The 72,089-nt window shown below is 42.8% G+C and overlaps 1 protein-coding gene across 1 annotated transcript; it reads left to right on the top strand.

Moving 5' to 3' along the window:
• Positions 1 to 5,427: 5,427 nt before the first annotated feature.
• Positions 5,428 to 53,086, top strand: TRIT1 (tRNA isopentenyltransferase 1). Its single transcript, XM_040231582.1, has 11 exons — positions 5,428 to 5,648; positions 36,452 to 36,592; positions 39,540 to 39,638; positions 40,366 to 40,511; positions 44,176 to 44,318; positions 44,918 to 45,029; positions 45,404 to 45,516; positions 45,766 to 45,843; positions 48,409 to 48,518; positions 48,843 to 48,960; positions 51,181 to 53,086. Exons 1-11 carry the CDS (start codon positions 5,472 to 5,474, stop codon positions 51,348 to 51,350), a joined length of 1,407 nt encoding a protein of 468 aa, XP_040087516.1. The 5' UTR covers positions 5,428 to 5,471; the 3' UTR covers positions 51,351 to 53,086.
• Positions 53,087 to 72,089: the final 19,003 nt, after the last annotated feature.

Here is a 72,089-nt window from a genome sequence, read left to right on the forward strand (position 1 = left end):
TCTTTTCTCCTTTTGCACCTCCCTACTCTGATTTTGCAGCCTTTGGGAATCCCTGTGCATGTGTAGGCTCCCTTGGTGATATGGGAAGGCAGGAAGTGAGCTCCTTTTGAGAACAGGAACTTGGGGTTACTACCTTTATGATGTTTGGGCAAATCACTCGACCTCCCTGAGTCCTAGAAGTTTCCTTCTTCTGGGATTTCCCTGGTGGTCCAGCGGCTAAGGCTCCATGCTCCCAATGCAGGGGGCCAGGGGTTTGATCCCTGGTCAGGGCAGTAGATCCCACATGCTGCAACTAAGACCCAACATGGTCAAAGAAATAAAAACAAATATTATTAAAAAAACAAAACAAAAAACAACGAAGTTTCCTTCTGGTGTGCTCTGGAGAAAACTCTATAACACAACATAAATCCTACAACATGGTGAACTCCACTCTCTTCCCCTCACTTGTTCTGAGCACTCTGATGCTCCCAGATTTGAGCTGGCCGATCACCAATGGAAGCAGTCATGGAAACAGACATCCACCAAACCAATGGAGGGTGTTGTAATTACTCACAGGCACTGTACTGGGTTGTATTTTGTCCCCCGACTAAACTCATGCCTATCCAGAGCCTGTGAATGTGACCTTATTTGGAAATAGAGTCTTTACAAATATCATCAAATTAAGGTGAGGTCATATTGGATTAGGATGGTCCCTAAACCAATGACTAGGATCCTAAAGAGAGGGAAGTGGGGACAGAGACACACCCACAACAGAGAGGATGGCCACGTGAGACAGGCAGGATTAGAGTCACACTGCTGAAAACCAAGGAATATAAAGAATTTCCAAAAACTACCAGAAGCTAGAAGAGGTAGGGAAGGATTCTTCACTAGAGGGAAGCACGGAGTGTGACCCTACCAATACCTTGATTTTGGGCTCCTGGACTCCAGAACTATGGGAGAATATATTTCTGTTGTTTTAAGCCAGCCAGTTTTTAAGCCATTTTGTGGTAATTTGTTATGCTAGCCTGAGGAAACGAATACAGGCACCAAGTTCATCATGGAACATCCCTGCAGGAAACTTTTTTTAAAATTTAGAATGGGGGTCAGGCTGCAAAGCACTTTATCTTTTAATTTGTGATTTAAAAAAATATTTTTTTATTTAGCTGTGTTGGATTGTGGTACATGGACTCAGTAGTTGTGGTATATGGGCTTAGTTACCCTGAGGGATGAGGGATCTTAGTCCCTGACCTGGGATTGAACCCAGGTCCCCTGCATTGAAAGGCAGTTTCTTAACCACTGGACCACCAGGGTAATACCTAATTTGTGGGGTTTTTTTCCTTAATGTTTATTTGGCTATGCTGGGTCTCAATTGTGGCATGTGGGATCTAGTTTCCTGGCCAGGGAATGAAGCTGAGCCCTCTGCATTGGGAGTGGATTTTCCTAGCCACTAGCCCACCAAGGAAATCCCCCTAATTTGTGATTTAAAATAAAATTTTATGGCTGCACCATGTGGCTTGTAGGATCTTAGTTCCCTGATTGAACCCAGGGTCCTGACAGTGGAGGCATGGAGTCCCAAACACTGAACCGCCAGGGAATTTCCGGCACTTTGGATTGTACTAAAAATCTAGTGTTTGTCTTTGAACCCACTTTCTTCTCTTACTTTAGAAACAGATGCCTCAGGCCTTTCATGACACATTCCTCCTCCTGTCCTAAATGTCGCAGCATCCTCTAAATTCCAAGAAGTTCAAACTTTCTGGATGCTCTATTTTGAATGATCATTCCACTCTAATGGCTTCTCCCTACCTTTCTTTCTTTAAAAAAAATTTTTTTTAATTGGGTCATTGTCCAGATTTTCCCTCTACCTTTCTGCACTTCTCCTTTTCAGCCACGTTCCCATGCCCATCCCACCCCACGTACTGCTCTCAGTTTCCTAAAGGTAAGATAAGGCAACGTAGATGTTGCCCAGGCTATATCTGCCCTAGGATAGAACATACACACACAGGCAGTGACAGTTAGGTGGCAGACGGTAGACTTACAGAAGGGCAGGCAGGAAGTATTACCCTCCAAGTAATTAGTCTTCCTCGTATCTCATTCCTGCATTTTAGACATACTCTTCTAGACTGAACCTATCCCAGCATGTTAAGAAATAATTTTATTGATTTTTGGCTGTACTGAGTCTTTGTTGCCGTGCGGGCTTTTCTCTAATAAGGGTGAACAGGGACTACTCTCTAGTTGCCGTTCTGGGGCTTCTCACTCTGGTGACTTCTCCTGTTGCAGAACGCTGGCTCCGGGTGCATGGCCTTCAGTTGTTGGTGCCTGTGGGCTCTAGGGCACAGCCCTAGAGACACAGCCATTGGGCTGTGGTGCACAGGCTTAGTTGCTCTGTGGCATGTGTGATCTTCCCGTATCAGAGATCGAACCTGTGTCTCCTGCATTGGCAGGTGGATTTTCTACCACTGAGCCACCAGGAAAGCCTGCATATTTGCCTTTTAAACTACTTTTTTTTTTTTTTAACTCCAAATAGTCTGTAAGCAGTGGGATATATTGAAGATGGGCTTCTGAATCCTCCACCTCTAGATATACACATATATTTTAAGTGAGAGACTGCCTTTCCTCTTGAGCTGTCTTTCTGAATAGGTTGAGCTGCTTCCCATCTGGCCTCATACAAAGCAGAGAGGGGTCATGGCTAATACCTGGGCATGACTACAAAGAGCTTTTCTGACTCACGTTTGTCACCTTTTGTTTCTTTATTTCCCTGCAGTGCTCCCATTAGAGGGTTTTGGTGGTGCTAGAATCTGCCTGCCAGTGCAGGAGGCACAAGAGACACAGGTTCGATCCCCAGGTCTGGAAGATCACCTGCAGTAGGAAATGGCAGCCCACTCCAGGATTCCATGGACAGAGGAGCCTGGGGGGCCACAGTTCATGGGGGTTGCAAAGAGTTGGACATGTCTGAGCACATTGTTTCTTAGAAATACTTACTAACTCTTCTTGATCATAGACTTCAATTTCCCAATTTTTACTTGAACTTAATCTCTCCAATTAGGATTTCAAGTTACAGGTTATCTTTAAGGAAATATTCTTAGTATAGTTTAGAGTTTAGAAGATCATTAGGGAGACCTAGGTCCAAAAAAATAGCCTAGAGACATTTAAAAATATGTTCCAATTCTCCTTTGGTGAGGCTGGCAGAATTAGAATTACAATGAATGGAAATAGTATGATTTTTTTTTTCCTCACTTCTCCCTTCTCCTCATTTGTTTAGGACTACAGGCTCCATTCTGATTTAGGAGTCAGAATGAAATTCCTGCTCAGTATTTCAGTGATAATTCTCCCCATGGTCTATAGGATCCCTGTTCTCTTTGTTTCTATAGCAACAGTCCTGTGTTGCTTGGTTAGAAGCAATTTTCTACTGCTGTGGTGAAGCCCCATTTTTTCATGTCTTGCTCCCCTGTTGCCTCGGTAACCAGCCTCTCCCTCTTCTGGTCTCTCAGTAGTAAATTCCACTTCCCCCTCCTTCCTCCCTCCCTCTCTTTCTCTCACAACAGTCACCTGGTCATGACTCAGACAGTGCTTTCCCATCTGTAAGTGGGCCTTCTCTGTCATGGTCAGATTGTTATCATGATATTAGCCTCCCTTTTGCTTTATTTGCATCATTTCTCTGGCCTTCCTTCTTTCTGGTGGTTGTCAAGGTAACTGTACCCTCGGAAAATCTCCAGGCAAAGGCTCTACAGTTAACAACCATCATGTGAGAGTGTCTGCCAATATGTGGCCACACATCTCGATTTTAAAACCAGCCCCAGGCGGGTACCACAAATTGGAGAGAACAAGGCTTTTGATCAAAGCAGGCTGGATTGAGAAAAGGAGGTACAGGGGACCCTGGGACACGTGACTACAAGGTTGAGGCTGGGTTTGCAAGAATAGCCATTATGCCAGTAGTGATCCAAGTGATTTAGAAATGTATTTATTGGCAATCATTCTAGATAGGTCTATCACATGCTGTAACCATCCAGGGGTGATTCCTCTGGCCCAAGGGTGACTTGACCTGAGAGCTAGGCAGAGCCAAGTAGTAATCCCAGGGAGAAAGCAATTAGAACTCTTGAACTTGCTAACAAGGGGTGAGTAGAATAGGTATTTAGGCACTTTCACACATTACTGGAAATTTCTCTACCCTTAGGCAGCTGCTCTTACCTCTTTAGTGAGGCAGATGGGGTGTTACTATTATAATAACACAAAGTGTTCAACAAATGGTGGTTATTATGTGCCAGGGCATTGTAGCAGACACTTTTCAGACATTACTTCATTTTCTCCTTATGGCAACCCTGAGAGGTATTTAATGATGAGAAAACTAAGGCTAAGCTAATTGTGTGAAGTCACTCAGCTGATAAGTGGCAGAGTTGGAATTCAAATCCATGCTCATCTGACCAGGTGCCCAGGATCCAGATGCCTGGACCAGGGATCCAACCCCTGCCTCCTGGGGTGGAAGTGTGGAATCTTAATGCCTGAACCACCGGGGAATCCCCCAAAACCCTTTCTTAAAGGTTGTGGAGTCTCCAGAATTTTGGTCCTCTCTGGACCTGATTTTTCCCCATCCCTACTTTAATCTGAGGGTTGTTACTATATCCCTTCTACCTTCCTTATTTTTCCTCTTTGTATGTTGTAGGTTGTTTACTTGCTTATTTTTCTCTCTGTTCTCACCCCATCTCTTGCATCCTTTCACGAAAGAGATGATGAATTTTGTTTTGTCTTCTGATTGTGTCTGAGTTTGAGTTGTTGGACGAAAACATAACAGCAGCCCTCTTTTCCTGAGAACCAGGAAGATATGATCCTAGAGAAGGTCACACCTCTGAGCTCACTGGCTGTAGCACTAGGTAGGCAAGCTATTCTCTCCATTAACAAATCATTGGGTATCTTTTCGGTATCAGGTACTATACTGGATCCCTGGATCAGGATGATCCCTTGGAGGATGGCATGACAACCCACTCCAGTACTCTTGCCTAGAGAATCGCATGGACAGAGGAGGCTGGCGGGCTGCAGTTCTTTAGGGTTGCAAAGAGTCGGACACTTCTGAATCGACTTAGCACGCACACAGGCACTCACTGTACTGGAGATACAGTAATGTCCCAGGCAGAATCTGTTCCTTGTCTTTACAGAACTAACAGTCTGGAGACAAAGTCAGACAATAGAAGTCAAAACATAATTTCATACTATAATTAGGGCTATGAAGAAAAAGAAGTGGGTGCTAGTTTAAAAAAGAATAATAGGTATAAATCTATTTTAGATACGGCTGATATGTTCCCATTTAAGAGAGGAGTTAGTTGAGGTTTTCACACTCGCTAGTTGATGGCAGTCACAGCAAGAGCTTCTGAGCTTGGGGACCTTAGTCCCTTGTCTCCTCCTTCCCTCCGCCCTTGCCCTCTAGAGCCCGAAGTCCGCGCAGGCGCACTGACGGTTGCCATGGGGACAGCTGATCCGGCGCAAGCGCAGACGTCTCCAAGATGGCGGCTGCGGCTGCGGCTGCGAGAGCTGTGTCTGTGGGCCCTGGGCTACGGGGCCTGCAGCGGACACTACCTCTTGTAGTGATTCTTGGGGCCACGGGCACCGGCAAATCCACCCTGGCGTTACAGCTCGGCCAGCGGCTCGGTGGCGAGATCGTCAGCGCTGACTCTATGCAGGTATGACAGTGCGGCTGTCCCCGGCCTGGGGAACCGGAGGCCGCGTGCGGGCCTTTGGCCGAGTAGATATCTTGTCGCTTGGTGGAAGTGGGTGAACTCCGAAGCTTGTGGGGCGGAGGGGGCAGAGGACGGGCACCCATAATTAGTAGGCGCCCACCGTACGCCAGACACCGTGCCAACGTCTCATTTACTGCTGACGACTTTACTGTCTGGTGTGTGGGTTCTATTTATTTTCCTTTTACGGACTAGGGAGTTCACCTTGGGAAGCGAAACGACCACCGCCTTGTCACAAAGCGAATATGTGGAGGCGATGGTATTTGAACCTACAAGGTTGACATATAGGTGTCCAATACATACCTTTTGATTGAAAATTATCCCAGAGCTTTAGCTGTTTAGAATTTCCCGCGAAACCAGGATAAATCATTTACCATCTATGATTGTCTGCTGAGGGAATGGATCACCGTGGATAGTCTTGAGACCTGGATTCTCCTCCCTAATCTGCCATCGGCCTAAATAAGGTGACCTAAATAATTAGGTCGTGATTTGTGCTTCGATTGAGGGTGGGTGACATTTGGGGCAAATCTCTGATGGAGGAATTACAAGTTAAGAGTTTTTACAGAGTAAATGAGATGCTTGGTGTGAAATGCCTGCTGCTGAACCTCAGCAAGGAGGGACAGTCCTTCTCCCCACTGTACCCCATAAACCTCTCGGGCATGGTCTCCACCCTCATTAGTTCATTTGGGGGCGACATGACCATCAGCACATATCAGGTGATTGGGATAATTCAACAAATATTTGTTTGCAACCTCTACTTTGTGCTGACTTTGAGAGACAGACTTTAGCTCAAATCCCAGCCTTGCCTTTTCTAAGATATGCAACCTTAGCTTGACCTCTCCATGTCTTTGTTTCTTTTGTAAAATAGGAAGAATAAAATTAGTAACACAATATTATTGCAATGGTTAAACAGATTAAATATGTAAAACACTTAATAGGAGGCAGGTAGTAAGTGCTAAAAATATGGTGAAAGTGAAGTCGCTCAGTCGTGTCTGACTCTTTAGGACCCCATGGACTCTAGCCTATCAGGATCCTTAGTCCTTGGGATTTTCCAGGCAGGAATACCGGAGTGGGTTGCCATTTCCTTCTCCAGGGGATCTTCCCAACCCAGGGATTGAACCTGGGTCTCCCGAATTGTAGGCAGATGCTTTACCGTCTGAGCTTCCAGGGAAGCCCTAAAATTTTGGTACGTGCTATTTTCTGCAAGGCCCTTTTGGAGAGACAAAACTGCATTCCTTGTCCTCAAGGAGTTTTAGTCCAGCTAAACATGAAACAAAGCAAATTAATACATGTTTGAACTGAGATTTTCATGATGCTTTGCAAGGTACGGGAGTGGGAGGTGGAGAGGAGAGAGACTACAAATTTTAGATCTTACATCCATGGGGAAAGTCTAGCACGTGTGTGGAGAATGCAGCAGGTGTGATGCACATTAGGAATCTTACGCTCAGAGGATTCCTTGGCTAGGTGGAACCGTTTCCCCTCCATAAGTGTGCGTCTTTTACTCTCTTTATTTAGGTCTTTACTTAGATGTCACCTTATTGAAGCCTTCTCCGACCGTCTTACTTAAAACAACACACTGTTCCTCCCTGTTTCCCCCTCTTCCTCATATACCACACTTGGCAGGAAAGTGTTCTCAGTAGAACATCTTAATTTTACATCTGTTTTTAAGTAAGTTGGCAGGTCCTGGCAATAAGGGTTGGTGATTGCTCTGTATTAGCTGTTATCCATTATTCAGAAATGTTTCTTTACTCATATCTGTGTGCCACAGGGTTGAGCTTGCTAGAGGTCTTGCTCAAGGTGAAATAGGCCACATCAGTTAGACACTTTGTGTCTTGTACAGTGCTGATGATATAGTAGATCTTGAACATTTGGTGAAATATTTGTTGGCCTGTCTTATCAGAATTACACATCTTGATCCATTTAGATTCTTCCTGTGGTTGTAAGTAACTAGAATATGAGAATTAAATTTCTTTCATCCCTGGGATGCCGTGAGGATTAATTAATGCATGAAAAACACTTTGAAGATAACTGAGCTTTCTGAACTGGCTATGAAAGAGTTAGTCGCTCAGTCAAGATTCTTTGTGACACCGTGAACTGTAGCCCGCCAGGCTCTGTCCAGGAATTATCCGGGCAAGAATGCTGGAGAGGGTAGCCATCCCCTTCTCCAGGGGATCTTCCTGACCCAGGGATTGAACCCAGGTCTCCTGCATTGCAGGCAGATTCTTTACAGTCTGAGCCACCAAGGAAGATTGTGTTTAATTTTGATCATCCCTGGGATATTCATAACATTTCCTCTCATACCCACTGGAAAACTTTGACCTTTGATTTTTACTTTTCAGTTCAGTTAATGAAATGAAGTATCTCTGCCCCTTTCTCTGTGGGTGTACATAGTAGTTCATTTCTACCATTGCTTACCATGCCCCTAATAGGGTAGTGCTACTATGCTTGATTTTTTTTTCTCTGCTTGCTTTTTAAGCAATAGAAAGAGATAAGGCTTTTCAGTGACTTGAGGTTGACTCAAAAAAGTTTTGGCAAACTTGTAAACAAGTGATACTGTGTTTTTAAAAGTTAACTTATTTTTAGTTGTACTAGGTCTTCATTGCCTCCCAAGGCCTTTCTCTGGGTGCGGCGAGAAGGGGCTACTCTGTAATGGTGCACCGGCTTCCCATGGCCGTGGTTTCTCCTGTTGCAGAGCAGAGGTAGGCACTTGGGCTACAGTAGTTGCAGCATGCAGTTTCAGTAGTTGTGGCTTGCGGTTCCCAGAGCACACAGTCTAGTTGTGGCACGAGGGCTTGGTAGCTGCGGCTCTCGGGCTTAGTTGCTCTGGGGCATGTGGAATCTTCCTGGACCAGTGATTGGACCCGTGTCCCCTGCATTGGCAGGCAGATTCTCATCCACTGTGCCACCAGGAAAGTCCCAATGAATGATATTCTTAGTGTTGAAGTTAACCAGCTTCTTTTCTAATTTTATTTTTTATTAACCAGCTTCTTTTCTAATTTTATTTTTTATTAACCAGCTGCTTGAAAGAACAGTTTCAGTTAAATCCACAAGCAGAATCATAACTTAAATTTGTGTAGCACTTTTTATAAAATGCTTCTATATATGCTTTTTTGTCCTCACAATAACCTTGTAAGGTAGATACAATTATCGTTTCACAGGTCTTACAGTGCATAGCAGACCTAGAGTTGGACATAGGTCTCTACTTTCCACGCTCAGTTCCTTACCTATACACAAAACTGTCATCCCTTTTGGATGAGGCAGAAGCTGTGGGAGTCAGTCATTAGAGAGTACTTTTTAACTTGTATGACACTCATCCTTCACACAGAGAAGGCGATGGCACCCCACTCCAGTACTCCTGCCTGGAAAATCCCATGGATGGGGGATCCTGGTGGGCTGCAGTCCATGGGGTCGCGAAGAGTCAGACACAACTGAAGTGACTTAGCAGCAGCAGCAGCATCCTTCACAGGAATATGTTACATTTTGGTCAAGATATAAAATGTATTTTAGGATTCATATTGTGTGAATTCATCATGATATCTCAAGTTGAGTGTTGAACTAAGTGGTGGCCACGTGATGCATTGCTTAGAGGGCTAAAACTTACTGCAGCTGAGACATAATTCACTGTGAATAATTTGATGGTACCAAAGGCAGAGAATGTTTACTGGAACAGAGGAGAAACGAAGGGCTTGTAGAGAGCCTAGAACGAGCAGTAAACTTACTTGTTATAACAGCCACAGAGACGGAAGGGTGACCAAGTGGAAAGTGCGACAAGTAGAAAGTTTTTGCAAGTTTCCAGATTGACCTTTCTAAACCAGCATTTGAATTTTAATAATCTCAGAAGTATACCAGTAACTCAGAAAGGATTGTAAAACACTGTCTTAAATCTTAAACTGTCTTGCGCCTCATACTTCTTATATCATCCTTTTGTCCTACCTTAATTGTTGGGTCATCCCCAAGGCAATCCCAGCAGGGCAGTTTTCATCCAAGGAAAGTACTTGTTTTTGTAAACACTGAAGAAGTAAGTGCTGTAAGTATTGAGGTAGCTTCTTTGAGATAAAACCGCGGTTTGGGGTGATGATATTGTTACAGAATGTGGTAGATAATGACTTGCTTTTATAGCCAGTTAACACCTGAGGTCCTGCCTTGCCTCTCGCCTCTTATTCTTGCGTCAGTGGTTTGTTGAGTAGGAAGTCAGAACTAACTCTCTGAGGAATTACTTGGTTAGGGACTCCTGGGCTCAACTGTGGACTTTTCATGGTAGGTCTGACAAAAGTGAAACACAACCTTTGTGCTTAATTTTCTTTCCAAACTCCAGTTTCACAAGTTGTAGAAGCATACATATTCTCAGCTAGCAGTAAAAGTCTAAATTCAAAGGATAGGTAATACAATCCCTGTTTTCCAGGATGGAAACACTGAGTTGCAGAAAGATTAAAGAGCAGACTGGAGATCACACTACCAGACACTTGCACACCTGGGGATTGGATCTGGCTCTTCTAACTCGTGTAGTGTCTGATATATTGCAGGAAGGCGATACTGAAGGCTTTCTTTTCAGTCTTTTCTTGGCATGTAAATTTAAGGTACAATGCTTTGCCTTTAGTGACTGATGAAACATTGTACTGAGAAATTTGAAGGCACTTGCCAAAAGATGTACAATGGCTGCCTGGAAATACAGACTGCCAACTATATGCCAAGAGAAAATAAACAAAGTGTTCTGTTTGGGTTTATAGAGAGGAAGTATCTCTAATGCCTTATTAGTTCTTCAAGTTCTGTGGAGAAGCAGTAGTCATACATAGGAGCACAGTTCCCTTGTGTTTGCCTAAACCTCCAAGAGGAGAAGCAAGTTATTTTTGGCAGTCTGACTAGTAAGCAGGCTATGTGTCATCTAATAAATGTGGAGTTCTGCGTTCTTTGTCTGCTTTGGGACATAATTTAGGAGCAGTGTTTTCTTTTTTTAAACCAAAGGACTGCTTGTCTGATAGTGCTCAAGGGAGATCTGGCTTGCGTGGGGGAGGGATATGAAAGAAGAGATGGGATAGTGGGGTACAGTGGCTTACTAGGACAGGAAAATGAAAGCTACAAAAGCTTGTTAACTGAGAGGAATGAGGGCTATCCAGAGTCTCCTTGCCACAGCTGACAGAGGCAGTCTTTTAAAGGACTAAGCATGAGAGAGAACCAGAGGAGATACCCCAAATTTTGGGTATTTAAAAAATATATCTAAACAAAAAATATATATATATATTCATTTCTAGGTCCCTGGGTTCACCTCCATTGTGAGTGAATTTGATTTTCCTTTGGCTACCATATTAAGCATGGGTGGGTTGTACACATATATTTAGCTTTTTTTGCAGCTGTGGGAAGAACTTTAGAGTTAAATCTGCCATGTTATATAAGGAAAGAGAAGTGGCTACTGGCTAAATGGGAAGACATGAGAGAGCACATGTGGGTTGCAGTTTCAGATTTGTGAGGATGAGGTGCTGCTCTGATGTTTCAGTGCTGGGGGCCGGGTGCTGAAACAGGAGTATTTATATGAGGGGTGTAAGTTATTTGAGGTACACAAGAATTCACCTGTGTGCTCTGTATGTACTCTAGTATGGCTTAACCGAATTGGTTGTGGTTTCTTGTGTAGTTTGTTGGATTCTTTAGATAATTTGAATCAGACCAGGTTCCCTTTTTCAGTTTACCCAGAGCTTCTGAGCTGGAACTTCACCACTGCTCCTTCCTCATAGCAGCCAGAGTTCAAGCTCTTACCACTGTGCTGTGAATAATAATTATACCAAAAATGATAACAATACAAAAATATATGTCAGGCAGTGTTTTAAACGTTTGTCGTATCTCATTTAATATGCTCACTGCAGCCTTAGGTGGTAGACACTACTGTTATCTCACCCCTAAAAATTACTTCTTGAACCCTCATCTCTGTATCCTGTGTTTTTTTCTCCGTCTCTTCCTATTTGTTTATCCATTCATCTTCCATCCCATTCTTTTCCGATATACCACTGTATACATTTTATCAGGCAGAGAAGGAAAAAGAATATTCCTGATGAAAGAACAGCATGAGCAAAGTAAAGGAAGGGTGAAAATGCATGGTATGTTTTCAAGACATGACCAGCAACTATCATTGGCATAGACACTAGAAGGATAGCAGTCAGAGGTGAAACTAAAAATACAGACCCTGAGGCCCTTGAGAGGCATGCCGTGAGGTTTGGGGTTTTAAATGTGGGAATGATAGTAAATATTTCAGAAGGTAACTCTGAGGCCTGGGTGGAGAATGGGTTAGGGATAAACAGTTTAGGATTCTGTTACATTAGCCTGGGTAAGAGGGGCTGGAGTTGAGTTGTGGCTGGGAAAAGGGGTAATCATTTTGATGTTTTGGAGACAGAATCAATAGGATTTTAGTTACTGAAGTGGAAGCATTGTAAGGAAAAAAGATGGAGAACAAAGCCTTTTTGTGTTTGGAAAAAAGAAAACATGCTTGTTTAAAAAAATCCAAATAATATACAAAAGTTCCAAGGAAATATCACCATAATCTTAGTGTCCAAAGGTAACCATTTTGACATTTTGGTGCACATCCTTCTAGACCTTTTGTTTGTGTATTTGTACATGTATGTATATGTGTTTTTTCCAATTTACAAAAATTATAAAATACATTAACAAAATTTATCACCTTAACCATTTTTAACTGTACAATTCTGTGGTGTTAAATGCGTTCATGATGTTGTATAACCACTCTCCATTTCCATAACTCTTTTCATCTTGCAAAACTGAAACTCTGTAAACAAGGCCCTGCTGTATAGCACAGAGAACTGTATTCAGTATCCGATTATGAACCGTAATGGAAAAGAATATTAAAAAAGAATGTGTGTATATGTATAACTGAATCCCTTTGCTGCTGCTACTGCTGCTGCTAAGTCACTTCAGTTGTGTCCGACTCTGTGCGACATCATAGACAGCAGCCCACCAGGCTTTCCCGTCTCCGGGATTCTCCAGGCAAGAACACTGGAGTGGGTTGCCATTTCCTTCTCCAGTGCATGAAAGTGAAAAGTGAAAGTGAAGTTGCTCAGTCGTGTCTGACCCTCAGCGACCCCATGGCCTGCAGCCTATCAGGCTCCTCCGCCCATGGGATTTTCCAGGCAAGAGTACTGGAGTGGGGTGCCATTGCCTGCGCCCTTAAATTAACGCAAATTGTAAATCAACTATACTTCAATAAAAAACAATGATTAAAAAATAAAGAAAATTAGATATTTTTCAAATTAAAAAGAAATCGAAAACTCTGTACTCGTTAAGTAATAACTCCCTATTCCTCCTTTCTCCCAGCCTTGGCAACCACCATCCTGTATTCTGTGTCTGATTTTGACTACTCTTACATAACTTATATAAGTGGAGTCATATGATATTTGTCTGTTTTGTGACTTGCTTATTTCACTTAGCCTAACGTCCTCAGGTTCATTCATGTGATTCTTTTTAACATAAGTTAACTCATACATTTCATGCTGCTCTGTAGCTTGCTGTTGCCCCCCTTAACAATGTGTTACAGTTTTCTTTATGTGTTAATGTATATAACTTGGTATCAGTGGTCTCAATCTGGGGTAATTTACCCTCCCACCCCCACCCTAGGGGACACTTGACAATCTCTTGGAGACATTTTCACTTGTAAAAAATGGAAAGGTGGGTTCCTGGCATCTAGTGGGCAGAGGCCAGGAATGCTGCAGAACATCCTACCATATGTAAAACAGCCCCTCCCAGCAAGGGTTTACCTGGCCCCAAATGTCAATATAGTGTACTGAGGTTGAGAAACCCTGTTCTACATTACTGTTAGCTTTTAAATTTTGGAGCAATTATAGATTTACACAGGGATGTCAAAGATAGTCCGTGTCCAACTCTTTGCGATCCCATGGACTGGAGCACGCCAAGCTTCCCTGTCCTTCACCATCTCCCGGAACTTGCTCAAAGTCATGTCCATTGAGTCAGTGATGCCATCCAACCTTCTCCTCCTCTGCTATCCCCTTCTCCTCCTGCCTTCAGTCTTTCCCAGCATCAGGGTCTTTTCTAATGAGTCGGCTCTTTGCATCACATGGCCAAAGTACTGGAGCTTCAGCTTCAGCTTCAGCATTAGTCCTTCCAGTGAATGTTCAGGCTTGATTTCCTTTAGGATTGACTGGTTGAATCTCCTTGCAGTCCAAAGGACTCCCAAGAGTCTTCTTTAACACCACAGTTCAAAAGCATCAATTCTTCAGTGCTCAGCCTTCTTTATGGTCCGACTCTCACATCCATACATAACTATTGGAAAAACCATAGCTTTGACTCTATGGACCTTTGTTGGTAAAGTGATATCTCTGTTTTTTAATATGCTGTCTAGGTTGGTCATAGCTTTTCTGCCAAGGAGCAAGCACCTTTTAATTTCATGGCTGCAGTCACCATCATCTGCAGTGATTTTGGAGCCCCTAAAATAAAGTCTGTCACTTTCTGTTGTTTTGCCATCTATTTGCCATGAAGTGATGGGACTGGAGGTCATGATCTTCGTTTTTTTAATGTTGGGTTTTAAGCCAGCTTTTTTACTCTCTTCTTTCACCTTCGTCAACAGGCTCTTTAGTTCCTCTTTGCTTTCTGCCATAATCCCATACTGAGTTATTTATTTTATTGATCAGACTGTTTCAGCTTTGATTATTGGGTGCTCTTTCACGCTGATGCTTGCATCCTTTGGCATGTCCCATATTTGTTTGTTTAGCACTTCCTTACTTTCTGGCAGTGCAAGATGCTTTCATCTTAGTTTGTCCTGTTTCAGTTCTAGAATCAGCCGTTTTTCTGAGGAGCCTTGGTTCCTTTTACTGGTGAATGGCAGTCAGATACAAAGTACTGGGTGCTAATTGTGCTTGTTGCTACTAGGATATCATTGCTTCTAATCCTTTCAATGGGAAGAGCTAGGCAACATATGTACATACACTAATTCATGCATACCCAAATATCTATGTTTATTTCTGTATCTATCTATGTAGTTGTTAAAATAAACTTGAGTTTATACTGATATCTCTGACTCTATTCCACCACAGGTTTTATTCTGATCTTTCCTTCTTGTTATTTGTGACTTCTTCCTCAGGGTAATAAACCTGGCTCTCCTTGTCTACAAATATTTCTTTTTTTGTACAACCTGTAAAATAGTTTAACTAGTTAATCCTGTGAGAAACAAACTTACCAACTAGAGTATAATATGTGTATATAATTCATTTTGCCGTTTTAGCCATATAGTATCTAGCCATAACATTGTTTTTCAAAGTTATTTAGGTCAACTCCCGTTCTCGCCCTTCAGTGAGATTATGTCATACATCTGTAATATAATTAGATTCATTTATTGCAGACTGCATTCTGTCCTGGTTCCTCAGTCATTCTGGTTAGTATTAAGTTTGCATACGGTACAGAACATTCATTTTTGTGTACCGTTCTTTGGGTTTTGCAAATGGAGAGAGTCGGGTGTCTGCCATCAGATATACTGAGCCGCTTTCATCACTAAAAATTGCCTGTGTCCTCTTTGTGGTCACCTCCTCTACCTACACCGATTTTTGGCAACCACTGATCTGTTTTCCATCCCTGTGTTTTGCCTTTTCTAGAAGGTCATATACGTGGAGTCATACAGTACTCAACCTTTGGGGTCTGACCTTTTTTTTTTTGGCCATGCGGTAGCATGTGGGATCTCAGTTTCCCAACTAGGGGTCAAACCCAGGTCCTCTGCAGTGGAAGTGTGCAGTCTTAACCACTGGACCATCAGGGAAGTCCACGGTCTGACTTTTTTCACTTGGCAAAATACATTTAAAATTCTTCCATGTAGTTACATGAGTCTGTTTCTCTTGATTGTTGAGTATTATTCCATTGTACATTATGTGTTGTTTCATCTATGAAACGACATCTGAATTTCCAGTTTAAAGAAAATAGGTAATGATTTAACTTTACAGGACTGGTTAACTAAGAAAATAGTTTCCAAAAATAGTTTAGGAAACTACTAAATTGTTTCCCAAAATGACTGTACCATTATGTATTCCTACCAGCAGTGAATGAAAATTTTTGTTTCTTTCTTTCGGCATTTGATATTGTTGTTGCTTTTAATTTTAACAATTCCAAGAGGTGTGTTGCTGGAATCTCATTGTGGTTAATTCAAATTCCCCTAAAGGTTAATGATGTTGAACATCTTTTCATATGTTTATTTGCTCTCTCCGTATATCTTTGGTGAAATATCTGTCTGATCTCTTTTCGGGAGGGGCTGTCTTATTGTTGAATTTTAGGGGGTTTTAAAAAAATGTATTTTGGGTACAAATCCTTTATATAGAATGTTATTTGCAAATATTTTATTCTAGTCTGTATCTTATTTTTTCATTCTCTTCAGTGTCTTTCACAGAACAAAGTTTTACATCTTCATTAAGTCCAATGTATCTATTTTTTCTTCTGTGGGTTGTGTCTTTGGTGTCATATCTTAAAAACTCACTGCAGGGAGTTCTTGGCAGCCCAGTGGTTAGGGCTCAGTGCTTTCAGTGCCATGGCTCCAGGTTCAGTCCCTGGTCTATGAACTAAGATCACATAAGCAGGGGACCCTGCCAAAAAGAAAAAAAGCAAGAACAAAAAAACAAGACACTAACTCATTGCCAAGTCCATAGACATGCTGATTTTTCTCCTGTTCTTTAAAAAAGAAGTTTATATATACAACATACACATATATATATATACACACAAACACACGTGAGTTTTATAGCTTTTCATTTTACATTTAGACCTGTGATCTACTTTGAGTGAATTTTTATATAAGGTTGTGAGATACGTATGGATATCCAGTTGAACCAGATCTGATACTATTCTTTCTCCGTTGAATTGCCTTTGTCAAAGACCAGTTGACTATTTTTGTGAGTCTACTTCTGGGGCCTCTATTCTGTTCCATTGATCTGTTTGTCTATTCTTTTGCCAGTATCACTTTGTCTTTAGTTACTGTACCTTTATAATAGGTCGTGAGATTAGATAGTGTAAGCTGTACAACTTTCTACATTATTGTTTTTGATCTCTGTGTAGTATTCCATTTCATAGATGTATCATAATTTACTTAACCATGTTTCTTCTGAAGGACATTTAGTAAGTTTAATTTTTTTTTTTTTTTTTTTTTTTTTTTTTGCTTAATAAATGATGCTGAGATGAACATCTTTGCACACACATCTCTTCCTATTTGTGTAATTCTCTCTCAGGATAAATTTCTGGAATGGGATTGCCAGATGAGAGGGTGCACATGTTACTTTTTTCCAGTTTTCTAAGGGCTTTATTAGAGGAGGTACTTAAATTTTTCTTATTGAGGTTCAATTAATGTAATATTAACCATTTTAAAATGAAAAATTCAGGGACTTTACTGGTGGTCCAGTGGTTAAGACACCACACTTTCACTGCAGAGGACACTGGTTTGATCCCAGTTTGGGGAACTAAGATCCTGCATGCCTTGAGGTACAGCCAAAAAAAAAAGAGAACAATTTATTGGCACTTAGTACATTTGCAGTTTACCTCTGTCTAGTTCTGAAACATTTCCATCACCCTGAAAGAAAACCCCGTAACTATTAAGCCATTACTTTTGAGTTTCCCTTTCTCCCCCAGCACCTGGGAGCCGCCAGTCTGCTTTTAGGAACAGATAGATTTTATCTGTTTTGGATATTTCATATAAATGGTATCATATAACACATGACCTTTTATGTCTGACTTCTTTCACTTGCATTGATTGTAGCTTGTGTTGGTGCTTCATTTCTGTTGATGGTTGAATAGACATTCCGGTGTATGGATAGATCGCAGTTTATCCATCTATTGACGGACATTAGCACCTTTAGGCTATTGTGAATAGTGCTGCTGTGAACATAGGTTTACATGTTATTTGAGTATCTGTTTTAAATTATTTTGGGAATATACCTAGGATTGGAGTAGAATTGCTGGGTTATATGGTAATTCTGTAGCTTTTTGAGGAATTGCCAAACTGCTTTACACAGTGGCTATATCATTTTGCATTCCTGTTATCAGTGTATGAGGACAGCAATTTCTCCACATCTTCTCCAGCACTTACTTACCTTGAAAAAAATTGTAGCCACCCTAGTGGATCTAAAAGTAGTATCTCATTGTGGTTTGGGTTTACACTTCCCTGGTGACTGTTGGACATCTTTTCGTGTGTTCATTGGCTATTCATGTATTGTCTTTGGAGAAATGTCTGTTCAGGTCCTTTGCTCATTTTTAAATTGGGTCTGTTGTTTTTTGTTTGAGTTGCACACATTACATTTTTTCTCTTGTTGCTTATCAATTTAAAAAAATTTTTAATTGCAGGATAATTGCTTTACAATATTGTGTTGGCTTTTGCCATTTTTGCCATATACAGTGTGAGTCAGCCATGAGTATACACACATTGCCAGACTGCTTTCAATAAAGTTTACCTGTGGTATGTCTATTTCCCCTTACCCTTGCAATTCTGTATGTTATCCACCTTTTTCTTTGTTGTCAGTCTGGTGGACAACAAATGGATTTTATTTAAATTTCATTTTGAGATAAATTGTCTTTTCAAGGGTGCCTTGGGCATTTGTGTTTTTCTTTTTTGAATTTCCTGTTCAGTATCTCTTCTGCTTACTTCTGTATAGCAGTTTTCATTTTTGTGTTTATAATTGGAAATATTGTTTCAGTTGGTCATTTGTCTTTTGACTTTTATGATTTTTTTTTGCATATAAAGGCTTTTAATTTGTATATTCTTGAACGCTTTTTAGGAGTACAAGTTAGCTTTAACATTCTCTTAGAAAGAGTTCATGACTGAAGTTGATAATCCATTGAGCTGTTGGAATATGCAGATGTGAATAAAAGATGTTGATTCTCTAGTGTAAATGAAGATACATCAGGGGCTCCTTGCCTTCACTCTGCATGTTATTCTCCTCTTGGAGTCTCATGTAGATGCAGATTGAACGTGGGATCCTGCATTGTCCAGGCTTACTTAGGTCTGCATACCTTTGGTTAGCTACTTTCCTTTCTCTCTCTCTTTTTTCCACATCTTGCTGCCTAGCACAGTACTTGGAACAGTGGTTTGCACCTTAGCTGTTCTTTGAAATCACCCAGTTCAGTTCAGTTCAGTCACCCAGTCGTGTCCGACTCTTTGTGACCCCATGAATCGCAGCACGCCAGGCCTCCCTGTTCATCATCATCTCCCGGAGTTCACTCAGACTCAGGTCCATTGAGTCCGTGATGCCATCCAGCCATCTCATCCTCTGTCGTCCCCTTCTCCTCCTGCCCCCAATCCCTCCCAGCATCAGAATCTTTTCCAGTGAGTCAACTCTTCGCATGAGATGGCCAAAGTACTGGAGCTTCAGCTTTAGCATCATTCCTTCCAAAGAAATCCCAGGGTTGATCTCCTTCAGAATGGACTGGTTGGATCTCCTTGCAGACCAAGGGACTCTCAAGAGTCTTCTCCAACACCACAGTTCAAAAGCATCAATTCTTCAGCACTCAGCCTTCTTGACAGTCCAACTCTCACATCCATACATGACCACAGGAAAAACCATAGCCTTGACTAGACGGACCTTAGTCAGCAAAGTAATATCTCTGCTTTTGAATATACTATCTAGGTTGGTCATAACTTTTTTTCCAAGGAGTAAACGTCTTTTAATCTCACGGCTGCAGTCATCATCTGCAGTGATTTTGGAGCCCCAAAAAATAAAGTCTGCCATTGTTTCCACTGTTTCCCCATCTATTTCCCATGAAGTGATGGGACCTGATGCCATGATCTTCCTTTTCTGAATGTTGAGTTTTAAGCCAACTTTTTCACTTTCCTCTTTCACTTTCATCAAGAGGCTTTTTAGCTCCTCTTCACTTTCTGCCATAAGGGTGGTGTCATCTGCATATCTGAGGTTATTGATATTTCTCCCGGCAGTCTTGATTCCAGCTTGTGTTTCTTCCAGTCCAGCGTTTCTCATGATGTACTCTGCATAGAAGTTAAATAAGCAGGGTGACAATATACAGCCTTGACGTACTCCTTTTCCTATTTGGAACCAGTCTGTTGTTCCATGTCCAGTTCTAACTGTTGCTTCCTGACCTGCATACAGATTTCTCAAGAGGCAGGTTAGGTGGTCTGGTATTCCCATCTCTTTCAGAATTTTCCACAGTTTCTTGTGATCCACACAGTCAAAAGCTTTGGCATAGTCAATAAAGCAGAAGTAGATGTTTTTTTGGAACTCTCTTGCTTTTTCCATGATCCAGCGGATGTTGGCAATTTGATCTCTGGTTCCTCTGCATTTTCTAAAACCAGCTTGAACATCAGGGAGTTCACTGTTCACGTATTGCTGAAGCCTGGCTTGGAGAATTTTGAGCATTACTTTACTAGCATGTGAGATGAGTGCAACTGTGCGGTAGTTTGAGCATTCTTTTGCATTTCCTTTCTTTGGAGTGGGAATGAAAACTGACCTTTTCCAGTCTTGTGGCCACTGCTGAGTTTTCCAAATTTGCTGGCATATTGAGTGCGGCACTTGAACAGCATCATCTTTCAGGATTTGAAACAGCTCAACTGGAATTCCATCACCTCCACTAGCTTTGTTCAGAGTGATGCTTTCTAAGGCCCACTTGACTTCACATTCCAAGATGTCTGGCTCTAGATTAGTGATCACATCATCATGATTATCTGGGTCGTGAAGATCTTTTTTGTACAGTTTTTCCATGTATTCTTGCCACCTCTTCTTAATATCTTCTGCTTCTGTTAGGTCCATACCATTTCTGTCCTTTATCAAGCCCATCTTTGCATGAAATGTTCCCTTGGTATCTCTAATTTTCTTGAAGAGATCTCTAGTCTTTCCCATTCTGTTCTTTTCCTCTATTTCTTTGCATTGATCTCTGAAGAAGGCTTTCTTAGCTCTTCTTGCTGTTCTTTGGAACTCTGCATTCAGATACTTATATCTTTCCTTTTCTCCTTTGCTTTTCTCCTCTCTTCTTTTCACAGCTATTTGTAAGGCCTCCCCAGACAGCCATTTTGCTTTTTTGCATTTCTTTTCCATGGGGATGGTCCTGATCCCTGTCTCCTGTACAGTGTCACGAACCTCATCCCATAGTTCATCAGGCACTCTATCTATCAGATCTAGGCCCTTAAATATATTTCTCACTTCCACTGTATAATCATAAGGGATTTGATTTAGGTCATACCTGAATGGTCTAGTGGTTTTCCCTACTTTCTTCAATTTGAGTCTGAATTTGGTAATAAGGAGTTCATGATCTGAGCCACAGTCAGCTCCTGGTCTTGTTTTTGTCGACTGTATAGAGCTTCTCCATCTTTGGCTGCATAAAATATAATCAATCTGATTTCGGTGTTGACCATCTGGTGATGTCCATGTGTAGAGTCTTCTCTTGTGTTGTTGGAAGAGGGTGTTTGCTATGAAATCGCCCAGAGAGCATTAAAAAAATATTGATGCATGGGCTTATAGTAGTCAGTAAATACCTGTTGATTCCGATTACATGATTTGCCTAATTTTCCAGGTGCCAGTATTCTCTCCTAACTTACAGTCCTAGTTTTTACTCTAAGGTCTTCATTTAACTCATTTATTTTACCCTGGTTGTTGTTGTTCAGTTGCTAAGTCGTGTGTGACCCTTTGCGACCCCATGGAATGTAGCCTGTCAGGTTTCCTTGGGATTTCCCAGGCAAGAATACTGAAGTGGGTTGACATTTCCTTCTCCAGGGGATCCTCCCAGACCAGAGATTGAACCCCAGTCTCCTGCATTGTTGGCAGGCAGATTCTTTACCACTGAATCATCAGGGAAGCCCATTTAGCCTGGTAGGCAGTTTTATTTACTGGGAAAACTGGGTTTTAGTCCCAGCTTTGTCACTAACCACTGTATATATAACCTTGGAAAGTTCCTACTCCTCCCTAGGCTTTAATTTCCTCTTGGCTGTGTTAGGGAGGGGAAACTTATTGGATTAGTTTAAGTCCAGATAGTAAATATTTTATGCTTTGTGGGCCATACAGTATCTATTTGTCACAGTGTCTGAAACCCCTTTCAGCTCTGGTGTTTTGCAGTTCTGCTCTTTCAAACCCTAGTCAGGGATCTCACCACAAAAAGCCAAGGAAAATATAGATACCGAGTATTTTGTGTACTGCTTACCATCTGTCTGGCACAGTTCTAAACACTTTGCATGTATTAACTTTATTCCTCAGAATAACCCAGCAAGGAGTGTAGGTGCTGTTTTTATCCCCATTTTACAGACGCAAACTTGAGGCAAAGAGAAATTAGAGACTAAACCTGCCAAATGAAGGCTACCACTGGGTAGTAGAGCCAGGTTTGAACCTGGATTTTCTGGATCCAGTGTGCTATGCTCGTCTCCCTGCCTTAGACACACACCTCCAAATAATGGAGCACCTCAGCTATTATTCTCCATCCTAAGAAAAAGTATCAGTGAAGCCATCAAGAGTGGGCCAGTCTTGAGGCTGTGAAGATGACCACAGAATAGAAGCTTTATTATTAACTCTGTTTTCTTCTCTTAAACCAGCCCTTTTGTTTCTCTCTTAGCATTATGTTCATATGGCATTGTCCGTGTGTCTATTTCTAGCTTTCTGTCACACTGACTCTTTCTTTACTTTGGGCTGTGCTGGGTCTTTGTTGCTTCCTCCAGTTGCGGTGAGCGAGGCTGCTCTCTCTGGTTGCGGTGCGCAGGCTTCTCTTTGGGGTGGCTTCTCTTGTTGCGGAGCACGGGCTCAAGGCGTGCGGTCTTCCGTGGTTGCGGCACACAGGCTCTAGAACTCGGGCTCGGTAGTCGTGGCGCACGGGCTTAGCTGCTCCACAGCGTGTGGATCATCTTCCCGGATCAGGGATCGAACGGGTGTTCCCTGCATTGCTCGGTGGATTGCAACCGCTAGACTCCCAGGGAGGCCCTGCCATGTTTCCTCTTGAACACGTTGAAGGGGTTCAGTGTATGGCAACTGTTTTCTCCTCAGCTTCTCAAATTTAATTTCACCTCAGTAGAAATTCATTACTTCAGGCAAGCAAACAGACTAGGGTCAAATGAGGATAAAAATTCTACTGATAAGAGGCAGCAGAGGGGACTTCCCTGGCAGTCTGGTGCTTAAGACTGTGCTTCCGCTGCAGTTTGATCTCTGGTTGAGGAACTAAGATTGCGCATGCCATGTGTCATGCAGCCCCCCCCCCCCCACCCGCCCGCCAACAGGCAGCAGAAACTGCTTGGGTTATAGGCAAAGCACCCTGCTTTAGCCCTACCTCCCCTGCCATCAGTTATATGGCCAGGGTTGCTCTTTGAGCCTCATTATTCTCAATACAAAAGTTCAGGTGATTAGACTGGTTATGTTATCTCTGAATTTCCTTATATCAGTGTTTGCAGGTGGACTTCTAAGCACCCACTGCAAAGGCTCTGCATTGCAAAATTTCTCATATTTTCACTTAAAAGTATGTGCTAATTTTGCATTCTCTGATCTGATCTCTCTGTATTTATTAGATGTCAAAATGTTTCAGCTGCTTGTTGCCACCAAGTAAAGATTGATTACACGTTGTATGAAAAAGCAGAGATAGCACTTTGCCGACAAAGGTCTATATAGTCAGAGCTATGGTTTTTCTAGTAGTCATGTATAGATGTGAGAATTAGACATAAAAGAAGGCTGAGCACCAAAGAATTGGTCCTTTTGAACTGTGGTGTTGGAGAAGACTCTTGAGAGTCCCTTGGACTGCAAGGAGATCAAACCAGTCAATCCTGAAGGAAATCAAGCCTGAATAATCATTGGAAGGACTGATGCTGAAGCTGAAGCTTCAATACTTTGGCAATGTGATGCAAAGAGCCAACTCATTGGGAAAGAACCTGATGCTGGGAAAGATTAAGGACAAAAGGAGAATGGGACAGCAGAGGATGAGATGGTTGGATGGCATCACTGACTCAATGGACATGAGTTTGAGCAAGCTCTGGGAGATAGTGAAGGACAGGGAAGCCTGGCCTGCTGCAATCCATGGGGTCTCTAAGATTCAGACCCGTCTTAGTGACTGAATAACAACAACAAAGATAGATTCGCTGAAAGAATACATCACGTACATATTATGTGCGCACTTTTAATTTGATAATCATAGCCTTATGTGATTCTAGTCCCTTTTCTTTTGAAGAGACAATATCTCTATAGGAAAGTAAAAGCCATCAGTTCAGTTCAGTTCACTTCAGTCGCTCAGTTGTGTCCGACTCTTTGCGACCCCGTGAATCGCAGTACACTAGGCCTCCCTGTCTATCACCATCTCCCGGAGTTCACTCAGACTCATGTCCATCGAGTCGGTGATGCCATCCAGCCATCTCATCCTCAGTCATCCCCTTCTTCTCCTGCCCCCAATCCCTCCCAGCATCAGAGTCTTTTCCAATGAGTCAACTTTTTGCATGAAGTGGCCAAAGTACTGGAATTTCAGCTTTAGCATCATTTCTTCCAAAGAAATCCCAGGGCTGATCTCCCTCAGAATGGACTGGTTGGATCTCCTTGCAGTCCAAGGGACTCTCAAGAGTCTTCTCCAACACCACAGTTCAAAAGCATCAATTCTTCGGTGCTCAGCCTTCTTCACAGCCCAACTCTCACATCCATACATGACCACAGGAAAAATCATAGCCTTGACTAGACAGACCTTAGTCGGCAAAGTAATATCTCTGCTTTTGAATATGCTATCTAGGTTGGTCATAACTTTTCTTCCAAGGAGTAAGTGTCTTTTAATTTCATGGCTGCAGTCACCATCTGCAGTGATTTTGGAGCCCATAAAAATAAAGTCTGACACTGTTTCCCCATCTATTTGCCATGAAGTGATGGGACTGGATGCCATGATCTTTGTTTTCAGAATGTTGAGCTTTAAGCCAACTTTTTCACTCTCCTCTTTCACTTTTATCAAGAGGCTTTTTAGCTCCTCTTCACTTTCTGCCATAAGGGTGGTATCTGCATATCTGAGGTTATTGATATTTCTCCCGGCAATCTTGATTCCAGCCTGTGCTTTTTCCAGTCCAGCGTTTCTCATGATGTACTCTGCATAGAAGTTAAATAAGCAGGGTGACAATATACAGCCTTGACGTACTCCTTTTCCTATTTGGAACCAGTCTGTTGTTCCATGTCCAGTTCTAACTGTTGCTTCCTGACCTGCATACAGATTTCTTAAGAGGCAGGTTAGGTGGTCTGGTATTCCCATCTCTTTCAGAATTTTCCACAGTTTATTATGATCTATACAGTCAAAGGCTTTGGCATAGTCAATAAAGCAGAAATAGATGTTTTTTTGGAACTCTCTTGCTTTTTCCATGATCCAGCGGATGTTGGCAATTTGATCTCTGGTTCCTCTGCCTTTTCTAAAACCAGCTTGAACATCAGGAAGTTAACGGTTCACATATTGCTGAAGCCTAGCTTGGAGAATTTTGAGCATTACTTTACTAGCGTGTGAGATGAGTGCAATTGTGCGGTAGTTTGAGCATTCTTTTGCATTGCTTTTCTTTGAGATTGGAATGAAAACTGACCTTTTCCAGTCCTGTGGCCACTGCTGAGTTTTCCAAATTTGCTGGCATATTGAGTGCAGCACTTTCACAGCATCATCTTTCAGGATTTGAAATAGCTCAACTGGAATTCCATCACCTCCACTAGCTTTGTTCATAGTGATGCTTTCTAAGGCCCACTTGACTTCCCACTCCAGGATGTCTGGTTCTAGATGAGTGATCACACCATCGTGATTATCCGGGTCGTGAAGATCCTTTTTGTACAGTTCTTCTGTGTATTCTTGCCATCTCTTCTTAATATCTTCTGCTTTTGTTAGGTCCATACCATTTCAGTCCTTTATTGAGCCCATCTTTGCATGAAACGTTCCCTTGATATCTCTAATTTTCTTGAAGAGATCTCTAGTCTTTCCCATTCTGTTGTTTTCCTGTATTTCTTTGCATTGATCGCTGAAGAAGGCTTTCTTATCTCTTCTTGCTATTCTCTGAAACTCTGCATTCAGATGCTTATATCTTTCCTTTTCTCGTTTGCTTTTCGCTTCTCTTCTTGGCGCTATAAATTTCAAACCACTTCTACTACCAGACTGACTAAACATGTCAAGGTACTGGTTCTCCTGCTTTCTAGGCATCTTAATCTGTCTGATTTATTCAGCACGTTTGCAGTTGGATCTCTGCTAAACAAAGTGAAAAGAAGTAGTTGCCTGTCGTGGTGTTCCTGCAGCTAATTCATTGTTTCTAATCTAGCAAAGTGTAAATTATTTTTAAAGTTATCATTTTATTAAGAAAGAAAAGTTAGCCAGGAGACTGACCTTTTGTCTACTCGTCAACATCTCTTCAATTGAATAACCAAATTCAAATTACTTTAATTAAAAAAGAAAATCAGCTTTCTATTGAGTGTCAACATCTTAAAAAACTTTTGTTTTCCTTTCACCCTCCTGTGCCAAAACTTTTCTTGAAACTTGGGCTATTAGAACTAGAAGGGTTGCTAGATGTGAGGAACTTGAGGTTCCAGGAATAAAAACTGACCTTACAAATTCACAAAGCTGATTTGTGTGGAGCAGAGATTAGCAACGTAGTAGGAAAAGAACACTGACTGTGAAATAAGGAGACATGGATTCACAGTTTGTCTCTGCCACTAAATAGTTGGGTGACTTTGGGCAGATTGCCTAATGTGTCTACATTTCTGTTTCCTCACTGGTGAAATGAGGCAACATAACTTCATAGAGAATGAAACTCAGCATAAAATCTAGCACTCTATACCTCCAGCCCAGAGTATCCATTGAATATATTCCATGTATTAGACATTGTGCTAGATGTTGGAACTAGAGATAAAATACAGTCTTCCCTCAGAACTTGTAGTTCAGTGGAGGAGATCGAGATACTTCTCATGTACAAGAAGTTCTGTGATAGAGGTAATGTGGGAGCATGGCGGACAGGTACAGACTGGGGAGAATTGGGGAGAGATCTCAAAGCAGGCTTTCATCAGAGGTGATGATGAAGAGTTTGGGGATTCATGAGACCAGATTTTTATTTTAGAAAAATTACTGACTACAGTGTGTACTAAATTGGAGGGGTTATACCATAAAGGAAGTAAGATCAGTGAGGAAACTGATGGAACAGTTCAGTTGCGAAATCATGAAGCCTTCAATTGATAATGGCAGTGGGCAGTGTGATGGTGGTAAGCTTTGAGATAATTTTAGGAACTCATATGGATAGAAGTTGAGGGAGATTAGAAATGTGAGAGAGAGATACTAGGATCATTTAGCCTTTACTTTGATTGGGTGGTTCACTCAGGTATGGGTAGAAAGGTAAGGAGGTCAGTTTTGGACATAGCAGGTTTCAGGCGCCTGCTTGGGGTGGTGATAAAGATGATGATAGCTTTGTATTGCTGCTTCCTATAGGGTAGGCCTATTCCATATGCTTTACTGTATCATTTATTTAATTTTTACAATAATCCTTTGAGGTTAGATTTAAGGTTATCCTTACTTTATAAATGGGGCTTCCCTGATAGCTCAGCTAGTAAAGAATCTGCCTGCAATGCAGGAGACCCTGGTTCGATCCCTGGGTCAGGAAGATCTGCTGGAGAAGGGATAGGCTACCCACTCCAGTATTCTTGGGCTACTTTGGTGGCTCAGATGGTAAAGAATCTGCCTGCAATGCAGGAGGCCCCGGTTTGATCCCAGGGTTGGGGAGATCCCCTGGAGAAGGGAATGACTACCCACTCCAGTATTCTGACCTGGAGAATTCCATGGATTGTATAGCCCATGGTCTTGCAAAGAGTTGGACATGATTGAGTGACTTTCACTTACTTTATAAATAAGGAATGTGAGGCACAGAGAGGTTAAATACCTTGCCCAAGGTTACATAGCTAGTCAGTTGTGAAGCCACGATTCAAATCCTGACAATCAGACTCTAGAGTCCTTACTGTTAACCACTTCAATACTGTATTTTATAGCTCTCACTGATGATGGAAATGTCTACGAGGGAGTTAAATGTACATCATGAGAGAGAACTAGATTGTAGATAGGATTTTGGGAGTTAAAAACACACACAACAAATGGTTATAGAGGCCTTGGGGGTCACGCAGAGAAAGTGTATAGTATAGAAATGGCAGATGGATGCTGTAAAGACTGCCATTTCTCAGTATTGTTCCCATGACATGGTTAGTGGCTCAGTTGTGTCTGACTCTCTGTGACCCTATGGACTATTGCCTTCCAGGCTCATCTGTGGGATTTTCCTGGCAAGAATACTGCGGGGGTTGCCATTTCCTCCTCCAGGGGGTCTTCCCAACCCAGGGATCTAACCTGCATTTCCTGTATTGCAGGTGGATTCTTTACCCTTGAGCCACTGGGGGAGCCCCCTTTCCCATGACAGACATTGCTAATAGCTCGGTGGGAGGCCCTGTGAATAGGAAGAAAACCTGGAAGAGATAGTGCCATTTGAAGTCCCAAAGGAGATGATTTATGAAGGAGAGCTTGGGTGTATCAGATTTTTGTATTTTCCATTATGTGTTTTGAGAGCTTAGTATAAAAAATGTTATATTTGGCAGTCAGGGTTTCTTAGTGATCTGAGTGAGTGAGATATCCACAGAGCAGTGGGGATCAGCCAGCAGAGAAGATGGATGGATAGTTATTATAGATTGACCCATAATCCAAGATTGTGGTTTTCAAGGTAGGTATAATCCCTAGAGGTAAGAAAGTGACTTCAGACAAAGTGAGGAAAGGATTTCAGGATATAATTTGGTTTAAGAAGTAAATGAAGTCAAAAGGGGGAAGATAACTTGGAGGATGGAACCGAACTGGTGGGGGGCAGTGTTTCCCTTTGCTTGTAGACAACTCTGTTGGTGCATCATAGCCAACTGGCCCTCGGACAGAGCCCCAGGACCTACCCAGTGCCTCTTCTGATTAGCACACTCCTTGGGACCACGCAACAGCATGACAGCCCCAAAAGATTGGAGCTTAAAGGAGGGGGACCTTAGGCTGTACAGATTTTGGGAGGAGTATCTCCAAGGTGAAATTTCTCTGAATCCGGTTTCTCAACTTTGAGACTCTTGACATTTTTGAGGGCTGGGTAGTTCTTTGTTGTGGAGGCAGGGGCTGTCTTGTGTATCGAAGGGTGTGTTTGACAGCATCCCTGGCCTCTACCCACTAGATGGCACCCCCACCACCAATTTGTGACAACTAAAAATGTTTTTAAACAATGCCAGACATCCCCAGTTGAACAGTTCTATGAAGACCTACAAGACCTTCTAGAACTAACACCCGAAAAAGATGTCTTTTTCATCATAGGGGACTGGAATGCAAAAATAGGAAGTCAAGAAACACCTGGAGTAACAGGCACATTTGGCCTTGGAGTACAGAATGAAGCAGGGCAAAGGCTAATAGAGTTTTGCCAAGAAAACGCACTGGTCATAGCAAACACCCTCTTCCAACAACACAAGAGAAGATTCTACACTTGGACATCAGATGGCCAACACAGAAATCAGATTGATTATATTCTTTGCAACCAAAGATGGAGAAGCTCTATACAGTCAGCAAAAACAAAACCGGAAGTTGACTGTGGCTCAGATCATGAACTTGTTATTGCCAAATTCAGACTTAAATTGAAGAAAGTGGAGAAAACCACTAGACCATTCAGGTGTGACCTAAATCAAATCCCTTACAATTATACAGTGGAAGTGAGAAATAGATTTAAGGGACTAGATCTGATAGGCAGAGTGCCTGATGAACTGTGGTCAGAGGCTCAAGACATTGTACTGGGGACAGGGATCAAGACCATCCCCAAGAAAAAGAAATGCAAAAGAGCAAAATGGCTGTCTGAGGAGGCCTTACAAACCGCTGTGAAAAGAGAAGTGAAAATGAAAAGCAAAGGAGAAAAGGAAAGTTACACCCATTTGAATGTAGAATTCCAAAGAATAGCAAGGAGAGATTGAGGACAAGGACCTTTTCTAAGTCTTTGCACACCTAACATCTTGCAAATGATCTGGCGCATAGTACACTCTCAGTAAATGTCTACTGAGATAAGCCAGTTTTGTTGATAATTGGTTAAGTAGGTTAAACCTGCAGTTTCTTAGAGTATTTCAGTTATCAGGCCTCAAAAAGAGGCCAGAGTTCCCTTAGTATTGTCAAAATCTGATTTGTGTGGAGAAGCGTTTTATCCCATCATTTCTTTTATTTATTTTTATTTAAAAATTAAAAAAGAATTATATTCAGTCATTTCTGTGAGGACAGATCACAGGTGTCCTCTGGGAGGATGGGAAATGGGCAGAGTGACGTGCTGACTTTAAAAGATAATACAGACCCCTTTAGCTCTTCTGGCACCTGGAGCTGACTGTGCTGTAGGAAGTTTCAGAGTTTCACTGAAACTATAGGTAAAGCTGGGAAATAGGCAGAATGTCAGGCAATCAGCTGCAAACCTAACCTATTCTGGTGGAATGATGCTTTCTAGGCAGGTAATAAAATTATAAGCCCAGTTATGGCATTTACAATAATATGAACCAAATGTGACATTTATAAAAACTGGTTCCCAGGTTTGTTTACATGTTTATTCTTAATGCAAATATATAAAATGTTGCTCTGTTTTACTTCTTTGGCCTAGCAGTATGGTTTTAATTGATAATATACACCATAGAACACATAATTCATAACTGCATAGTTCAATAAATTATCAACAAGTGAAAATACCCGTGTAACCACAGCTCAGTTCAAGAAATGAGAACATTACCAGCCCTCTCAGTAATTTTGAAAAATGCTGTATGAATCAGCAATTCTACTTCTGGGCTATATATTCAAAAGAATGGAAAAATTAAATCTTTGAAAATTTTATCTTATTGCCAATTTTCGTTAGTTTTTCATTGTGTCTAAATTCTATCAAGCCTTTTTAAAGTTATTGGGAAAATATGCACAACAAAGAAGTTACCATTTTACCATTTCAGTGGCCCTATGCACATTTGGATTGTTCTGCAGCCATCATCATTCAGCATCTCTAGGACTTTTTTCCTCTTCCCAGATTAAAATTTTGTACCTATTATACATTGACTTGCCATTCCTCTCTGCCCCAGCCCCTGGTTACCATTCTGGCAACCACCATTCTACTTTCTGTCTCAGAATTTGATGATATATGTCATATAGTAAATGGAATCATATAGTAGTTGTCCTTTTGTACTGGCTTATTTCACTTGACATAATGTCTTTGGGGTTCACTCATGTTGGTGCTAGTGGTAAAAAACTTGCTTGCCAAAGCAGGAGACATAAGAGATGCAAGTTTGGTCTCTGGGTCAGGAAGATCTCCTGGAGGAGGGCATGGCAACCCACTTTAGTGTTCTTGCCTGGAGAATCCCTTGGACAGAGGAGCCTGGCAGGCTACAGTTCATAAGGTTATGAAGAGTCGGATAGGACTGAAGTGACTTCGCACACATATAACAAGTGTCAGAGTTTCCTTTTTTTTAAGGCTGATTAATCTTCCCTTGTCGGAGAAGGCAATGGCACCCCACTTCACTACTCTTGCCTGGAAAATCCTGGTAGGCTGCAGTCCATGGGGTTGCCAAGAGTCAGACATGATTGAGCGACTTCACTTTCACTTTTCACTTTCACGCATTGGAGAAAGAAATGGCAACCCACTCCAGTGTTCTTGCCTGGAGAGTCCCAGGGACGGGGGAGCCTGGTGGGGTTGCATAGAGTCAGACATGACGGAAGCTACTTAGCAGCAGCAGCAGCAATCTTCTCTTGTAAATATAGGACATATCTTGTTTATCCATTTATCTGTGATGGACACTTGGGTTGCTTTCACCTTCTGGCTGTTGTGAAAAATGCTGCTGTAAACATTGTATCTGTTCAACTCCCTGCTTTCAGTTCTGTTGAGTACATACCTAAAAGTGAAATTGCTGAATCAGGTGTTTCCCTGGTGGCTCAGACCGTAAAGAATCTCCTTGCAGTGCAGGAGACCCAAGTTCGATCCCTGGGCGGGGAAGATCCCCTGGAGAAGGGAATGGCTACCTACTCGAGTATTCTTGCCTGGAGAGTTCCTGGAAGAAGAGCCTGGTGGGCTGCCACCCATGGGGTCGCAAAGAATAGGACACGACTGAGCGACTGTCGCTTTCCCTTTTTTATGATTTTTCTACTTCTCACTGTTTGAGGAGCTGCCTTACTGTTTTCCATAGCTGCATGAGTTTATAGTCCCGCCAGCACTGTACAGGGATTCTAATTTCTTTACATCTTCACCACCTTTTTTTTAAAAAATAATAACCATCCTAATAAAGTGCATCCAGGTTTTTTTTAAGAGTCTTTTTGTTATGGAAATTTCCTGATATAAAAAAGTAGAGCAAGTAGTAGTTGAACTCCATGTATCTGTCCACCTGTGCTCAATAATTGTGAAAACTTGGCTCAGCCTTGTTCCAGCGATGATCTCTTTATCCCCTGTTATTGGAACTCAGACACCAGTCATCATAAACTTTAATTAATTAATTTAAAAATTGAAGTAGTATAGTTGATTTATAATATACAAACTTTTTCTCTGTGAAAGACAAAGCATAGAACAATATTATTAATATAAATAATGTTTGTGAATTTTACTTGGCTCATAGCCATGTATTTGACTCAGTGATCCATCTCTTGTGTCTTATTAACAAATATGTTCTCAGCATCATTCTTGCTCTTGTACAGTGCAGATATAGATATATTTTACCTATGCTTTTCATCTACTTCTTTCTTGTTAACAGTTTTATTCATGAGTAAAATTTTGCAATACACAGTAACTATGATCACAAGCTGCATAGTCATTTGTAAACATGACTTTAACAGCATATCAGAAACTGCCAAAAGTCATTTAGAATGGAAAAGAGTGAAGCAACATCATTATAGACATAACTTTGCTGTTGTTTAGTGCTGAGTTGTGTCTGACTCTTCTGCAACCCCAAGGACCGTAACCCGCTACGCTCCTCTGTCCATGGGATTTCCCAGGCAGGAATACTGTAATGGGTTGCCATTTCTTTCTCCAGGGGATCTTCCCGACTCAGGGATCAAACCCACATCTCCTGTATTTCAGGCAAATTCTTTACTGCTGAGCCACCAGGGAAGCCCTAAACATTACTTTGAATCACTTCTGATATTCTTTATTGAAGCATATATATTCTCATGCAAAGAGATACAACCAGTCCATCCTAAAGGAAGTCAGTCCTGAATATTCATTGGAAGGACTAATGTTGAAGCTGAAACTCCAATACTTTGGCCACCTGATGCAAAGAACTGACTCATTTGAAAAGACCTCGCTCGATGCTGGGAAAGATTGAAGGCGGGAGGAGAAGGGGACAGCAGAGGATGAGACTGTTGGATGGCATCACTGACTCAATGGACATGAGTTTGAGTAAACTCTGGGAGTTGGTGATGGACAGGGAGGCCTGCCATGCAGTTCATGGGGTTGCAGAGTCGGACACGACTGAGCGACTGAACTGGTATATTCTCATACAACATATAGATTAGTTTCAGATAAATAATATAATGATTTGATGTTTGTGTATATTGTGAAATGATCATCATGACAAATGTAGTTAACATCTGTCACCATTCATAGATTATTTTTCTTAGGATGAACCTTTAAAATTTACTGTTGTGTGTGTGTGTGTGTGTGTGAGTCAGTCATGTCCAACTCTTTGTGACCCCATGGACTGTAGCCTCCAGGCTCCTCTGTCTGTGGAATTCTCCAGGCAAGAATATTGGAGTGGGTTTCCATTTCCTTCTCCAGAGGATCTTTCTGACCCAGGGATCTACCCTGGGTCTCCTGCATTGGCAGGCAGATTCTTTACCATCTGAGCCACCAGGGAAGCCAAAATTTACTCTTAGCAATTGTTAATATGCAGTAGTAGTTATTGTTAACTATGTTATACATTACATCCTCATGACTTACTTGTTTTATAACTGGAAGTTTGTATATGTTGACTGTCTTCACCCATTTTGCCCACCCAATACCCCTGCCTCTGGCAACCACTAATCCTTTATCTATGCAGCTTCAATTTCTCTCTCTTTTTTTAAAGACATATTGCTTTCATTTGCAGTACTCTAATATACTGTATACCTCAGCATATTACATACTGCTATGTAGAAACACCGTATTATTCAGCAAAAAATATAATAAAAATTCTGTATTTTATACTATAAAAGCATATTATACCTAAAAGTTAACAGTACTTTTTTCAGATACCTTGTTTGTATCACCCATATCTTTATGCTCAGTTTCTGCTGGTACAGGAGACAAAAGATGACTAACAAGTTTCTCAAAGATGACAATTTACATTCCTAACCAAGATTCAGTTACAGTTTTTAGTTTGTTAACTCTGGTTATTTAAAACCATTCTTCCTGATATTTGTTGGCTTTTGTGTATATACCATAAATAGTACAATAGGTGGCCACTGCCTTCAGCAAATAAGGTGAGTTTAATTCTGGGATTGATTTATATTTATGTGTTTGTTAAAACTGGCCGTTTGAAGGGGCTCCAGAAAATATACCTAAAAGCAGAATATAGGATGAAAATGTATCTACAAATTTATCTACATATCTGATAGAATGTGGTGGTAGAGACTGTTTACATTTTGGCTTTTTTGGAGGTAAGGGCTGGTAATTAGCAGCTGTGCATTTCCTTAATGTTAATCTCAGTGTTAAAAATGAATTTGCTTATAGGTCAGAAGTCCTCTACTGGCAAAATCAAGTTGTATAAATTCTTTAACACTGGGCCATTTGAAATCTAAACCACAGCAGAGCCAACTAAAGGCTGTGGGAAAAGGAGAGGAACACACAATTTATTCATTCTTTTTCCCTCCTATAGTTTTCTTACCTTGCACAGCAGATCCCAGTATATGCTACTGCACTGTATAACTTTTGAAGGAAGTCTTGTTCAAGATACAAAGAAAAGAGCTCCCTACAATTTAAGATTCCATCAAGGTGCAGGTGTAAAAATGTAGTTCTGTTGTCAGGCACAGATAAACGGGTTAAAGGCAGAGCTAGTACTTACACTTGGAGAAGGCAATGGCAACCCACTCCAGTGTTCTTGCCTGGAGAATCTGAGGGACGGGGGACCCTGGTGGGCTGCCATCTATGGGGTCGCACAGAGTCGGACATGACTGAAGTGACTTAGCAGCAGTACTTTCTCTATGGCTCTGTTTATATGTTTTCTTGTGCTGTTTTACTGATTAACCATTTTCTTTTTGTTTGAAGATAGTTTATATCCTTGTTTGTTAAGTAACCTCAGTAGCTAAGAGCACAGAGGCTTCAGAGTGATAGTGACACTGAAGTTACTGTCCATTCTCCTTCTGTTGTTGCAGTAGTATATAGATGGTAGTAATATAATGACCCTTAGATGGAATTTTCAGCTGGTAAAGAATCCACCTGCAATGCAGGAGACCCCACTTTGATTCCTGGGTTGGGAAGTTCCCTTGGAGAAGGGATAGGCTACCCACTCCAGGATTCTTCAGCTTCCCTGGTGGCTCGGATGAAAAAGAATCCACCTGCAATGCGGGAGACCTGGGTTTGATCCCTGGGTTGGGATGATCCCCTGGAAGAGGGCATGGCAACCCACTCCAGTATTTTTGCCTCAAGAATCCCCATGGACAGAGGAGCCTGTCGGGCTACAGTCCATAGCGTTGCAAAGGGTCAGACACGACTGAGCAACTAAGCACAGTCGAAAACTAAGTAGGTATTAACTCATTTAATTTATACAACAACCGTATAAGATAGTATTATTATCCTCATTTTACTGCTGAAGCATTAGGGCACACAGAGATTTGTAAACTGACTATTCCAAGTACAAATAACTAGTAAGTGGCAGAGTTAGGAATTGATCTGAGGCAGCCTGGCGCCAGGGTCCTCCCTCCTTACCATTATACTTTATTGTTGTACTTACTTGACACCCATTTAAGTAAAGGGAAATGTGAGATAAAAAACGTTCTTAACATCTTTGTGGGCTCTGTGGAACTTATTATTTGTTCATTCAGTGCTCCCTGTAGAATCAGTGATTACAGAGAGAACATTTAATCTAAAGCATTCATCCCTATTTTCAAACTAGTATTTTCAGATCTGTTCTCCATCTGAGACCTTGCATTTAGAAAAAGTACACTTGAACTTTTTAGTTGAATTGGCAGATCAAGAGCTTACAGACAGGATATTGCTTCTGAGTATTTAGACTGTATTTGCTGACCTCCTGAAGCAGTAATTTGGCACAGTGTTTCTTCTAAGAGTTCAGCAGTATTAGGGGTTTTGACTTCAAAGTATGTATATGTGTGTTTTATATATATCTTTGTAGATAGACCACTTCTCCACAAATGGAGCCAATCTTACACAAATTCTGAAAATCTTTCAGATCCATTTAAATCCAAAGAATATCTAAGCATTTGAAGTAGAACTGTGTGCAACACAACATGTTACCTTTCTGGAGACTTGTGATAAATAGAGTAAATAAAGCAACCTGCCCGCTTTTAAAGGCTTGAAGTTCAGGCCAAAGAACCTCCAGTAAATCTTGCAGAGTTAGTTCTTATTTGGGCACCGATTTACATATACTTTTTCTCTTTAAGTCTGAGTTAGTAACCACTATTTTATTTTATTTTTTAAAGTGTTCTGATTTCTTCTGCGTCTTTTGTCTTGGATTATGTGGATCTGGCTGTGCTCTGGTTAGAACACATTTCCTCTGGTGATTTGGGTCAGTCAAGTGTTTGGCTGCAGCGAGCGATAGATCATTATTTCTGCCCATGAGGTGTGCATCTTATGGAATACATGACTTTCATGCTAATTTTCTTTCCCCTAGGTTTATGAAGGTCTCGACATCATCACCAATAAGGTTTCTGCCCAAGAGCAGAGGCTGTGCCAGCACCACATGATCAGCTTTGTGGATCCTCTCGTGACGAATTACACAGTGGTGGACTTCAGGAACAAAGCAACTGCTCTGATATCCTACGGGGAGACAGCATCTAGGCTTGGTGGCTGCATGGCAGCCCAAGCCAAGAAAGAACTTTTCTTTGTACTAACAGTTTCTCCTGAGCAGAGATACCCAAGACAGCAGTAGCATCCCCATTAGAACTCTTTGGATTGAAAGATACAGTGTCCTTGCTGCTGAATCTTGTCCTCAGACTGCAGGGTCAGCATCACTTAGGACCTTATAGAAGTGCTGGATTTGGGCCTCATTCTAGACCTACTGAATCACAATCTGCATTTAACTAGAGTCCCAAGTGACTCATAGGCATATTAAAATTTGGAAAGTGCTGTTTTAGTGGAGAGAACACTGACTTAGGAACCAGAAAAGCTGTGTCCTAGTTTTAAAATTGCTTCTTTTGACTATATAAATGTCATTTCATTGGGTAAAGCATTTACCCACTGAGCTTGTTTCCCATCCTTTAAATAGGGATAAGAAATTAATTTAGAAATATAATGGGATTATAGTAGGAAAAAATAATTCTGGGTAACACCAAAGAAATTTGGAAAAAAGAATAACACGAGAGGACTGCCCTTATATTTTAATGTCCAAACTGCCTTTACTCTATGGATTACTGTATATTAAAACATATTGAAAAGTCATAATAATTGTCATAGCATGAAAATTATATAATACTAGACAAATTTATAGCACAGATAAGAAAAGCCAGATACAACTTGAAGTTGTATGTATGTATGTATGTATTTTATGATCAAGGTGGCGTTTCAAAACAATGAAGAAATAATGCAGTAGTTAATAATTTTTCCTGGGGCAGTTAATTTTTTTTTAAGTTAAATCAGGTCCTTATTATATGTGACATAAGTTCCAGATGGATTTCAGAGTTAAATAAATGTCTTTTATTTTTTTAATGAAACTTTAAAACAAATGAGATAACATGTAATTGAGTAGTTATGTGAGATTAGAGTAGGGAAGGACTTTGTAGATATAGTCTTTAAAAAAATTTTTTTTAAATTCAATTTTTTCTTTTTTATTGTGTTAAAATGTACATAAAATTTACCATTTATAAGTGTACAGTTCAGTGGTCTTAAGTATATTCACATTGAGCAGCTGTCACTACCATCTATGCCAATAATAGTCTTTTTTTTTTTTTTTAAGGAAAATAGCTAGATTTGGATATATTCTTATATTACCAATACAAGAATTTGTATTGGTAAGAATACTGGCTTCCCTGGTAGCTCAGACAGTAAAGAATCTACTTGCAATGCAGGAGACCCAGAATCAATCCCTGGGTTGGGAAGATCCCCTGGAGAAGGAAATGGCAACCCACTTCAGTATTCTTGCCTAGAGAATTCCATGAAGAGAGGAACCTGGAGGGCTATAGTACATGGGTCACAAAGAGTCGGATGTGACTGGGTGACTTACACTAGCCACTAGCCATTGGAGAAGGCGATGGTACCCCACTCCAGTACTCTTGCCTGGAAAATCCCATGGATGGAGGAGCCTGGTAGGCTGCAGTCCACGGGGTCGAGAAGAGTTGGACACGACCGAGCGACTTCCCTTTCACTTTTCACTTTGATGCATTGGAGAAGGAAATGGCAACCCACTCCAGTGTTCTTGCCTGGAGAGTCCCAGGGACGGGGGAGCCTGGTGGGCAGCCACCTATGGGGTCGCACAGAGTCGGACACGACTGAAGTGACGTAGCAGCAGCAGCCACTGGTAAGAGTGTATTTCAACTATTTCAGTTCCTAGGTTTCTATCCTAAAGAAACCTTGCCACAAGTATACCAGGATATAAGTGATAGATCTCATTTTAACATTATTGCTCTTAACAGCAAAAACATATAAATACCCAAGTTCCTACTTAGAGAAGAATATATAAAATGTGCCTTGTTCATTTAAGTACTATATCAGCAGTGAAAATGATGAAGTTGTAGTTCCATGCATTATGGAGGAAGAATCTTATACTTAATTAAAGGGGGGCATACAGTTTGTTTCTTTTTAAAAAAAGGACATATTTCTTATAATCCTTGAATGGTAACATCTTTCTCCCCACCCTACCACAACCTCTTATAGAGGGTTTCTGATAGAAAAGAGGTCATCTATCTCTGTGCCTACAGAGTGGCTGGCAAGGGGAAGAAGTGTATAAATGAGTCTTTATCTGGGTTGAAAGTCTCTTTATCAGTTACCCTCAGAAGCACAGTTCCTCTTAAAGTAGATATTATCTGTTTAACAGAGATTGTAAAGAGAAGAATTCCAAGTAGCCAGGGGTATGAGAACAATAATGACTAAAGTAAATTGAGTGCTTACTCAGTAGAAAAAAGTATTTCAGGCATTGTCTTAGGGGTTTTATTTGTATTGTCACATTTAATGCTCATAAGAACTCAGGAAAATTTTATAGGTGAGAAAGCTGAAGCTTAGACAGCTTGAATGACTTGCCGAGTGTTGGAACTGGTAATTGAAATCTATTTGTCTTTACATCCTGTGCTTCCCAGGTCATCTGGTAGAGTTTCAAGTGTGAAATATATACTACTACCCCAGAATGGTGAAGACTGACTGAATCTAAGAACCACAGCTTAGAGAAACCAGCTCATAATTTGCCTTAGAAGGCAAAGTCACATAACGGATGTCATTTTCATGGCTTCCTGAGCAGCTGGCACTTGGTTCTGTGAGAGTTCTTTAGGCTTGTGCTTGTTAAGCTGATTTGGAATACTAAGCAAGCTTTGAATTTGAGCAGCAAGGCTTAGAAAGTTCTAGAACTGGAAGGAATTACCATCATGCATCTGTCTCTGGTTTATGCAAGTCCCTCCAGAACTGATATGAAATGATTCTGAGAACTCATGAGAAACATTGAAGACTAGTATCAAAAATATGACGAATGTGGTTTCTTACTAATCCCCTACTTCCACGTGAGTCAGCACTTTCTTCTTGATATTAAATATTTTGACGTCTTTCTTAACGTTCACATTGAAGATATATTTGCCCGAGATAAAATTCCTATTGTTGTGGGAGGAACCAATTATTACATCGAATCTCTGCTCTGGAAAGTTCTCGTCAATGCTAAGGTATGTGTAGTTTCCTTGTAGTTCAATGAGGAAATGGGTTCTTCTTTCTTGCCAGCTTATTTTAGTGGGAGGAAAGGTGACTCTTGCCTATTTTTTATACTCAGCAACTGTACTAATTTTCCTACCTAATATTCTGAAGCAAGTGCCATTTCCATATGTGAAGTGTGCTCTTCTAGGCTGGGCTAAGGGCAGGGGCTGTATGTGGGAAAGATGCTTCTCTGTGGATTAATTAGCATCGCCATGTAAGTTAACAGTATGTTAGTCTGATTCAGCATTTCCCAGCTGTAACAATCTGTATGTCAGGGAGATACCTGACATCAGCGTTTTTTTACAGAGGTGCTATTGCATAGGGTGGGACTTTGCAAACTATTCAGTATAATGTGCTGGAAATTCTGGTCCATTCTTGGGTCACACTTACTGAGAAGCTAGACTCCTAGATGAGTTAATATAGATGTATTAGTCAGGGTAGCTCATACTTCTGACAAGGAAGCAGTGTACCTGAGTACTTCCCTAGACAGTAGATCCTCTTTCTCTTTATTTGCTGTGGCCTCATAGCACTACCGTGGTGTGTTGGAGTTTTCTGTTTATGATCTCTCACTACATGGCAAGACCTTCTGATTGATCTCAGTTGTGTTCCTAACACTTACCCAAAGTGCCTGGCACATACAGTGTATCAGTGTTTGTTGAATTGTTTAATTAAATTTACCTCTAAACCTTCATTTGATAGCCGCAGGAGATGGGCACTGAAAAAGTGATTGACCGAAAAGTCGAGCTTGAAAAGGAGGATGGCCATGTTCTCCACAAACGCCTAAGCCAGGTTGACCCGGAAATGGCTGCCAAGCTGCACCCACATGACAAGCGCAAAGTGGCCAGGTAAGAAAGCTGGAGCCACTGACCCAAAGCCCTTTGAGAGGTAGAGGGCAGTCAGTTCTTCAGGGTGCCTGGGTGGCAAGACAGGTTTGGTAATAGCATCTAGTGGAGATTGATGTGTTCTAGCACAGCAGGTTCAGTTCCGTTCAGTCGCTCAGTCGTGTCCGACTCTTTGCGACCCCATGAATCACAGCATGCCAGGCCTCCCTGTCCATCACCAACTCCCGGAGTTCACTCAGACTCAACGTCCATCGAGTCGATGATGCCATCCAGCCATCTCATCCTCAATCGTCCCCTTCTCCTCCTGCCCCCAATCCCTCCCAGCATCAGAGTCTTTTCCAACGAGTCAACTCTTTGCATGAGGTGACCAAAGTACTGGAGTTTCAGCTTTAGCATCATTCCTTCCAAAGAAATCCCAGGGCTGATCTCCTTCAGAATGGACTAGTTGGATCTCCTTGCAGTCCAAGGGACTCTCAAGAGTCTTCTCCAACACCACACTTCAAAAGCATCAATTCTTCGGCACTCAGCCTTCTTCACAGTCCAACTCTCACATCCATACATGACTACTGGAAAAACCATAGCCTTGACTAGATGGACCTTAGTCAGCAAAGTAATGTCTTTGCTTTTTAATATACTGTCTTGGTTGGTTATAACTTTTCTTCCAAGGAGTAAGCGTCTTTTAATTTCATGGCTGCAATCACCATCTGCAGTGATTTTGGAGCCCCAAAAAATAAAGTCTGACACTGTTTCCACTGTTTCCCCGTCTATTTCCCATGAAGTGATGGGACCAGATGCCATGATCTTCGTTTTCTGAATGTTGAGCTTTAAGCCAACTTTTTCACTCTCCTCTTTCACTTTCATCAAGAGGCTTTTTAGCTCCTCTTCACTTTCTGCCATAAGGGTGGTGTCATCTGCATATCTGAGGTTATTGATATTTCTCCCGGCAGTCTTGATTCCAGCTTGTGTTTCTTCCAGCCCAGCGTTTGTCATGATGTACTCTGCATATAAGTTAAATAAGCAGGGTGACAATATACAGCCTTGACGCACTCCTTTTCTGATTTGGAACCAGTCTGTTGTTCCATGTCCAGTTCTAACTGTTGCTTCCTGACCTGCATACAGATTTCTCAAGAGGCAGGTTAGGTGGTCTGGTATTCCCATCTCTTTCAGAATTTTCCACAGTTTCTTGTGATCCACACAGTCAAAGGCTTTGGCATAGTCAATAAAGCAGAAATAGATGTTTTTCGGGAACTCTCTTGCTTTTTTAGGAGGCCCTAATTATTGCCTTAGTCCAATTCCCTCAACGAATAGTTGCACCCTACTTTGTTGTTACATTTAAAATTCATAATACAATGTAGCTGTTCCCTAAGGCCTGTGTACTCTTGCTTCGTTTTCTATCTTTGCTTGTATAACAGTTTTCATATAAATTTTTTCTGGCACGCAGCAGTGGCTGAGTTCTGCCCCAGCACACTGCCCTTTGGGAGGCAGGTTTTAATTTTATTTTTTTTCCATAACTTTATTTATTTATTTATTTTGGAGGTGAGTTTTATAAATTGTCTTGTTGATCAGCTCACCTTAACACATGAGGCTTTCTTGAAGGGAAGAGAGAGATGATCTTAGTTCATTAACCATGTTTTCTTAGGTTATTTTGAAGTTGAAACCTCATGTGTTGGGTGTGTTTTTCTCCCTCCCTCCCTAGTATTAGATGGTTTAGTTTTTCCTCCATAAATATGCATCTTCATTGGCTCCATATTCTGTTCACTTCCGACCACATCTTCATTTTATCAGTTATACCTACTTTTTCCCTTTCAGTTTTCTTGATATATAATTGATATACAGCACTGTATAAGTTTAAAGTGTACAGCGTAATGATTATTTTTACATACATCATTACATTATTACCACGGTAAGTTTAGTGTACTTACATAGAAAATAAAAGAGAAGAATAATTTTCTTGTTATGAGAACTCTTAGGCCAGCCTCTCAACTTTCATTTATAGCTACAGCAGTGTTAGTTTTATTTACCATGTGGTGCATTGCGTGCCTTCTGCTTGTTTATCTGTAGCTGGAAGCTGGTATCTTTTGGCTAACTTCATTCAGTTCCCCCTTCTTCCACCCCAGCCTCTGGTGACATCTGATTTCTTTTTCTTTTGTTTTGAAGTTTGATTGATCTGGAACACTGTGTTGATTCCTAGTGCATATCATAGTGATCTGATATTTCTATGCATTACAGTATGATCACCTCTTAGGTGTATTTTTCTGCAGTGCTGGAGGTGACACCATGTCTGGCAGAGTAGAGGCTCTAATGAGGATCTACTTACATGGATGTTTATACACTTTAAATATTGTAGCAACGTTTGGTATTGATAGGGGTTATGAAATATTCCACTCAAATAAGTGTTCTAGATCAGTGTTTCTTAAGCCTTCTCTATTGTCTACTCTGCCCTTGAAGCTTTTTTAGAAAACTTTTTCTCTTGTTGTAACTCCCTCCCTCCCCTCCTTGAAGATTTTGGTTATGGTTACCCTTCGGAAGGTTGCACATGATTGTGATATCTAAGTGTTTTTTGCCCCTTGAGGTCAGTATCACCCTGTTAATAGTGCATATTCTAGATAAATGAAGTATTTTCAAGTATTCAAACATTTTATTGTAAACATTTTAATAGAATTCTTCCAAAATTTTTTTGGAAAACTCAGGGATACGAGTTTTTATATTGTTTTATGGTATGATTATCTGTTCCTTTTATTAATCAATTCTTATCATTTCTCTTTGTTTTGCTACTTCTAAAATAGTAATGAGTTGAGAATGCATTTTAGTAAGAACAATAGGTTTGGAGCAGGAGTTCTAGAGTCTCTAAAAGAAGATCCAAGGACCTTTTTCATCTTTCTTTTTGTTTGAGGCTGTATATTCTAACCTCCAGATAAGTAAGATATCTATTACTACTTTTTTTCCCTCGTAAGTCCTCTTTTGAGAGACCGGTGATGGGGAAAGATGGGGGGTTTCTACTCTTGTGTTAAGGTTTCAGGAAGTAGAATTAGATCAGGAAGGGATAGATCACTTTCAAGCTGATAAGTTGCAATCACCCAGAGTGGTAGAGTATAGATTTGAGAGTTAAATTACCTAGTGCTGCATAACATAGTAGATACTAACAGAGTGGATGGTGGCTTAAGTATGTGAATTCTTTCTTCAGTGATCCTTGTGTGTGTAGTAGAGTACTGAATTAGTCTGAAGCATTCTTCATTAATTTTAGACATATTTAAAAAGAAAATTGATGAGCTGGTTATACAGCATACTTTTGCACTGTGGGAAAGGCATTCCAGCGAGACTAGACTTGTTGGCTTATAACAAGGTGTCCCAGCAAGCTTTTACTGCTTTCTTGAAAGTGAATATGTCCTATTCTGTTTGTGTAGAAGAAACCCATTGTTTCTGAACCTAAAGATTTCAGAGAATTTTATGTATGTTTAGAAGGGTAGTTTTATTTCTTTTAAGTTTTCTTTATAACTCTTTTCTGAGTAGCTATAGGATTGCCATATAACACCAGAGCTTCATGTGTTCAGGGGCTTAAACGGTGAGGCATTCTATAATAAATAGCCTCTGTCCTGTTTTACTTGAGAATTAATATTTCCTAATGGATTTTATGGATGTGCCTACGCTACTCTTTCAAATGACTTAGGAGCCTGCAAGTGTTTGAGGAAACAGGAATCTCTCATAGTGAATTTCTTCATCGTCAACATGCGGAGGAAGGTGGTGGTCCCCTTGGAGGCCCTCTGAAGTTCCCTAACCCATGCATCCTCTGGCTTCATGCGGAACAGACAGGTAAAAGTCCTTTAGTATCCCAGAGTCCATCTGAGATAAAGCTTATAGTAGTACATTGCTGTATGTAAATGTTTAGAGTAAGTCAGCTATACCTCAATAAAACGTTGTTTTGAAAAAACATGTTCTTAGTGGCATATGAATGGCTCATAATAAGTGCTAAGCAAGTGTTCACTATTAATTTTATTATTATTACCAAAGGCACAGTGTCATTTCCCTGGGTACCGGTCTGGAGAGCAGGTAAAGGTATTCCTGGCATTAGTGTAAGATACCAAGGATGAGATAAGATGGAATGGGAAAGGGGCTGCTATCCAGAGAAGATCCAAAGGAGAAAGAGAAGGCTCCTGTGGAAGGAGGTCTGACTCTTTGAACTGGCTAGTGCTTTCTCCTTATATAATAAGATGATGTGCCTCATTCTTGCTGTTTTTATTGAATTGCAGAGTTTGTAACTGAATATAATTGTGAATTATTAGATAATCTTTGGACTCTGAACTTTTTCTTCCATTTGAACAAATTTTCTTCTTTGTGGCAGCTTATGCATTCATCATGTATAGTACGCACCTTCGGCAGGCTTGCTGGTTGATGAGTTAATTTGATTCAAGTTCTAGATGAGCGCTTGGATAAGAGGGTGGATAACATGCTTGCTGCTGGTCTCTTGGATGAACTAAGAGATTTTCACAAACGCTATAATGAGAAGAAAGTTGCAGAAAATAGGTGAGAATTTGGCTGTTACTTTCACCTACTCTTCATTCCTTGCTTATTGTCAAAAAAACCATAAACACAATACTGGCTTTGGATCTACTTGTTTATTAGCCTTTGTCCTTGGCATTGGCTGCGCTTGTGGGAAGGAGGGTTGGTGTATTTGTTACAGTTGCAGTTTTCTAATCTCACCAACATTCCCAGGAGTTAATTTTCAATGGAAATAACCTGGGAGCTGATTGGGGGGTGTAGAGGAAGGATTTCAGAGAGGTGCTGACTGCTCAGGACCTCAGTTTCTCCATCTGTGAGATGAAATAGTTCGGCTCATTTCCAGGGCCCTCTAGTGCTCAGATGCAATGGCTTATCCGCTGATGCTCTCTTGTTCCCAGCCAGGACTATCAACATGGTATCTTCCAATCAATTGGCTTCAAGGAATTTCACGAGTACCTGATCACTGAAGGAAAATGCACACCAGAGATTAGAAACCAGCTCCTAAAGAAAGGTGTGAATTCTCCATCTAACCTAGCCTTGGACATCCTTGGGTGATAGAGTGTCCAGCTGGTATGGTCTGAGAAAGAACTGAGGCTGAAAGAGTCCCAAATGGCCTTCAGCTCAGAGTGGAGATTTTCACAGAGCAAGGATCCACCAGTGTGCTGATGCAGCTAATTTTCTCCGATGCCAGACTGGCTGGACCTTCCTTGCGGCAGAGTGAGAAGTGCTTAGAGGTTCTTATACCTGCTTTGTCTTTCAGGTATTGAGGCTCTGAAACAAGTGACTAAGAGATATGCTCGGAAGCAAAACCGATGGGTTAAAAACCGTTTTTTGAGCAGTAAGTCTCCTTGTTTTCCTTACACTCTGGGTCTGTTTTCAGTGGAACGTCGGCATTCTCAGCTCACCCAGAAAGTAAACTTTAGTTTCTGGATCTGACCTGGGGGGTGGTGCATAAGTGATTATCCAGGGGTATTTTCTTTTGATACCTTAGGAAACACTTCTTCCTGAGGAAGAATCTACCTTATGCCTTGAACACCTGAGTACCATCTGCAAGCTAGTAAGAGCAAGGTAGCAATATTTTCTTAGTAGAGTTGATGTTTGGGGTTGATCTTAGCTTCAAATTTTATAGCTGAAGAACAGTTAGATGTCTGTAGGAACGCTTTCCTAATTAAAATGGTTTTGGGGCCAGATAAATAGTATAAAAAGACAAAGCCTTTACCAGTTCTCCTAGCATTAACTTTTGTGTTCAGACACATGGTGTTTCAAGCTGCTGCACCTCTTAACTTCAGTTGTATGGTGCTTTTAAGGAAAAGGGAAGGAAATTCTCATTCACTGGACCCTGTACTATATCCTTAGCACTAAATTGGGTGCAATACATTTATTACTGGGACTTTAAGGTGGGCATTTTCCTTTTCTTTCTGGGGATAAGTAAATAGAGGCTTAGAGAAGTTAAACAACATGCTCAAAATCTCCTTGCTAATAAGCAGTAGAGTACTGGATGCAGGCCTGACTCCAGAGTCCACACTCAGCTGTACACCCACTATACTTGTTTCCTTCAGCTATACCTTTAGCTGGATAGAATTACTATTGGGCCTTGGGTCAGGAATGGTGTGGTCATGAGCTAAAATATTAATTTAAGGGAGGTTAAGCATAAATGAAACCCTGTTTTTATCTTTTGGGTACTTTTAAAATATGCTTTTGAATCAACTCCTGTTCACCTTTGCCATTGAATTTCTGCTTTCAGTTAGTTACAGGTAAGTACAGCCAAGGCCTCCCCTCCTGCCCAGTGCCTCTAAACAGAAACGCCTTGGTCTGTGTTGTTTGACAGATCGCTATATCAGTTCTCATTCTCTGCCAGCATTCTCCATGCAGTTCTACTTAACCTTGCTTTCTCTGCACCTCCTTCTAGATAGAAGTCTTTTTGTCAGCCGAAACTGAAGTTCACTACTACAGATTTCTAACACAGCCTCTTTTCTTACCAGACCTACCAATTAGACTGTAACAAAAGATGGGGTTTTGAGGGGTAATGATTTGGAACTTCTTCCTTTGGTAAAGCCGCAATAACCCCCCATCTCTGAGTCACTCCGGGTTGATGGCACAGTGCATCATATGCTCGATCCTCATTCGTGTATGTGCCCACACAGCGTTGGTGCTGGAGTGAAAGGCACAGCTGCCCTGTAAATCAGGAACCGCGTGTGATTGGCCAGGGGCTGGTCTGCTGGGATACGGTTCTGGCAGAAAGCCAGAGGGACTTCCCCACCCCAGCTTGGCCTTGGACCTGAGCCAGAAATAGCAGCTGGGAGCCGAGAACTTGTTGAAAGGTGCTGAGACAGGGCACAGAAGCCCAACAAAGGACTCAGAAGGGAAAGGAAAATATAGAGTGGCCTGGAAACAGGTGCAGAGCTTAGCCACGGCCAGGTGTGCTGGGGATGCTGCCTGCGCCCTCCCAGTCTCACCTTTCCGTGTGGTGGCAGGTGCAGCCCAGTCCAGTGTATGAAGAATCTTATTTGTGGCTGGCACAGTCAAAAGGCCAGCACCTGCCAGCCGTTGGCATTCCGAGCACTTTGATGTTTTTGTCCATGGGGTGATGCTCTTTGCCTTTAGGCAGCTGGACTTAACCTAGATGTGGAAGACAATTTAGTGTGTCCACGGACTTAGGAAGCCAGCAGCAGAGACTAAACATGGTTGGCTCAGTTGGATGAAATGCCTGTAGCTGTACATTTGGCCACCTCTGGTCTTACCTCCATTCAGAAGTAATTCACCATAGGGTATTTCTTGAATACTGCTCTGGATCTGTTTCTTAGAAACAGGGAGCAACTACTTCAGTTCCAAGGCTTTTTTCTCATTTTCAGATTCAGCAGCTCCCTGGCTGATACTCTTCTGTTGCCAGCCCATGATTATCAGTATGGTATTAATGAGTTTTGTGAGTGCCAGACTGCTGAAGGGAGATACACAAACCTGAGATTAGTGTCTGTTTCTAAAGAAAGCTGTGAACTCTCTTGCCACAGAGTGACATCACCATCAGATGATATGGACCGTAGAACAGGTGTTCACTTCAAGTTGCTAATTTCCCCCTATAACATGCTGCCTTTTATATTGCAGCCCATACAGTGGCCACTGGGGTGTTACTGTATGCTGTTTTCCTGAGTGATCTGGAAGATCCCACACCTGAGACTCTAGATTATACAGCTAGACGTGTTGGCTCCAGACCCATCAACCTTCTCGGTCTTTCTTGGACTGTGTGTAGTTGTTTGGTTTGTGTTACTGATTAAAAGAAGTGGCATGGTCAGAATGTTTATTCCTTTGGCCCCATATCTTTCCCTTGAGGATTTTGGAGTCCTGGGGGCAGAGTAGATTGGGTCTTGGAAGCTGACCTCTCACAACTTTTCTTTGTCATCATTAGGACCTGGTACCAGTGTCCCCCCAGTATATGGCTTAGAAGTATCTGATATCTCGAAGTGGGAGGAGTCTGTTCTTGAACCTGCGCTTGAAATTGTTCGAAGTTTCATCCAGGTAATTATTAATCATGGTCCCATCTATTGTCTGATTTTCAGAGAGCTTTGTGTAGCTGACACCTTTGTTGCTATGCTGGGGAATGAAGCATTCTTTTCCATGGAATAGAGCAGAAGGGCTGGCCGCTTTTAGATCCCTGGAGGCTGGCTGCATTTCTACTTTCACATTCAGAAAGGTTGTTGTTAAAATCTGTTCACAGCCCACCTGCTCTCTGGGATGGAAAAAAGGAATCTTGGGAAAATCTCACTCCTCTTAATATCAGAGAATGATATCCAGATCTCTTTGAACAAATGCTTCTTCCCTATCCCTGCCTTGTTCTTTCAGGGCCACAAACCTGCAGCCACTCCAGTAAAGATGCCAAGCAGTGAAACTGAGAACAAGAGAAGTTATCACATGTGTGAGCTCTGTGATCGAATCATCATTGGGGACCGTGAATGGGCAGGTAAGAGTCTGGGGTAGGACACAGAGAAATCTGCAAAGGTGGGTCACACTGACTGCATGAAATTTAAGGGCTTTGGTAGCTTGAATGCTGGAGTCTGCTTGTTTGTAAAAAGATGGCCAGATTCCTCTAATAGCCTGTGTTCAGACTTCATGGAGGCCTTCTCAAACGGGAGAGTCGTCTCTGTATTCTGAATTTCAAAGGAAGATCGTATGCCCTGTAGCTTTGCCTAGAGTAGATATTTTATACTGAGAGGTTGGCAGTTAACTTTCCAGAGTTCCTATGACTTTTGTAATCCTCCCTTAGAGGAGTTTCATGGCCTCTCATGTTTAGACCTCAGTGAGGGTGAAGTAGGATTTTAAGGGAAGCCAGGCAACTCACCCAAGAGACCAAAGGGGCAGAAACAGCTAGGGGGGCGGGGGGACAGGAAGTGCAGTTACTCCTCCTGAGTACATTCTTCAAAAGTGGTATCTCCAGTAATTTTTAAGGTAATGTGTTGAAAAGCTGTTGGTCACATAAACTGTGATGAAAAGTGTTAAGGGGAACTGTGTGGAAGCAAGACTGTCAGATACTCAGAAAGACAGTGGTGAAAGGGTGCTCTTCTTCATAAGGTGCTTCCAAACAACCCAGGATTGGCCTGCTGCAAGGTTCTAGTTCCTTGTTTCAGAATCTAGGTCTGTCTTTGCCACAGAGTCAGCTGCATTGCGGTTCTCTGTCGGATTTCTACAGTCACCCAGCAAAGCCCAAAAGCGCCTTAGCTGCCAAGCCTTGGATTTACGTGGTATTCAGAAACTTGTTTAAAGCTCACTCCTTTTACGCACAAGTAGGACTTGTATTTTACCCAGTGACTGGAATCCTCCCGTTCAGAGGACTGCTTTGCATGGTTGGGATTCTCACAGAAGTAGATTTTTCTCCCCATACCAACCAATAGAACCATGAGTTCTGTTAACTGTTAACGCTGGCAAAATGAACTGCATTGTCAGAGTCTGGGGATGGCTGTGATTGCCCAGGCAGCACAAGAAGCCTCGATTATCGTTGGTTCATAATGATGAAAGGGGAAGAGAAAGAGAGTGCCTGGTTGTTTTTTCTAAAGGAAACTTGGTGGTTCGGTTTGTCGAATGTGCTTCAGGGATTGCCAGAGAGAAGCAACATTTGTGAGCCTTTGTGAGTGGAGCTTGTGTGAGCCTCTCTAGTGCCATCTGTCACGTCCTTGCCCCCATCTCCTGCTGCCGTGGGGAGTCAGTCCAGAGGTCATTTTTCGCCTTAGGCTCTAGCTGGAGACAAAAGCTGACTTTTTCCCTCAAGTAAATTTCCCTTGACTTCTAACCTCTTCCTTTCCTACTTTGCTTCTGAATCCCTAAAAATGATGTTTTGAGTAAGTGTAAAAGAGAGTTTAATCTCGTTTTCTGTCCTTTTAGGTATTTCCAAATAAGATTTCCGTGAAAAAGAGCAGGCTAGTAAAAAGGAACTTCTTTGAGGTGCAAGCTGAGAACTGCCTTTGGGGTGAGAGGTCAGAAATTGATATCAGCCGAGAGTAGCTTTTTACTGCTTCTGTGACCCCTTGAAAGGGACCATTGGAAGAATACTCACTGTGATCTCTGTGCATTGTGTGCTGGAGAATGTGAGTGTCTGGGTTAGCCATTCAAATGGCTTGTCTGACGCAGGCAGAGGGTTGTCACACCAGGAGGGGCAGCCTGAGCGAGCTGGTAAGAAGTGAGAAGACAGCTCAGGGTACCGTAGGCCTACAATACAGACAAGAATTTGGATTTCTAACTTTTGAGCCACGTGGGTTGAAATGTATTCGTAACAGGCAGCCTCATATGGGAAAATCGAGTCTAGAGCCCTATTCTGGAAAATTGTATCTCTTTTTGAGCTATAGCTAAGCCAAAGAGCTTTACCTGCTGTGTGACCTTGGACAAGATATAAGACCTCCATGAACTTTGGCCTCCTGTATAAATGGGCTGAATAATACTGTCCCGCAAGATTGTTGTGCAGGTTAGTGATAGAAAGCACCCAGCAGATAGACGTGGTTTGTGGTTTATAGCTCACTCTAGTTTGCTAGCTAGCTGGGCATATGACTTATTTTTCTTTTAAAAATGCTAAACAGCTATACATGTGTTGATCCTGTTATTGTTAGAGACAAGAATTGTATGGTTAATTTTGTATGCTACCAGAATTAATTAATTGTAGAAAATCCTAATTTGTTTGTTTGTTTTGTCTTAGCACATATGAAATCCAAATCCCACTTGCACCAACTGAAGAAAAGAAGAAGGTTGGACTCAGATGCCGTCACCACCGTAGAAAGTCAGAGTGTTTCCCCAGACCATGACAAAGAGCTTAAAGAAAAGGAATCTCTTGGGCAGAATGATAAAGAGCTGAAAGCCAGCATTTAAGGGACTTGTCCAGTGACCTTTGCGAAGGTGGCAAGAGTCCAGTTCTTTCATTCAGTGCTGTGGCTTTAAAGTCTCACGTTCTCTGCCCTGGAAACAGTAGGTCTTGTTAGCTCCTTGTATGGCTGGTGTGTCTAGTCTGGTAATGATGAGTTCTGGAAAGGAGGTTTTTTTTTTCTTTTAATCTTTAGAGGTTCTATTTTTAAAAGAGGCACAGATTGCACTTTTTAACATTTGATCTTCTTGGTGATAACTACTGGAATTCACTGTATCCCTTTAAAAAATGTTTTATGTCCTTGACTCTGGCTGTAAATACCTAATTTCCAGACACTTCTGTAGCTGACTGAGTTATTGTGAGCCACAATTCTGGAGTTCTGGATGGGAGTGAATGGCAGGAAAGGGATCAGCCCCAGTGAGATAACCAAGTGAACCAAACCAGTTTCAGGAATTCCATGAAGAAGCAGAGAATCAGACTGAGGTGGTTGGGACTTAAAATCTGAAGACTTTGACATTTGTTGAGCTCCTCTTGTGTGATAATCACTGTTATATTCCTATTGAGTTAGGAATCTATTAATTAAAAGTTAAATAAAGAAAAAGTTTTTAGGAGCCTCTCTAGTGGTTAAACAGGTATATATGTGATGTCTTAACTTATATCAAGTGCTTTGTTTTCAACATGAGAACTTTTTCTCAAAGTCAGCATTCTTAATATGTCTATTTATTTAGCAGATGTTTATTGAGCACTTAATTGTATTCCTGGAAAACATCTGGAAAGGGTCTTTTTATTTGTTTGTTGTTTGGCATGTGGGATTCTAGTTCCCCAAACAGGGATCAGTCCCATGCCCGCTGCAGTGAAAGTGTTGAGTCTTAACCACTGGACCGCCAGGGAAGTCCCAGGAGGACTCTTTTTTAATTGGAGATTTGTTATTTCCAGTTGAAGCTCTCTTACTGGAGTGATCTGAGTCACCAGCCATATATGAATGTAACATAAAACTAAGCATTTTTAAGTTCACAGTTCAGCAGCATTTATGTTGTGCAACCAGAACTTTTTCATCATCCCAAACAAATTTTGTACCTATTAAGCAGTAACTACCCACTTAAGCAGTATTTTATTTGTTTAGAATCTAGAATCCACCTGCAATTCGGGAGACCTGGAATCGACCCCTGGGTTGGGAAGATCCCATGGAGGAGGGCATGGCAACCCACGCCAGTATTCTTGGCTGGAGAATCCGCATGGACAGAGGAGCCTGTCAGGCTACAGTCCATGGGGTCGCAAAGAGTCAGATGTGACGGAGTGACTTAGCATGCACACATACACAATATATGAGAGGCCCTGAGTAGGCTAGAGGGATACAGAGACAAAATGAAATGTGATTCTTGCTTTCATAGAACTTGAAATATTGTTACCTATACACAAACAACAAATTTAGGTAAGAGAATATCAAAAACCATAAAGGCTGTGTAGAAATTCACTTGGAGGGAAGAAAGAAGAGGGATCATGGAAGAAGGAGCATTTCTACCAGACCTTAAAAACCAGTTCTTGGTGAATTTATGATGAGCTATGCAAAAGTTTTTATTTTTTAGATTTTTTTAATATAGTTCAAAAATCAAAATGATACAAAAAGAGATACTCATTGAGAAATCTTGCTCCTGCTTCCATCCTCTTCTCCTCTTATAGATAATCACTCACTTTTTAATGTGTATCTCATGAGTTTTTTTAAGTAAATAAGAACAAATGCAAATGTGTATTCTTGTTTCTTCCCCTTACCCAAAAGATAACAGGTAGTGCACACTGTCTTATTTGCTTCCTTACTTGTTGGCAATACCTAGTGTGCGTGGGTTTTTGCTGCCTCCTCAGGCAGGTCTCCTGTTTCTTTTCTTTACTACCCTCCTGAAGGTCACCCAGTTGACACCAGGCCTTAAGCAGTGTTCACTCATGTTTGCTGAACTTCATTCAGATGCCAGGGTTAGGCCAAAACTAGCCTCTGAGGAATTCTCAGGCTGTGGCTAGCTTTTTCATTCAACCACCACATATTTTAGAACTTACTCTGAGCCAGGTGCTGTGCTAGACTCTGGAAGTTCAGTGATTAAAAAAGCCCACATTGGTCAAATAGTTACAGAATTATAGCTGTGATAAGGGCTGTAAAGAAAGGACCCTAGCTGTGAGTACAGGTAATCCGCAGCCCTACCCCTCCTTGGTGTGTGTCTGTCTGTGTGTGCACGCATGCGTGTGTAGGTGTGTATTGAGGTGTGTGATGTGGCACAGCACGCGTCTGGAGCAAAGACTGCACACAGTAGCACATGATCTGAAAGCTGGATTTCACAACTTCACTGCCTCCCCCCACCCCTCGCCCCCAGTCTGTGGGGTGTCCTGGATCCCTTGAGTTTTATTGATCCTTAGCCACGTTACCTGATTTGAATCTCAAGAATAAATGTATTTTTTGGTCAAAGGAGAAATTGTCATTGAATCCACATCATCTTATTCTCTATATTAGATGTGGTGTAATTTTCCCAATCAGTGTATTAACTACTTCAGGAGCTGATGAGGTGGGAGATGGCATCTTCCCTCTGGAAGTGGAGATGAATCCTTACTGTGAGCCAAGCAGCACCACGCAGTGTATATACATTAGCTTCTCATAAGACCCTGGGAGAGAGAGACTGTTTTTGTATATGTTTCCCAGTGGGGAGACGGGCTCAGCAAAGGTACCTAAGCCAGTACACGGCAAAGCTGGAATTGAAGCAAGGCCACAGAATTCAGGGTTCAAGCTGCTGAGCCCTGTGTTAAGCTGGCAGAATTTAAAGAGGAACCTTAGTCTCTGAAATGCTGTTCACTCAAGTTGCTAAGTATGTTTTAAATCTTAAAAAAATTTAAATGGATAAGCAGGAAACACTAGTTTTAATAATCCTTCCTTAAAAAGCCTGTAATCCCTTCATCCGAAACACCTGGGACTACAGTTTCTCACTGAACTAAGCACCCCTGTCTCCGTGGCAGCGGCAGGCGGGGATTCCTTGAAAGAGGAAAAATCCAAGCACCCAGTGTTTGTGAAGCACTTCAGTCTAAAGCACTGTGGTTGTGCCCACTATCCCTATTCTTGTTAAGTCGTTTCAGTCGTGTCCAACTCTATGTGACCCCATCGTCTGTAGCCCAGCAGGCTCCTCTGTCCATGGGATTCTCCAGGCAAGAATACTGGAGTGGGCTGCCATTTCCTTCTCCAAGGGATCTTCCCAACCCAGGGATTGAACCCGCGTCTCTTACGTTAGCAGGCAGATTCTTTGCCGGGTTCTTAGAAACTGTCAATTCAGCAAGATAAAATTTCCTGTACCCGCAGCGGAGGGCCTTGGGGAAGGCAGAATCCTCAGTAGCCAATCTCTCCTCACTAGGAGTCTACTTGGTGTCCTGGTCTGAGGCACTGCCTTGAGGTCGATTGCCCCTTTCGGCCTGCTGCCCCGTGAATGACTTTGCTATTGTGTGCAGGGAAGGAATTGGAGAAGGAAATGGCAACCCACTCCAGTGTTCTTGCCTGGAGAGTCCCAGGGACGGGGGAGTCTGGTGGGCTGCCGTCTCTGCGGCCGCACAGAGTCGGACACGACTGAAGCGACTCAGCAGCAGCAGCAGGGAAGGAAGCAGTTCTGCCTAGTGATAGTTGTAAATGTAGAGGTGAGAGGGTCTTTAGCACCTTCTTGTACAGGTGGGGGAACTGAGGCCCCAAACATGGATGTCTCATAGTTACACAGCAAGTTGTGACAGAGCCAGCACAAAGCTCAGGTCTCCTCTGTCACTCTCTGCCCAGCCTCATACCAGATCTCAGTTGAGAACAGGAAAGGACCACCTGTGGGCATTTTGTTCAGCCTAGAGAGAGGATGAGAAGTGCCCTGGTTAATCCCTAGACAAGCAGAGCCTTTCAGTGCAGGTACCTAGAGTCTAGGCCAAGGCAGTGCTGTCTAAGTGGCTTTGGCAGTTCCAACTCTCAGCAAGCTATTTAGGGCCATCTACCTCTGTTAGTAAAAACCTTTCCCCTCAGTTTATTCTTTTTAATTTTTGGAGGATAATTACTTCACAGTATTGTGGTGGCCTCTGCCATACATCAACCTGAATCAGCCTCTCAGTTTCGAGAGATAATTGACAGATAAAGTAGAAATCTTGATGAGACTTTAGACACTTCTTGTAGTTCAGACAATGCTGTTTTAAGTAGACAGGAAATATTTTGACTGTGGAAAGAGGTGGATTTTTAGTCTTGAAAATATTTTGAGTTTAGCAAGAGAACATTTCATCTATAGCCTAGGTTTGTGGTTTGAACCTTTGTATTGACAATTCTCAGTAATTATTTATAGTCTTAGCCTCATTCCACATTCTACAAAGATTTTTCTGCTTAAAACACTTAGCACGACATTTAAAAAAGAAAAAACTAGGAAGAAGGCTTTTACAAATTCAACAACCTGTCTGTATATCCCCAGCATCTAGAAAGTTCAGTATTTGTTGAATTAATTGTGTGAAAGCCTCGAAGTTAGTGAGTTTCTACATAAGTAATCTGTTTTTTAATTGTTAAATAGCCTTTAAGTGGGATGAAATCTTGGGATGGTAGCCACAGAAAGGAATTTCATTATTTGATTATCACCTACTTGGGTGGTTAGGGCTGTTTTCTGAAAAGCTGGGTAACAGGTCATTTGTAAAGCTGTTTTGAATACATACAAAGGCCTCTGCATGGTTGTATTAGTTAGGGTAAAAGGCTGAGCTGCTGTGACAAAGAGACTCAACAATACAGTGGCTTAAAGAACAAAGAAGTTTGTTTCCTTCTCACGTAACAACTCTGAGGGGAGTTAACATTTCCGAAGTGAGCGGTCCAGGTCAGTGGGGCAGCTCCGCTGCAAGCGGTCATTCAGGGACACTGATTCCATCTGTATCATGTTGCCCCTCCATCGTCTGGGGGACATTGTTAGCACTGCCTGGTTAAAGTTGGGTCATCTCTGGTTCCAGTCAGTGGGAAGGGGACAAAGCATAGAGGAAGGCTGGGACCCTGCAACGGCACACATAATTTTGCCCACTTTGCCTTGGCAAGAACTTAGTCATGTGACCATATCTACCTGCAAAGAAGACTGAGAAATGAGTCAAGCCACGTGCCAAAAAAGAATGGGAGAACAGATTTTGGTGGGCAACTTGCAATCTACACTAAATTAGTCTTGTGGAAAGAGCACTGGTTTATCTAATTAGCTCTGATAGCTTGCTAAGGGCACATCTCTTATTTCCCCATCTGTGAAATCAGCGAGTGATAGGAGCTGACCTCTGAAACATTTCGAAAAGTAAAGCTTGAGAAATTCTTGGCTGCTGAGATTTTAAAATGAGTATTAAAGTGTTACAGTTAACACGAGACTGAGTGAGCCTTAGGGCCAATGGCTAATACCCTAAAGGTGGTGGAGAAGGAAGTCAGAAGGCATTTTGATAGCACTGCAGGATACCTGAATTAAGGGCTGTAACCGTCTACCTCCAGACTTTCTGATGTGAAAAAAAAGAAACTGCTATTTGTACCTGCAGCTAAAGGCCCGCCTGTCTAATATGCTGTTGGTGTGACCCAGGGAAAGTTTTGTTCAAGTAGCCTGAGTTGCCTTGTTTATAAAATTACCTCCATTGCAAGGGACATTGTAAGGATGAAATGAGGCCCTTTTGAAAGAAGCATAGTGTTTGGTGCTGCAATGCCCAGTAAATGGTAGGCATAAACTGGATTTATTTGCTTCGTTGGGGAAAAAATAGTGCTACTTAAGTGGTGACTTATGGTATGTTGTCAGTTTCCAGAAGTTATCAAGGCAAGATTCTATTTAAAACTGACTGGCTTGATGTTCCGTTGTACTGATGGCCAGGAACAGTGCCTCAGGCTTTATCTGTCACCCAGCTAGGCTTCAGCTCTTAGTCATTATTGTTGTTGTTGTTTTTAATGCCTATGATTTCCTCATGGGTCGGCTTGTTTGCATGAGCAATCTCATTTACCTGAGATGCCGTTTCCCCCGCTTTCACTTTGTAAACTTCTGCACATACTTCCAGGCCCAGATGTGATGCCCTCTCCTTAGACAAAGCTTCCTTGGCTCCTCAAGGGAGGCTTAGTTTTTCCTTCCTTCATGTTCCCATAGCACTTTATACATAATATTAGCATGTACTTTTAGATGGTACTACCATGTTTTAAGTAGTTTGCACATAATAACTCATTAAGTCCTTCAACAGCCCTATGAGGTGTTATCATCGTTGTTATTAGCTCTATTTTTCAGTTGAGGAAACCAAGCAGAAGAGTAATTTTCTGGAGGCCAAACTGGGGTGTGGAACCAGGTGGGTGGCTCCAAAGCCTTGAGTTCTTATCCACCGTGCTCTCTTACCCCTGTGTTATTCTGCCGCCGCACATGTCGCCTGTAACTGTCTGTTGCTCTCGTTGGAGAGCGAGTCCTGCCACGGCGTGAGTCCTGTCTTAAGGCGAATGTGAGACACACAGTGGGTCAGTGGGTCCCCAGTAGATACAAGGCTGGTCTAGACAGGATACAGTGGTATACCTAGATGTGAACATGGCTGCTCTGTTTTTTTATTTAATTGCACTGGGTCTTCGTTGCTGTGCAAAGGGGCTGCTCTTTAGTTTCGGTGCAAGAGCGGCTCATTGCAGTGACTTGTCTTGTTGCTGAGCATGGGCTCTGGGGTGCACAGACTCAATAACTAACAGCTCATGGGCTTAGTTGCCCCTTGGTAGCTTAGTTCCTAGACCAGGGATCAAACCTGTGTACCCTGCATTGCAAGGCGGATTCTTAATCACTGGACCACCAGGGAAGTCCCTAAACATGGCTACTCTTGTTAAGTGCTTCGCCATGTGCCAGGCTTTTCATGTTAAGTACATGTATACTTTGGGGCTTCCCAGGTGGCTCAGCGGGTAAAGAATCTGCTTGCAATACAGAAGACACAGGAGACGCAGGTTTGATCCCTGGGTCAGGAAGATACCCTGGAGGAGGGCTTGACAACCTACTCCAGTATTCTTGCCTGGAGGATCCCATGGATGGAGAAGACCCACAGGCTATGGTCCACAGGGTCTCAAAGAGTTGGACGCTACTGAAGCGAGGAAGCACCCACGCAAGTGCATGCCTCAATGATTTCTTTACACAAATGGACAGGGTGATGAATTTTCCCTGTTTTATAACCAGGCATATGTGTACAGAATCCTTCATGATGGCCAGCAGAGTAGACATGCAGATGCTTGCTGAGAACTAGAGAGACAGTTCTGTGAGGACAGGGGTTTTTGTCCACTGTTAACTGCTTCATCCCTGGCACCTACAAGGGGCCTGCTGCTTGAAAGGCACTCAGTGAATATTTTTTGAGCTAGGATATGAAATCAGTTTGGGCTGACTTAAAACTTATGCTCTAGCCATTGTGTTGTACTTCTTCAAAGACATTCCTTTAGGGCTTTATAAATGGACAAATTATTTTTATCCCATCTGTATAAAGAAGGAAGGTGATTTAGGTGATGGAATTCCAGTTGAGCTATTTCAAATCCTAAAAGATGATGCTGTGAAAGTGCTGCACTTAATAGGCCAGTAAATTTGGAAAACTCAGCAGTGGTCACAGGACTGGAAGAGGTCAGTTTTTATTCCAATCCCAAAGAAAGGCAATGCCAAAGAATGTTCAAATTACCACACAATTGCATTCATCTTACACGCTAGCAAAGTAATGCTCAAAATTCTCCTTGTGAGGCTTCAACAGTACATGAACCCAGAACTTCCAGATGTTCAAGCTGGATTTAGAAAAGGCAGAAGAACCAGAGATAAATTGCCAACATTTGTTGAATCATAAAAAAGTGAGAGAGTTCCAGGAAAACATCTGCTTCATTGACTACACTAAATCCTTTGTGTGGATCACAACAAACTGTGGAAGATTCTTTAAGGAGATTGGAATACCAGACCACCTGACCTGCCTCCTGAGGAATCTGTATGCACGACAAGAAGCAACAGTTAGTACTGGACATGGAACAATGGACTAGTTCTAAATTGGGAAAGGAGTACGTCAAGCCTGTATATTGTCACCCTGCTTTTTAAACTTATATGCAGAGTATATCATGCGAAATGCTGGGCTGGATGAAGCACAAGCTGGAATCAAGATTGCCAGGAGAAATAGCAACAACTTCAGATATGCAGATGACACCACCCTTATGGCAGAAAGCGAAGAGGAACTAAAGAGCCTCTTGATGGAAGTGAAAGAGGAGAGTTAAAAAGCTGGCTTAAAACTCAAGATACAAAATATGAAGATCATGGCATCCAGTGTCATCATTTCATGGCAAATAGATGGAGAAACAATGGAAACAGTGAGAGACTTTATTTTCTTGGGCTCCAAAATCACTGCAGATGGTGACTGCAGCCTTGAAATTAAAAGATGCTTGCTCCTTGGAAGAAAAGTTATGACCAACCTAGACAGCATATTAACAAGCACAGACATTACTTTGCCAACAAAGGTCCGTCTAAGGCTATGGTTTTTCCAGTAGTCATGTATGGATGTGAGAGTTGGACTATAAAGAAAGCTGAGTGCCAAAGAATTGATGCTTTTGAACTGTAGTATTGGAGGAGACTCTTGAGAGTCCCTTGGACAGCAAGGAGATCCAACCAGTCCATCCTAAAGGAAATCAGTCCTGAGTATTCATTGAAGTACTAATGCTGAAGCTGAAGTTTCAATACTTTGTCCAAGTGATGTGAAGAACTGACTCCTTGGAAAAAAACCCTGAGAGATTGAAGACTGAGAAAGATTGAAGGCTGGAGAAGGGGACGACAGAGAATGAGATGGTTGGATGGCATCAGTGACTCCATGGACATAAGTTTGAGCAAGCTCCAGGAGTCGGTGATGGACTGGGAAGCCTGGTGTGCTGCAGTCCATGGGATCGCAGAGTCAGACATGACTGAATTCAACTGAACTGATATATAAGAAGGAATCAAGACAAGAAAAAGCAAAAAAAAAAAAAAAGATTGCTGAAGAAATAATCCTTCTACTAAGATGTTTGTGTTAGGTAAGACTTAATAGTTACAAATGAAACAGGCCAGACTCAAATTACGTTTAGCAAGAACGTCAGTTTTATGATAGAGTTACTGAGGTGTTTCATCAAATTCAAGGACAGAGAAGCATCAAGGCCCCAGGTACCACCGGTGCCAGTACTCTGGTGCTGTGGAGTTCCCCTTGCTTCAGTCACTGCAAACAGGCTGTCTGTGTGGTGGGAGACAGGACTGCCGTCACAGCTAAACTTTCCATCTTGCAGCTTTTACATCTGAGAGACTCTGCTGATGCTTTCTCTGGTTCTAAGTTCAAAAGTGCTGAAACATCTACACTCATCAGGATGGATTCTGTTAAAAAAAGGAAATCGTTTTAAGTGTTGAGGAGGATGTAGAGAGAGTAAAACCCTTGTGCACTGTTTGTGGGAATGTCAAATGGTACAGCTACTATAGATAACAATTCGGTGTTCCTAAAAATTTAAAAAGAGAATTGCCATCTGATCCAGTAATTTCATTTCTGGGTATATACCCAAAAGAACTAAAAGGAGGGTCTTGAGGTTTTTGTACGCTCACGCTCATAGCATTATTCACAGTAGCAAAAAGGTTAAAATAATTCTCCACTGTTCATCGATAGATGAACAGATAACCAAAATGTGGTATATACATACAATGGAATGTTATTCAGCCTTACTGATACATGCTGCAGCCTAGATGAACCTTAAGGATATTATGGTAAATGAAATAAACCAGTCCAAAAAAAAATTGTACAACTCCACTTACATGAGGTATCTGAAGTAGTCAAATTCACAGACAAAATTAAAAGGAAGTTGCCAGGTCCTGGGGCAAGGAGGAAATCGGAAGTTGCTTAATGGGTATAGTTTCAATTCTGCAAGATGGAAAAAAGCGTTGGAGATTGGCTGCACAACACTATGAAATGCTTAACACTACTGAACTGTACACTTAAAAATGGTTAAGATTGTAAATTTTACATTATGTATATTTTACCACAATTAAAAAAGTTCCCAGGAAAGGGGTTCATTAACTCAGCTTGGATCTGGTGCTTACCCTGCAGCCCATCAGCCAGGGTAGGACGGAGTCTTAAAAGAACAGGGCAGTTCCCATGGAAACTAAGTAGACGGAAGTGGAGCGATTTCCAGAGGTAGGAGCAAGGGAGTTGCTGGGAGGGAGGGTAACGACGCGCGAGCAGTGAATACACTGGGGAGACACTGCCTCCTAGTCAGCTTGTTTTTCTAAGCAGCAGGGGTGATTATGCTATGTCCAAACCACTGGGGTATCATTTGCATTTATCTTCACCATCAGTCATCTATCACAGTCATTCCTTACAGACATGTTTAGCTCACTGGGGTTAACAGAGTTACATATCTCATTAGTCTTTGCCAAAAATCTTTGAAGTAGTTTCCACAAATGAGGAAACAAACTCACTGTTCAAGTGACTTAATGTCGGGTGGTGTCAGCTTTGAGGGACTAAAAGCCAATTCGAAATCATTTAGGTATAAAGAAGGGTTTACTGGCTCATGGAACCTATGGACAGGTTAACAGCCAAGCCCCTCCTGAAAGGCTGGTCAGGTGCCTGTGGTATCAGGAGCAAGTGCTGCCAGGGACTCGGGCACCACCAGCATGGTCTGCCCCGCCTTTCCCTGCTCTGTGTGCTGACTTCACTCTCTCCTCCACGCCCACCAGTTTTCTTCAAATGATTGCTGGAAGCTTCTGCACCTCTCACATCAGAAGTGGCCCTGAGCCCTAAGGACGGACTCTGAGTGGAGCTGAATTCTGTTGTCCACCTCCCACTCCAGATGAATCAAGAGGACTGGTCACCTGAGAATGAGGCAGCTCATTGTAGAGCCACGTGACCAGCGTGGGGCTTGAGGGGAAAACAGTTTTCAGAAAGATTGGTGCTGCCTAGAGAGAGCAGTCGGTGTCTGCAGCAGTGACACTGAGCAAGTCAAGTGGCAGGTGAGAGCAGCTCAGGTCATCTGACTGCAGTCCTCACTGGTGCACATGCATGGACACGCACGTGCGCACACACACTGCTGGATGCTTTTCATGCAGACGAAGGCCCTCTGTGTGCAACGCCCACACATGCACACAGCCCTCTGTGCAAGGCAGGCACGTGCACACGCGTGCACACACACACACACTGCTGAATGCTTTTCAGGCAGATGAAAGCCCTCTGTGTGCAAGGCCCCCAGGACAGTGTATCTCACGTATGGGACTGGGGTCACCCTTTGAGTCCCCAGATTTGGAGTGATGAGCCATCTGAAAGTGAGACTAGTAAGAGAACCATTTAGGTCTATAGTTTTGGTGTGAGCTTCCTTGTTAATTATGAAGGGGATAGAGGGATACAGACCATTGTATAAATGTTGTTTGTGGATTCAGAAATGCATCTGTGTCCTGCTAGATCTGCATAATGAGGTAGAGTTGCGTGAAAGCCGCTGAGTTGTTGATGGCAGATAGAAGTGCCAGTCCACCTCCTCAGACGTTCACAATCAGACCCCTCACGTGCTTCTTAGACACTGCCTTCTTGATAATGATACTCGTGCCTTTCAGGTGTTCTAAATGTGAGGGTATAGAGAGAGCAGGGAATTCAGTGAGCATCTGGTTCAAACTTAATTTGAATGTGAATCCTTTTTTTTTTTTTCTTTCTCTAAAGAAAACGTCACCTGAACTCCAATCTATATAATATACATAGGAGCAGATTGGCTTGGGGTCTGGGTGGGTCATACAGGACTCTGGACTGTCTGATTCAGTCCCTTCTCCTGTGGAACGCATTTTGAGAATCACTGATCTAGAGCAGCCATTTTACTTCACAGATGAAAAAATTGAGGCTCAGAGAGGCTAAGTCAGTCCCTGAAAACAGCACAAAGAGCAGCAAAGCTGTTACTGGAAGCCTGGTCTCCTGGCTTCAGAGTTGTGTTCTTTCTACTGTTCGATGCTGCTTCTAACTATTTGGAATGAGCACTCCAGCAAAGTAGTTGTATTTTCCTTAATGGCAACCCACTCCAGTACTCTTGCCTGGAAAATCCCATGGACGGAAGAGCCTGGTAGGCTGCAGTCCATGGGGTCACTAAGAGTTGGACACAACTGAGCGACTTCACTTTCACTTTCAGCACACGATAACTTGAATTGGACTAACATGAAGGCAAGTAGAGAACTTTGGGAGCCTAATCCAATACACAGATAAAAGCTTTATGGTTAGCAACATATGTTTAAATTGACAGACTTAATGGGTGCTTCAGTTCAGTTCAGTACAGTCGCTCAGTCGTGTCCGACTCTGCGACCCCATGAATCGCAGCACACTAGGCCTCCCTGTCCATCCCCAACTCCCAGAGTTCACTCAGACTCGCATCCATCGCGTCGGTGATGCCATCCAGCCATCTCATCCTCTGTCATCCCCTTCCCCTTCCCCCAATCCCTCCCAACATCAGTCTTTTCCAGTGAGTCAACTCTTCGCATGAGGTGGCCAAAGTACTGGAGTTTCAGCTTTAGCATCATTCCTTCCAAAGAAATCCCAGAGCTGATCTCCTTCAGAATGCACTGGTTGGATCTCCTTGCAGTCCAAGGGACTCTCAAGAGTCTTCTCCAACACCACAGTTCAAAAGCATCAGTTCTTCGGTGCTCAGCCTTCTTCACAGTCAACTCTCACATCCATACATGACCACAGGAAAAACCATAGCCTTGACTAGACGGACCTTAGTCGGCAAAGTAATGTCTCTGCTTTTGAATATGCTATCTAGGTTGGTCATAACTATTCCCCATTTAGGTGCTATAGATGTATCAGTGAACAGGACAGTTCTTGTCTTCAAAGAAGTTCAAGTCTTCCAGGCTATTTCAGTGAATGTGATAAATGCTGTCTGTAATAGAGATGATTGTACCTGACCCAGTTCAGAGGAGCCTGGGGAGACTTACTGAAGAAATGACATCTAAGCAAACACCAGAAAAATTGACAGGAGTGAGTCAGATAGGGGAATGTTAGGAGAAAGGCTGGCGAGGTCTGTAGGCTTTAGGTCATGGAGGGCCATGTGAACCATTAACTCCCAAGATAACAACCTCAATGGGTTTACTGGAGAAATCACTCTGAATTGGTTGGAGGCAGCTAGAGGCAATAGAGGCAGGGGGATGGTTCTAGTGTCAGTATTTACCAGGTAGAATTGACAGGACTTGATGACTGGTTAAATGCTGGTGATGAGGCAGTAAAAAGGGTCCTTTGGCCAATATGGAGAGCACTGGAGGAAGAGAATGCCTGAGGATTGGGTGGAGGCATCGGACAAGTTCCCTTTGGAACTTGAGATTGACCTGTCTGCAGAGAATCCTAATGGGAGGTACTGTATGGAACTGGACATTCTGGTTGAGCCTGGAGAGAATTTGTGTTGAGGGAGGTGTGACTAGTTCAGGTGGGACAGTCAGGGAAGACCCCCTGAGGGATGACACCACCTGAGTGCGGAATGCTGTGAGCCATGCCTAATTCTAATTGCCACTGGAAAGCATTGAAGAGGTCTTTTTGGTTTGTCTTTTGTTTCTTCTGTTTGATTTTAGCAGTGGAAGAATATAATCTGATTTGCAAGTTAAAAGATCAATTTGGCTGCTGTGTGGAACATGGACTCTAAGGATAGGGAATGTGGAAGTAGGAAAAAGATGTTCTGGCTGGAAGCCTGCAGTTCAGACGTTCTGGGTGGGTTAATGGTTAATGTTACCTGCCTCCCTGCCTTGGGACATCCCCTCTCCAGTTTATCTAATCCCATTCATGATTAGATGTGATCATGTAAATTAGAGATCACTTTTACATAGACATCTTTCTGTGGAAAAAGGAATCAGAGAGTCCAGCCCACTGTGAGATAAGAAACCCTGCCTAGCTGATTAGACAAGTGTAGGACCCGAGGCTGAGCCAATCAGACTCCTCCTCCCGAGGATTTCAAATTACAACTCAGTTTTTGCTGAGTATATCAAACAAGGAAATGTAATGTTTGACCACATACACAAAATAAATATTGGTTGTATGAATGGATGCATGGCAAAAAAGATCTGCAGAGAAAGAGGAAAAAAAGCAGATGTGCCAGGGAGGCCCAGAAGAGGAGAGAGAGCTTACTGCAGGCTTCTCACCCACTTCCTGGTTTCTGACCCTCCCAGGCCTCAGGGGCTTCCTGGGGTTCCTGGACACCTCCATTTCCTTTTGAAAACTCCCAGTTTTGCTTACGTGAATTTCTTTAAAGTGCAGTTTAAGGAGCCCTGCTCCAGGGTGTGCACCCTATTATTGCTGCTGTCCAGATGGCCATGATGCTCTTCTCACCTGCAGCTGATGGGGCCCTTGTTCCCCACGGCCTCACCAATTTCGGGCTTCCTTACCTCTTTCCCCCCCCCCCCCTAGTTTTATAGTCCTATAATGTTGTCTTAAGGCAATTGAATTTGCACTCACTTGATTTCACTAGTGAAAGTAAGTGAAAGTGTCACTCGCTCAGTCATGTCCGAATCTTTGTGATCCCATGGACTGTAGCCCACCGGGCCCCTCTGTCCATGGGATTCTCCAGGCAAGAATACTGGAGCGGGTTACCATGCATGCTCTTCTCCAGGGGATCTTCCCGACCCAGGGATCAAACCTAGGTCTCCTGCAGCGCAGGCAAATTCTTTACAGTCTGGCATTATTCTGAGATAATTTGTATTCATCTTGTTTACAGTTTAAGCCCTCTCTGAGTGAAATCCAGTTTCACACATACTTAATTTAGTTATCTGAAAAATAAGTATGTATTTGGTTTCGTGTTGTTTTTATTGGTACACGTATTTCCCCATATACTCTTTCTTCCCTTTTTATATTGTACAGAAGATAAAACACAAATCAAGCCAGTCATCAAGCATCTGTGGACTTCCCACTGATGTCAGCCCTGGGGATATAAGCTGAGGCTGTCAGGGCCCCCCCACTTTTGCACCCCCTGTGGAAGCTGGCTTCGCTGGACCTCCTCTCCTCCAGGGCCACAAGCCCCCCCGAATGATCTCAGTGATCTCATCAGCTCCCAGGCCTTGGCTCCCACTTGTTTTGCAGGAAGAGCTGGCTTTGGTGTTTGCTGTGTTTTTATGATATGTGACTTTCACCCTATGCACTTTGTATTCAGAGTTTGAATGTTTGGTTTAACTCATGGGAAACTCCACCGAGTTATTTTTGTCCCTGTCAGAAACACTGTGGTTCTGTCCCCAGGTGCCCCGAGGTGCACCGGCTCGGGCATTACACTGCGTCTCCAATGGGCCAGTGCATCCGACGGGGCTCACGCAGGTGTGGCGCCAGAGCGCACCTACTTGGACTTCTGCCCTGTGCGCTGCCCTGCAAGGCCCTGGCAGCTGTGAGGCTGCCTGGGTCACCAGAGGTGACACACTGGGCACCTCTTGGGAGGAGTCAGCTTTGCCTCTGCCGTCTGGCCTAAGTCTGCCACCCAGTCCAAAGAGGGATATGAGGAGTTTCGGGGGAAATGGATACATGCATATGCAGGGCTGAGTCCCTCGGCTGTCCACCTGAAACCATCACAACATTGTTCGTCGGCAGTTGTTGTTGTTTAGCCACTGAACTCTTTGGCAGCCCCTTGGAGAGGAGCACAGTCAGTGTCAAGAGACTGCCCAGCGGCTGGGTCAGGCTGTGCTGGGACAGTCAAGCCCACATCAGTCACCATCCATGGTGCTCTGCATCCGCCCTGCCATCACCCATGCTGAGGAACACAGTCCCCGTTCTGCTCCTCACTTGCCGGTGAAGTCCTCTTAACGGCTGCCTGCTGTTGTCCTGGAATCAATCACCCAGCAGGAGGTTGGGGCCCACCCATGCCATGCCCCAACCGACCCCTTTCCTGTGGACACTCATTTTCCACAACAGCTCAGGAACCTTATAAGCCTCATAAAATGAAAAGGGTGGGATCCTGTCACTGAGTATCAGAGGTGTAGGACAGTCTTCAGGACAGACACTGAGGCTGTGACCTATTTCCCATGGCTACACGCCAAGCCAGAGAGAGCCCCTGGGAAGGAGCAAGAGCTGAGTTGGAGTCATCACTGTACCCCTAACACATGGGTGGTGCTTGGTAGACATTTATTATGTTGAAAGAATGAATGAAAATCACAGCCTAGCGAGGAAGACGGATCCTCAAGCACATCATTATCATACAACCCAAGCGCTGAGATAAAAGAGGATGGAAGAGGAAAGCGGTCCAGAGACATAGTGATTTCCCAAGGCTGTACCAGGACCGGGGCCCAGGTTTCTCACGCTCCCTGCTCTGGAGCACCACGGGGGCAGGTGGATGCTCTGGGGGACGTCAGCCCGCCTGTGCTGCCGTCTCTAGGCCTAGCTGCAGCTGCTGGGCTCTGGGTGCATGACCCAGAATAGGAAATGGGTTCTCCCTGCCTGGCTTTTGCTGTTGGGCTTCAGATACACCAGTCCATTTCTGAGCTCATCTGCCCCGAGAACCGAGAGCTGGTCACGTTTGGCCATGTGTTTCAGGAAGTAGACAGTGAGGCCCAGAGAGGAAGAGAAGCTTGCTCTCCTCTCCATGTTTCCCCCACCACACACCCCCCATATTTATTTATTTATTTAGCTCCTTTGGGTCTTAATTGTAGCACACGGGCTCTTTGTTCAGTCATGCAGGATCTTTCATGGAAGTGCACAGACTCGGTAGCTGTGGCGTGCAGGATTAGTTGCCCCACTGCATATGGGATCTTAGTTCCTCAACCAGGGATCGAACCCACATTGCCTGCATTGCAAGGTGGTTCCTAACCACTGGACCATCGGGGAAGTCCCCTGCCCCATGGCTTTAAAGATCCTGACCTTGTTCCCTTGAGGCCTGGCTGCCTGCTACCATTGGGTTCCTTGAGACATCTCTGAAGACTTGTATTAAATTCTTCTCTTTTATTCAACTTGGCTGAGCGGTTTTTGTTCTGTGCAGCCAAGAGTCTGGGCTAACATTTACCTCATTGATGCCCCATCACGCTCTCAGTAAACACTTCCACGCCTCGCAGCCTGCCCCACACTTTGGTCTGAGAGCTTTACATGTAATAACTTGTTAAATCCTCATAACATTTCTCTGAGGTAGGTAGCACTGTCCTCTCTCATTCTCAGATGTGGAGACTAAGGCACAGAGTGGGAGTAACTGCCCTGCTCACACAGCTAGGAGGTGGTGGAGCTGGGATTCACTCACATCCAGACAGAGCCCACACCCAACATTGCACTTTTACCATATTTTGTTGAGCTGAAGTTTGTATTTTTAGACATCTTTAATGCATTCTCTTGGAAGAATTTCGTTCTAAATGCTAAACACCACCAAGAGCCCTGAGTCCTAAATGAAGCTGGGTGGGGCCGAGAGTCCAGACCGCTCTGTCTGCCCCCCAGGTCCTGCCTCTCCCTTTGCCGGGCCTGGCAGAGGAAGCGCGGGAAGGAGCTGCCAGGCCAGGGCTTGGCGGCAAAGCTGCTTGTGCGCGGGAGGCCAGAGCCACGCCCTGGCACCTGGCAGGCAGCCCGGCCCCACCGTTGAGAAAATACCTGGAACAAAGGAGTCCTCCCGCCACGACTGGCCGCCTCTCCTGTGCCTGCAGCGCCCAGGCTGAGGAATCTGACCTCCGGGCCAGCCCAGGCCAGGTCCTTACATGGCCTCAGGAGGCCCAGCCGGGAACACCTACCTGGCTCTCTGCAGTGGGCATCCCATGGGGAGCTCTTCCTCTCACCCCATTTCCATCCAGGGGCCCTTCGGGGCTGCCTGGACTTCCGGTTACTGCCACTCTCCCCCAGGTGTCTTCAGAGGGTCCCAGGAGAGTGAAAGGTAGAGGACTCTGGACACCCCCTCAGGGCAGTGGCGTGGTTCTTGGTGGACATATCTTGGGCAAAGCTGGAAGCTCCTCAGAGCGGAGGTCCAGCCTCCTGAGGGGTAGCCCGCCGATGGCCCATTCCTTCTCCTTTCTCCCCTCCTTCCTGTGAGCAAGATTTCAGGAGCATGAATCTGGGCAATAGAGCACCTCACCACAGCTCTTTCGTTCAGAAAACCCCGGGCCCCAGTTCCAGCTCCCAGCCCCAGCCAGCAGCGCGCCTTTCCCCACCCCGCGCCCTAGTGACCGCTGTCATCCGGGCCACTGAAGCCCGAGGGGTGCTTCTGATGGTTCAGAAAAGGAAGCTGTTTTCTCCAGGTGGACCGAGCCTTCCTCCAGGGCCCCCAGCTGTGCCAAGTGGAGCAGGGCGTGGAGCTGGACTTCAACCCCCACTTGCTTCTTGTTTCTGTGTGTGCAGATCCAAGCTGCAGTGTCTTACGCAGAGCAACAAGGCCTGGGAGGAAAATCCCCGACCGTGACTCTCGGCCCCTGATTCCCAGGCCAAACCCTGTTCCCCTGACCTGGATATTCCCTGGGCTGGATGAAGGAAGGCCATTCCAGAGGTGGTCCCTCTTCAAGGGTCCGAACCAGCTCTAGACAGCAGGGCAAGGACTCAGGAGAGGTTCCCTAGAAAAAGCTCCCAACACCACTGAGAGAAGCCTTCTCCCAGGCAGCACCTGGTTCTGGTCCCTCTTGTGCTCCTAACTGGCTCTGCCACCTGGGTCGGTCACTATCCCTCTCTCACCCGGTTTATCCTATTGTAACATGAGAAACGGGGGTCAGATCCCTGATACCAAGATCTCTCACCAGAAAGAAAGGCTGGAAGTTCAGGCAAACATGGAGCCTGTGTCTGGATGTCTGGCTTCTCTCTGCCCCCTGGTGGACACAAGCAGCCTAGCACCCAGGGGGAAATGTGCTACGTGCCAAATCACTTCAGTCCTGTTCCACCCTTTGCGACCCCATGAACAGGTATGACCTAAATCAAATGCCTTATGATTATACAGTGGAAGTGAAAAATACATTCAAGGGATTCGATTTGATAGAGCGCCTGAAGAGCTATGGATGGAGGTTCGTGACATTGTACAGGAGACAGGGATCAAGACCATTCCCAAGAAAAAGAAATGCAAAAAAGCAAAATGGCTGTCTGAGGAGGCCTTACAAATGGCTGAGAAAAGAAGAGAAGTGAAAAGCAAAGGAGAAAAGGAAAGATATACTCATCTGAATGCAGAGTTCCAAAGAATAGCAGGAGAGATAAGAAAGCCTTCCTCAGCAATCAATGCACAAAGAAATAGAGGAAAACAACAGAATGGGAAAGACTAGAGATCTCTTCAAGAAAATTAGAGATACCAAGGGAACATTTCATGCAAAGATGGGCTCGATAAAGGACAGAAATGGTATGGACCTAACAGAAGCAGAAGATATTAAGAAGAGGTGGCAAGAATACACAGAAAAACTATACAAAAAAGCTTTTCATGACCCAGCTGATCATGATGGTGTGATCACTCACCTAGAGCCAGACATCCTGGAATGGGAAGTCAAGTGGGCCTTAGCAAGCATCATTACGAAAAAAGCTAGTGGAGATGATGGAATTCTAGTTGACCTATTTCAAATCCTAAAAGATGATGCTGTGAAAGTGTTGCACTCAATATGTCAGCAAATTTGGAAAACTCAGCAGTGGCCATAGGACTGGAAAAGGTCAGTTTTCATTCCAATCTCAAAGAAAAGCAATGCCAAAGAATGCTCAAACTACCGTACAATTGCACTCATCTTACACGCTAGTAAAGCTCAAAATTCTCCAAGCCAGGCTTCAACAGTATGTGAACTGTGAAATTCCAGATGTTCAAGCTGGTTTTAGAAAAGGCAGAGGAACCAGAGATAAAATTGCCAACATCCGCTGGATCCTCGAAAAAGGAAGAGAGTTCCAGAAAAACATCTGTTTCTGCTTTATTGATTATGCCAATATGTTGTGTGGATCACAACAAACTGTGGAAAATTCTTCAAGAGATGGGAATACCAGACCACCTGACTTGCCTCTTGAAAAACCTGTATGCAGGTCAGGAAGCAACAATTAGAACTGGACATGGGACAACAGACTGGTTCCAAATAGGAAAAGGAGTACGTCAAGGCTGTATATTGTCACCCTGCTTATTTAACTTCTATACAGAGTACATCATGAGAAACACTGGGCTGGATGAAGCACAAGGTGGAATCAAGATTCCTGGGACAAATATTAATAACCTCAGATATGCAGATGACACCACCTTTATGGCAAAAAGTGAAGAGGAACTAAAAAGCCTCTTGATGAAAGTAAAAACGGAGAGTGAAAAAGTTGGCTTAAAACTCAACATTCAGAAAGCTAAGATCATGGCATCTGGTCTCATGATATCATGGCAAATAGATGGGGAAACAGTGGAAATAGTGACAGACTTTATTTTGGGGGGCTCCAAAATCACTGCAGATGGTGATTGCAGCCATGAAATTAAAAGACACTTGCTCCTTGGAAGGAAAGTTATGACTAACCTAGACAGCATATTAAAAAGCAGAGACATTACTTTGTCGTCAAAGGTCTGTCTAGTCAAAGCTATGATTTTTCCAGTAGTCATGTATGGATGTGAGAGCTGGATTGTAAAGAAAGCTGAGTGCCGAAGAATTGATGCTTTTGAACTGTGCTGTTGGAGAAGACTCTTGAGAGTCCATTGGATTGCAAGGAGATCCAACCTGTCAATCCTAAAGGAAATCAGTCTTAAATAGTCATTGGGAAGGACTAATGCTAAAGCTGAAACTCCAATACTTTGGCCACCTGATGTGAAGAACTGACTCACTGGAAAAGACCCTGATGCTGGGAAAGACTGAAGGTGGGAGAAGGGGATGACAGAGGATGAGATGGTTGAATGGCATCACCAACTCGAT

This window comes from Oryx dammah, unplaced genomic scaffold, assembly GCF_014754425.2.
Source record: "Oryx dammah isolate SB20612 unplaced genomic scaffold, SCBI_Odam_1.1 HiC_scaffold_28, whole genome shotgun sequence".
NCBI lineage: Eukaryota > Metazoa > Chordata > Mammalia > Artiodactyla > Bovidae > Oryx > Oryx dammah.

Coding starts and splice junctions, on each gene's coding strand:
- TRIT1 (XM_040231582.1), top strand. CDS start 5,472: ATGGCGGCTGCGGCTGCGGCTGCGAGAGCTGTGTCTGTGGGCCCTGGG. Junction 36,593..39,539: donor GGAACAAAGCAACTGCTCTG/ATATCCTACGGG, acceptor CTTAACGTTCAC/ATTGAAGATATATTTGCCCG. Junction 45,844..48,408: donor TAAAAACCGTTTTTTGAGCA/GTAAGTCTCCTT, acceptor TGTCATCATTAG/GACCTGGTACCAGTGTCCCC.